The following is a 60,948-nucleotide window of genomic DNA, read 5'->3' as shown; positions in this document are numbered from 1 at the left end:
TGTCCAGAGCATGGAGGCGCTACCAGGAGACAGGCCAGTACATCAGGAGACGTGGAGGAGGCCGTAGGAGGGCAACAACCCAGCAGCAGGACTGCTACCTCCGCCTTTGTGCAAGGAGGAGCAGGAGGAGCACTGCCAGAGCCCTGCAAAATGACCTCCAGCAGGCCACAAATGTGCATGTGTCTGCTCAAACGGTCAGAAACAGACTCCACGAGGGTGGTATGAGGGCCCGACGTCCACAGGTGGGGGTTGTGCTTACAGCCCAACACCGTGCAGGACGTTTGGCATTTGCCAGAGAACACCAAGATTGGCAAATTCGCCACTGGCGCCCTGTGCTCTTCACAGATGAAAGCAGGTTCACACTGAGCACATGTGACAGATGTGACAGAGTCTGGAGACGCCGTGGAGAACGTTCTGCTGCCTGCAACATCCTCCAGCATGACCGGTTTGGCGGTGGGTCAGTCATGGTGTGGGGTGGCATTTCTTTGGGGGGCCGCACAGCCCTCCGTGTGCTCGCCAGAGGAAGCCTGACTGCCATTAGGTACCGAGATGAGATCCTCAGACCCCTTGTGAGACCATATGCTGGTGCGGTTGGCCCTGGATTCCTCCTAATGCAAGACAATGCTAGACCTCATGTGGCTGGAGTGTGTCAGCAGTTCCTGCAAGAGGAAGGCATTGATGCTATGGACTGGCACGCCCGTTCCCCAGACCTGAATCCAATTGAGCACATCATGTCTCGCTCCATCCCCCAATGCCACGTTGCACCACCGACTGTCCAGGAGTTGGCGGATGCTTTAGTCCAGGTCTGGGAGGAGATCCCTCAGGAGACCATCCACCACCTCATCAGGAGCATGCCCAGGCATTGTAGGGAGGTCATACAGGCACGTGGAGGCCACACACACTACTGAGCCTCATTTGGACTTGTTTTAAGGACATTACATCAAAGTTGGATCAGCCTGTAGTGTGGTTTTCCACTTTAATTATGAGTGTGACTCCAAATCCAGACCTCCATGGGTTGATAAATTTGATTTCCATTGATAATTTTTGTGTGATTTTGTTGTCAGCACATTCAACTATGTAAAGAAAAAATTATTTAATAAGAATATTTAATTCATTCAGATCTAAGATGTGTTATTTTAGTGTTCCCTTTATTTTGTTGAGCAGTGTATATTTTTTTATCTTCACATTTATATTTTCCAATGGGGCTATACATTTGGGTGAGGTTTTTTCTTCTCGCCAGAGTAGCCTCGTTTCACTGCCCATAATAAAATGAAACCATCTCGTGTTCAGCGAAATAACAACACAATGTCAAATACAGGTAGCCTAGTCAAATAATTAACATCCAATCACGTTAACCATTAATCTCTCGCAGGAATTCCACTAACGGTCTGGTCCGTATGTAGCCAAACTCATGTTGGTATCTGTACAGATGGCGCAAAAGCCATGACAGGGAGACATAGTGGAGTGGGCTTTCACTCAAGAGTATCCTGTCTTGGCAAATCGAGCTGTTCATTTAAGACTCTGATGCCCTTTCAACCACATACCTATGTGAGAGTGGATTCTCGGCCCTCACTAGCATGAAAACTAAATAAAGGCACAGACTGTGTGTGGAAAAGGATTTAAGACGGAGACTCTCTCCAATACAAACCAACATTGCAGAGTTGTGGTTTTATATGCAAGATGGTTAAATGAAGAGCAAAATGATTGATTATTATTATAACACTCATTCTTATGTTTAATAAATGTATTGTATAGTGTGTGTGTGGCAGGCTTACAATGATGGCAAAACACCACATTTGAGAGTGAGCTGACCCCGGTGCTAGAGGGGGTACGCAGCTGGAGGTTGAATGTTTGAAGGGGTACGGGACTATAAAACGTTTGGGAACCACTGATCTACTTGAATGCAGCAGCCACTTCATTAAGCCCTTAGATGCGGTTCACCATATTGCACTTTATTTTATCTCGGGACAGGTTTTCCACTCATCACTGCTTGCTCTATCAGAATGTAGGATGGCCCTCTTAGACCTGACATAGGTCAAAACACTGCATTTTATTAATTTATAAAGCCCTTTTGCAAAAACTTTACTTATACCCATAGAAGTACGATTTATCATACCCAATAACAGGGATGGCTAACTCTGGAAATTCCGTCTTTTACTGTTACAGGCTTAGGATAAACAGCTTTAAGTTTCTTTGCACTCCATGTATGGAAGATGTATCTTCAGAGTTCCCTACAAATGGATGCATTGGTGCCTTTTCGGGCAGTTCAGAGTGTTGATTGAGGGCCTCTGTTGAGGAATGTGATTGTGTTTTATTTTATGTTTCTGTACGGTCTTTATATTTTCATTTTCTGTGTGTAATTTGTTGTTTAATGGTAAGATACAGGGCTCCCTTGCAAAAGAGACTTGTCTCAATGGGACCTTGAAAATAAAGGTTAAATAAATAAATAAATAAACATGAGCACACAAAAGGACAAAAGGTGAGTGATGATCCCCTACTTGGGACAGCAGACTATTTTTGTTCATGTAAAACATGATCATATATGAAACAGACCTGTTCTTGTGTTGTGTGCCAAATAGACCCTATACTGAAACACATACTAACATTGGGTCAGTAAATATGCAAAGGGTAAAATGTTCCACTGTCTCATTTGTTAATCATTGACCCATACAGACCAATGTTAACAGTGCTATTACTTTGTATGACACTATAGTGGTAGGCTTGATTATCGATGAGACGACCTACAGGGAGAAGGTGAGGGCCCTCGGAGTGTGGTGTCAGGAAAATAACCTCACAATCAATGTCAACAAAACAAAGTAGATGATCGTGGACTTCAGGAAACAGCAGAGAGACCACCCCCCTAGCCACATTGGCGGGACAGTAGTGGAGAAGGTGGAAAGTTAAGTTCCTCGGTGTACACATCACGGACAAACTGAAATGGTCCACCCACATAGACAGCGTGGTGAAGAAGGCACAACAGCGCCTCTTCAACCTCAGGAGGCTGAAGGAATTTAGCTTGTCACCGAAAACACTCAGTTTGTGAGTTACAGATGCACAATCGAGAGCATCCTGTCGGACTGTATCACCGCCTGGTATGGCAACTGCTCCGCCCACAACCGTAAGGCTCTCCAGAGGGTAGTGAGGTCTGCACAACGCATCACCGGGGGCAAGCTACCTGCCCTCCAGGACACCTACACCATCCGATGTCACAGGAAGGCCAAAAAGATCATCAAGGACAACAACCACCCGAGCCACTACCTGTTCACCCCGCTATCATCCAGAAGGCGAGGTCAGTACAGGTATCTCAATGCCATCAGACTGTTAAACAGCCATCACTAACATTGAGTGGCTGCTGCCAACATACTGACTCAAATCTCTAGCCACTTTAATAATAAAAAAATTGATGTAATAAATGTATCACTGGTCAGTTAAACAATGGCACTTAATGTTACATACCCTAATGTTTACATACCCTACATTACTCATCTCATATGTATATACTGTACTCTATACCATCTACTGCATCTTGCCTATGCCGTGCTGCCATCGCTCATCCATATATTTATATGTACATATTCTTATTAATTCCTTTACACTTGTGTGTATAAGGTATTTGTTGTGAAATTGTTAGATTACATGTTAGATATTACTGCATGGTCAGAACTAGAAGCACAAGCATTTGGCTACACTCACATTAACATCTGCTAACCATGTGTGTGACAAATAACATTGGATTTGATGTATTACTTTGTATGATTAAACAGAGGCCTTAGTCAAAATATATATGGAAATCAAGTAGAATGTATTTCCATCTCATAGGAGACAGTATAGAGTAGACATGAATTATATAATGTTATTTCAAGGAATGTTCCACTACCAAAAAATAAAAACAACTTTTTAAAGGGCTAAATCCGGTTTGCAGAAGAGCCGCATTATGGCATGATTGAAATTTAAAGGTAATTTCCGATTGAGAAGACAAAATGCAGCGTTTTACTGTGAGTCTCCGCGAACATTGGAACTATCACGTTCTGACCTTTGTTTTGTCTTTATTTAGTATGGTCAGGGCGTGAGTTGGGGTGGGCAGTCTGTGTTTGTTTTTCTATGTTTGGTTTCTGTTTCTGCCTAGTATGGTTCTTCATCAGAGGCAGGTGTCGTTAGTTGTCTCTGATTGAGAATCATACTTAGGTAGCCTGGGTTTCACTGCTGGTTTGTGGGTGTTTGTTGCCACACGGTACTGTTTCGGTTTTTGTAGATTTCACGTTATCGTTTGAGTGTTCATTTGTCTTTATTAAAAACATTATGGACACTTACCACGCTGCATCTTGGTCCGATACTTACTCTTAAGACGAAGAGGAGATCTGCCGTTACAGGGACATTGCCTTTAAATTTAAATCGCTCTATAGTATGGATCTTCTGCAGTATGGGTTTAATCTTAACCTACTACAATAACCTAACCATAACATGGTGAGAACTAAAGCTAAATATGCCACGAAGCATGTACAGAAGTTCAGAGACACCTGGAAATCTCTATTTGCAGAAGATTAAGATAAGCATCAGCTGTTTTCTTCCTTTACTCATCTTTCATAGACCTGTTTTACGGCGCAAGGGAGGAAGCCACTCGATAAAACAATAACTTTCGAAAAACATATGTTGCAATGGTCTGTCTGAGTAAATGTTTCATTCTGTGGCCGTCCTCTTCCCCCTAGGAGTCTGCCGCCTACACTCATCCTGAACATGCTGTGGCTGGCTGTGTATATATATATATATCTGTCTGATCTCTGCTACCATCTAGTGTCTCCACTGTATCTCAACACCAATGAATAAGGAAAACAATCACTGGTTCCTTGTTCTAGTCCCTAACACCTTGGTGTTTTCAGATCTCTAGGAACTGGATAGATATGAGTTCCATTAAGTCCATTACCAATCACCATATTGCTTACACTTATCCATTCTCTTCAGATCTGAAAGTGGTGTCCTGGGAGAAGAGGCTAATATGGGCTTGGGGTCATTTTCAGACTGGACAAGGCAATGTCACATTGTGAAGGTTACAAGGACACCTACAGTATGTTGTGTATGGGCCCTGTGTGACTGGGTCTTATGGATTTCAGGCCTTACTCCAATGAGTGCTGGATGCTAGCGAATGGAGTGTAGGGTTTCTGCTTGTCTATTGTTGCCAGTGTAAGCTGATCTGTTACCTGCTCCCTCAATACAGGAATGCGAGCCTGGTTCGCCTGTGTGTGTTATCGTGTGCATGTTTGCGTGCACGTGTGTTTGATTGTGTACGTGGTAGGGCAGAGAGCCCATCCCATCGGCCCAATAGATGAGGATAATAAGCTCTCTCTACCCCTGAGAACCCCACTGTTCTCTGTGGCCTCTTTAATATGTAACACACTCCATTGACAGGCCTATGAGTGTGAGTTCAGAGGGACGGGCAGCCTGAAATATTAAACGGCCTGAGGAGCCGCTGCAGGCTCAATTTGTTTGCTCATCATTAGAGCAGCTTCTGTGGAAGCGTAGAGCTGAACAACAGGGGAGATAAAGGGAAGAAGACCTACCCTCCAGGGGATTGTACTAGAGACAACAGGAACTAGGCTATGTAATAAGCTCATCACTCTATCTGACCCTATACTGTAGTGTCGATTTAGTTTGTCAGTAAAGGAGTACAACACTGGACTGGTCCTGGGACGGAGGTTGCTTTGAAAACAGAAGTCATGGCAGGTCTCCAGGGAACTACCAAGGACCTTTAGGAGGTTTGGAGGACAAACCAGAAGGTACGCCATGTTTTATGTTTGTTTTTTTCACTTCTGTTAGGCAATGTTTTAATGAAGGACAGTCAACAGGTACTAACGAACAGATGTTCTCATACCTCTCCTCAGGGACCCCAGACGTTTCACAACTTTGTTGTAGCCCAGAACTAATTCACCTGATTCACCTTGTCAAGAGCTTGATGATTAGTTCACAATTTGAATCAGGTTTGGTAGCTGTGGAATTGTTCAAATACATTTAACAGCAAGGTTTGAGAACCCACGGTATAGAAGATCAGACTGACATTCGGTTTTAGTCATTTAGCAGACACTCTTATCCAGTAAATAGATATTAGTCTCTGCTTACAATCAACCTGTTGTCTTATACCATCACACAACTGACTGACAGAGAATGCTGTAACAAGTCCACAGCTGACTGACCGGACAGAGAATGCTGTAACAAGTCCACAGCTGACTGACCGGACAGAGAATGCTGTAACAAGTCCACAGCTGACTGACCGGACAGAGAATGCTGTAACAAGTCCACAGCTGACATCAAGCATGGGTCTCAATCCTTTTTCTTGAGTCTAAATTCCTTATTAATTCCATTCCTCTAGTTTCCTCACCATTTGTATTAATCAACTGTTCGTTTTCTCCAATAAATTGGTTTCAGGTGTGTTTGATTATTTGAACTATTAAGCATTGGGCTGCAATGTATTACACATGACAGGTGCTATAAATATTTTATCAGTTGTAGTCGTAATGTCACATGGTCACCAGCAATATGCGCCATTCATAATCTAGTTTCCTGTACAGGATGGAGGAGGAAGCACCAGTACCTGATGCCCAAGACTTTCATGCCCCAGAAGCCCCCGCAGAGGCCCCTGACTTAGAGGCCCCAGAAGATCCCCCTGTAGAGAGTGGTGTGTCGGCCGGAGGAGTTCCACCATCCAGAGACAGCCGTAAACTGGACTGTATCATCTGCTTCTGTGCCTTCAACCTGGCTGAGAGGCTGCCACGCAAGCTCTACTGCGGCCACACCTTCTGCCAGGCCTGCCTGAGACGCCTTGACACCATCCTCAATGAGCAGGTGGGTCTGACTGTCATGACAGCAGTCCTACAGAGGCAGTATCTCTGGTCAATTAGGGACTATAAAAAGTAAAAGATATTTGGACCACTTTCAGAATAGCTCAAACAGACTGGGCCTTGTCAAGCTATAGCTAGCTCACGTGTTCCTTTGATTTAGTGAAAGTGATTTGATAAAGGGGAGAACTGATTTGTTAGGATTGGCCAATATGCATAATCTTAAATTAACCTGACCAATCCTAAAGAGCAACAGATTCCTTTCCGGACACTTTTCGAAGAGGAATGCTGTATTGAGAGCTCATTATTAGCTTCAGCAGTCATAACTATTAGTCTACCTAAATATCTATAATTGATTGACAAACCAACGTGTCCCAAACAACCTTGCTCCCTCTCCTACTCCCCAGCAGATGTGGATCCCCTGTCCACAATGCCGGCAGAACACTCCGCTACCTCGCGGGGGAGCTACAGCCCTGGACCTGGACCTAGCAGCCTTCCTGGGGGTCAAGGCTGACTTGGACAGCCAGAAGTCCAGCCCCCAGCAGGGAGGAAAAGAACTAGGCAACCAGCTGGAGCTAAAGCCCTCCTTTGGGAAGCAGCCCATCATAGAGCAGCCTCAGGCCACCTGGAACCATGGAGGACTGGCTGAGCCTCGCTTCCACAGGAGCCCTTGCTGCAGGCGCTTCTTCTGCTGCTGGTGGTGCTGCTAGGATGCCCAGTCATGTATGAATGACAAGAGTTTTTAAAGCATCTGGGCAGCAGTTTTCCCATTAGTGCCAGCTGTAATTGATTATAGGAATGCCTGGGCTTCCAAGGCTAAAACAATGGAAAATATAGGTTATAACTAGGGCCTGACTGCGTGATCTGACCAAAGAAAAATGTACTACTGAAAAAAAAAAAACACTACTGGGGAGAACAGTGTTCACGAGACTGACAAAGTTGTGTGGGGGACAACATTTTTTCCCCACATCGTGGGAGAAAGAACGTTTCAGCACTCAAAATGGGACGCTGGATAAAGACCTCAATGACCTCACCTACAACCGAAAGACTCCTCTACTGCCTCCTTTCAACTATGCAGTTGGACATATAGGCTATTGGTACCTTGATTGTTGAAAGTCCATTATTTTATACACACTTCGTTGAGTTATAGTATAATTTATCTAGCCGCTCTAGAATCTCCCATTAGTGTTTAATTGGGTTGAGATCTGGTGACTGATAGTCATCAAACCATTCAGTGACCACTCGTGCCCTGTGGATGGGGCATTGTCATCCTATAGTAAGCCATGGTAGCTCAAATATATGCCTGTCCAGCATTTTTATGCATGACCCTTAATTAATTTACAAACCACACCTGTGTGGAAGCACCAGCCTTCAATATACTTCGTATCCCTCATTTACGTGTTTCCATTATTTTGTATGTAACCATTTTGTCATGTGCAAGTGTAAAAGAATGGAAGAAGAAAATATGGAGTTATCGTTTTTATTAAAAACTAGACAAAAGGATCGACTTCTGACACCAACTGACTCATGTTTACAAATCACCTAAAACATATTATTTAACAAATTATCTGGGAGAAAGGACAGCTTCAAAGTTGTAGACATCAAGAGACTAACGTTGTTGTTCAATAATAATTTAACCATCTACTAAATGTAAATCAGACAAGTGTACAATTCAGAATATTTAGGATGTTCAAAGACTTATCCGTCAATTGTGAAAATGCTAATATTTTATGATCTTCTATTTGTATGGGATGACAGTTCGGTATTACCATAGAAAAAGAAGGTACCATAGAATGCCATTCTCTTTCTATGGGTGATACTCCCTCCCCTGCTCACTCTGACATCCAGAGTTTGAAGGTGCGGTCGTAGGAGCAGGTGGCATGTCCACGCCCATCACCTTGCCCTCGTGGCCCGCCCTGATGGGTCCACACCTTGGCTGTGTTGTCACAGGCCCCGGTCAGGAGGAAGTGACCGTCATTGGCTAAGAGAGGAAGAGGGAAAAATTGCAACCAGTTATAACAGTACATAACTTGCTGCTAAACCTTTTCCGTGTGACTTTTGAAAATAATTTTGAGATATTAGTTGGCATGAATATTGTGCAAAGGGTTACCTGTATGCCATTATAGGGTCAATCAAGTATTTTCAGTTCATATGCTGGATCAATTTAAATTAAGTTAAAGGGATACCTCGGGATTTTGGCAACCAGGCCCTTTATCTACTTCCCCAGAGACCGATGAACTCATGGATACCATTTTTATGTCTCTGTCCAGTATGGAGGAGGATAGAGGTAGTTTCATGAGCCAATGCTAACTAGCATTAGCGCAATGACTGGAAGTTTCCGGGAATCTCCTAGCATGGACAAAGAAAATTGTATCCACGAGTTAATCGACTCTGGGGAAGTAGATAAAGGGCCTAATTGCCAAAATCCCAAAGTATCCATTTAATGTGAAATGAATAAGTGAAGTAGGTAGTCTCTGGGATCTGGAAAAACTCAAGTTGGAATTTGATAGAGGACACTAGGCTCTGATGGGAGGGGATGGTGTAGATGCACTTCCTGGGACGCAGGTCCCACACCTTAAAGGTGTTATATTTCACCTTTACTTAAGCAGGTAGGCTAGTTGAGAACAAGTTCTCATATTCAACTGCGACCTGGCCAAGATAAAGCAAAGCAACACAAACAGAGTTACACATGGAATAAACAAAACATGCAGTCAATAACACAATAGGGAAAGAAAGTATATATACAGTGTGTGCAAATGAGGTAAGATAAGAGAGGTAAGGCAATAAATAGGCCATAGTAGCAAAATAATTACAATTTAGCAATTAAACACTGGAGTGATAGATATGCAGAAGCTGAACGTGCAAATAGAGATACTGGGGTGCAAAGGAGCAAAGAAATTACACAAAAACAAATACAAATAAATAACCGTTTGGGGATGAAGGAGTTGGATGGGCTATTTACAGGTGCAGTGATCTGTGCGCTGCTCTGACAACTGGTGCTTAAAGTTAGTGAGGGAGATACGAGTCTCCAGCTTCAGTGATTTTTGCAATTTGTTCCAGTCATTGGCAGCAGAGAACTGGAAGGAAAGGTAGCCAAAGTAGGAATTGGCTTTGGGGGTGACCAGTGAAATATACCTGCTGGAGCACGTGCTACGGGTGGGTGCGGCTATGGTGACCAGTGAGCTGAGATAAGGCGGGGCTTTACCTAGCAAAGACTTATAGATGACCTGGAGCCAGTGAATTTGGCAACGAATATGAAGCGAGGGCCAGCCAACGAGAGCATACAGGTCGCAGTGGTGGGTAGTATATGGGGCTTTGGTGACAAAACGGATGGCACTGTGATAGCAAATTGGATGCAGTCTGAGTACAGCGTTGGAGGCTATTTTGTAAATTACATCGTCAAAGTCAAAAATCGGTAGGATAGTCAGTTTTACGAGGGTAAGTTTGGCAGCATGACTGAAGGATGCGTTGTTGCGAAATAGGATTCCATTCTAGATATAATTTTGGATTGGAGATGCTTAATGAGAGTCTGGAAGGAACGTTTAGTCTAACCAGACACCTAGGTATTTGTAAATCTCCACATACTCTAAGTCAGAACCGTCCAGAGCAGTGATGCTGGACGGGCGGGCCGGAAGCGATCGGTTGAAGAGCATGCATTCAGCTTTATTTGCATTTAAGGGCAGTTGGCGGCCACAGAAGGAGAGTTGTAATGCATTGAAGCTCGTCTGGAGGTTAGTTAACACAGTGTCCAAAGAAGGGCCAGAAGTATACAGTTATCCCCATTTCTTGTTGCTGCGTGGTAGCTAAACAGGGGAGAATAGTTTCAATGCTGGACCTACAAACACACACTCTAAGGCTTATCATCATCAATATGTAGGGCCAGGAGTTTTTCCACCAGGGCCGTAGTTATAAACTCAGCAAAAAAAGAAACATTCCTTTTTCAGGAACCTGTTTTTCAAAGATAATTCATGAAAATCCAAATAACTCCACAGATCTTCATTGCAAAGACACAGTTATAAGGTCACAGTTATGAAAACGTACGACACTAAAGAGGCCTTTCTAGTGACTCAGAAAAACACCAAAAGAAAGATGCCCAGGGTCCCTGCTCACATGCATGAACGTGCCTTAGGCATGCGGATTGCAGATGTGGCCAGGGCAATAAATTGCAATGTCCGTACTGTGAAACACCTAAGACAGCGAGACAGGACGGACAGCTGATCGCCCTCGCAGTGGCAGACAATGTGTAACACCTGCACAGGATCGGTACATCCAAACATCACCCCTGCAGGACAGGTACAGGATGGCAACAACAACTGCCTGAGTTACACCAGGAACGCACAATCCCTCCATCAATGCTCAGACTGTCCGCAATAGGCTGAGAGAGGCTGGATTGAGGGCTTGTAGGCCTGTTGTAAGGCAGGCCCTCACCAGACATCACCGGCAACAACATCGCCTATGGGCACAAACCCACCGTCGCTGGACCAGACAGGACTGGCAAAAAGTGCTCTTCACTGACGAGTCGCGGTTTTGTCTCACCAGGGGTGATGGTCGGATTTGCATTTATCGTTAAAGGAATGAGTGTTACACCGAGGCCTGTACTCTGGAGCGGGATCGATTTGGAGGTGGAGGGTCCGTCATGGTCTGGGGCGTTGTGTCAGAGCATCATCAGACTGAGCTTGTTGTCACTGCAGGCAATCTCAACGCTGTGCGTTACAGGTAAGACATCCTCCTCCCTCATGTGGTACGCTTCCTGCAGGCTCATCCTGACATGACCCTCCAGCATGACAATGCCACCAGCCATACTGCTCGTGCTGTGCTTGATTTCCTGCAAGACAGGAATGTCAGTGAAGAGCCCGGATCTCAATCCCATTGAGCACGTCTGGGACCTGTTGGATCGGAGGGTGAGGGCTAGGGCCATTCCCCCCAGAAATGTCCGGGAACTTGCAGGTGCCTTGGTGGAAGAGTGGGGTAACATCTCACAGCAAGAACTGGCAAATCTGGTGCAGTCCATGAGGAGGAGACGCACTGCAGTACTTAATGCAGTTGGTGGCCACACCAGATACTGACTGATACTTTGGATTTTGACCCCCCTTTGTTCAGGGACACTTTATTCAATTTCTGTTAGTCACATGTCTGTGGAACTTGTTCAGTTTGTCTCAGTTGTTGAATCTTATGTTCATACAAATATTTACACATGTTAAGTTTGCTGAAAATAAACAGTTGAGAGTGAGAGGATGTTTCCTTTTTTCCCCAGTTTAGATCACACAGTCAGGATTATCTGGCCCTATCCATCAGATATCATTAACACAGAATCTAACCATGTAATTTACCTGTTGGGAGAGAAGTCGATGCTGTAAATCTCTGCGATGGCCCTCCAGGAACATCACACAGCACCCGGTTCGAAGGTCCCAAATAGGCCCAAATGAATCCAGACCCGAGAGAGATTAATATTGAGGCAAACTAGGATTTCGAGGCAAACTAGGATTCAACTAACAGTCCTGTAGATGAGGGGTGAATAGTGATCTGTAATTCCTTCTACTATAAATCAATGTGCTGACTGTCTTGACTGGTGCAAGTCACTTTCCAACAATAGCGTAGATCTGTACAAAAACACATCAGCTTGTGTGTCACATGGAGCCAGTTGTTGCATCTGCCTTAATTTAATTGAGGTTATAACAATCACATAACAAGCTGCTAAACCTTCTCAGTCCTCCAAATTGCTCAGGCAGTAGATTTGAGTTGATTATATGTATGAGATCACTGTGCACTGAGAGAGTTGGGAAGTGTGTGTAAGACAGCATGTTATTAAGAGGGGACTTGAAGGGAATATCCCTGTATGATTCAAATCCAGCAAGCCACCGAGAGGCTATTTGTTCTGCCAAGCCTCTAATTGAGATAACTGGGTGGACATCTACTGGCCTTCATTGGACATCTACTGGCCTTCATTGGACAGATTATTGAATCACAGAATAAGACCATTGATTTACTATAGCCCCCATTCCCTTCTATAGGCCAAATCTAGATATGCTCTGTGACCTGACAGCTCTCCAATTACAGGGTTGATAAAAGCCTTCTCTAATGTTTTTGTTTTGGAGAGGACACTGAGATCCCAGTTATCTGAAGGTTTGTTGTAGAAATAATGGATGGGATAATACTCTACAAAAGTGACCAGCCATTCACTTGATTCGCTGGCAACATATATTGCAACAGAATGTGCAGAGACAAGCAAAAGACAACACAAAAAGGTATGTTTTTTACTGACAATTGACAGACTTTCATAGTGTATCCAGTGAGATCTTACCCAGTGCCTACCAGAGTCGTCCGGGTGGAAGTGCAGGTCGTGGACTCCTTTACTGTGTCCCTCCTGGTGCAGGATCTCCTCCTGGGCCTCCAGGAGTGTGAGTGAGTGAGTGAGTGAGAGAATGGGTGAGAGAGTGAAAGAGTAAGGATTAAGCCCCACTTCAGAATCAGTTAGAATGACAAGTCTGACGAGAGTAACATCTATCTATGGCTAAAGTTGAGACATTTGGTGCAAGTGATCATGTTTTGTTTTTATTGTATTACCTGGATCAGACATTCTGAAAATGATAGAACAAATTAAAGAATGTTTACAAATAAATTCACCCACCAGGTGGTGCCCAGGAAGCATCCACAGGGGTGCCAGGCTACTCGCGCTACCCTCAGGAGTGGCCCTCGATGTCAGCGACAGGCTCCTCACTACAGAGAGAGAGAGAGAGAGAGAGAGAGAGGGGTTACCATGGTTACAACACAACATGCCTTTAAATCGCCACCATTCATTTCACCAGCTTAGTTAGCTACTGTTTATGATAACTGCGAACATTTAGAAAAAAAACAGACACTGCTTTTAACCCCTCTCCTCCTGAATCATATTTGATCAAACTTTAGGTAGTTTCCCTCATTTGACAGACAGAGAAAGACACAGTACATATCAACCAGAGCAGACCTGTACAGACTCCAGAGTTTGACGGTGCCATTGGCAGCACATAGTCAGAGTGGCCTGAGGATGGAAAGAGATGGGCCCCCACGTAGGTGTTGTGGCCCGAGGATGGAAACAGATGGCCCCCACGTAGGTGTTGTGGCCCGAGGATGGAAACAGATGGCCCCCACGTAGGTGTTGTGGCCGGAGGATGGAAACAGATGGCCCCCACGTAGGTGTTGTGGCCTGAGGATGGAAACAGATGGGCCCCCACGTCGGTGTTGTGGCCTGAGGATGGAAACAGATGGCCCCCACGTAGGTGTTGTGGCCTGAGGATGGAAACAGATGGCCCCCACGTAGGTGTTGTGGCCTGAGGATGGAAACAGATGGCCCCCACGTAGGTGTTGTGGCCTGAGGATGGAAATAGATGGCCCCCACGTAGGTGTTGTGGCCTGAGGATGGAAACAGATGGCCCCCACGTAGGTGTTGTGGCCTGAGGATGGAAACAGATGGCCCCCACGTAGGTGTTGTGGCCTGAGGATGGAAACAGATGGCCCCCAAGTAGGTGTTCTGGCCCGAGGACAGGAAAAGAGAATAACTATTATCAAATGATTGACTTTTTTATCATTCAGGATAGGGCTGGACGATATGGCCAAAATAGCATATCACTGCATAAAAATAAAAAAGGACAGTATGACGGTATTTTATGTTTTTGAATAATGAATGTTCAACATTTTCTTCATGAGTAGTGTGTGACCCTACGGTGGCAACACAAATAAATTTATTTAAAATTCTACAATGTGATTTTCTGGAATTGTTTTTCTAATTTTGTCTGTCATAGATGAAGTGTACCTGTGATGAAAATTACAGGCCCCTCATCTTTTTAAGTGGGAGAACTTGCACAATTGGTGGATGACTAAATACTTTTTTGCCCCACTGTACATTCTAAGTGATTTCAATTGGTCTTTCTCCATTTTGATTATTTAAATACTGTTCAATTCAAAGAAATCTGCATTTTCATAAATTTCTGCATTTGTTACACTTATTTGAGATCACTTCCACACTGCCATGTAGGGCTGCACAATATGGGCAAACAACCTAGGCCTTATTTCTAGCCAAACGTTGCGATTGAGATTTTACTAGCGATTTAGAGCAAAACACATGGGTGAACGGTTGGAATCATGGAAATAGAATGATTATTCTAATTCTATAGTTAGAATATAATAGTGGGCACTTTAAATACAGGGTTGTTTGTCGTGACAAAAAATGAAAATGCCAGGGAGGAGTTAAAGACAGTGTAAGGACAATGAACTAAAGTGTTGATAAGTGTTTCTTAGGGGATAATCTTAGTGGTTAGAGCATTGGACTAGTAACCGAAAGGTTGCAAGATTGAATCCCTGAGCTGACAAGGTAAAAAAAATATATATATATGTCCTTCTGCCTCTGAACAAGGCAGTTAGTCCACTGTTCCTAGGCTGTCATTGAAAATAAGAATTTGTTCTTAACTGACTTGCCTAGTTAAATAAAGGTTCAAAACAAAATAACTGAATGTTCTCTTAGCTACTTCATGTAGCTAACATTTTCTTGCTTTGCATATGCCTCTGATTTAAAGACACTGTTGCACAAACATGCTGATTTCAGTCTACACCATCACTGGTATCACAAACACCCAAGTCACGGCCTGTTCACCACGCTATCATCCAGAAGGCGAGGTCAGTACAGGTGCATCAAAGCTGGGGCAGAGAGACTGAAAAACAGCTTCTATCTCAAGGCCATCAGACTGTTAAATAGCCATCACTAGGTTACTCAACCCTGCACTTTAGAGGCTGCTGCCCTATATACTGTACATGGAATCACTGGTCACTTTAATGTTTACACACTGCTTTAAAGCTCCAAATTCACCACTTTACTGACAACGTTTCGATCTGAAATGGATCTTCATCAGGTCTGTTCTTTATTAGCCCAGCACCTATGTTAAGGATGTGCGTATGACCAAACTTTACATACTGCTTTACTCATTTAATATGTATATACTGTATTCTAGTCTACTGTAAAGTAAAAACGCAAACCGGTCCATATATCGTAAAATACAGTATACCGCCCAGCCCTAATTTAGGACAACAGAAGTCAAGGAAAATAGTCAATTGCAATGCAATTTCTCAAATGATTGAGAAAAATAAGATATTCTTCTAACCCCGAAGAGTACAGATAAAGGTACAGTCAAACATTCCAGTTTACACAGGCCACTCCTAGAGAGAACAAAAAACAAGTCAGGACGACAAGGACAATTCTTCTAACAAATGCTTATTTGATGGCTAAATGGATATAAAACACCATCAAGACCATTCCTGTCTGTGCAGTGCAATGAGAGGAGACTGAGGGACTCACCAAGCGGCAGTCACAAACATTTTGGAGTTCGGGCTAAATTGGCAGAAGGATTTAGGCCTGTCGTCACCGATTTGACTGCAGTAGTTATTCAGGTTCTGAGTAGGCAGAGAAAATGTTGATATTCTACAACAGTTTTTCACGAACAAGACACATCCTTAAATTATTTTGGAGACTTTGATGGAGGACATACGCTGAGGGTCTTGTGAAGTTCTTGTACTTTGTATTTTGATTGGTTTAACACTTTTTGGTTGCAACTTGATTCCATGTGTGTTATTTCATACTTTTGATATCTTCACTATTATTCTACAATGTAGAAAGGAGTAAAAATAAAGAACACTGGAATGAGTAGGTGTCCAAACGTTTGACTGGTGCTGTAAATGAATCTCCATATTGAATGAATGGAGTGAAAACATTGTAGTGAGATAAATACATTGGAGAGTCAAACCACATATACCTCCTCCTGGGAACGTTTGGATTTCTCAAATCAAAGTTCATTTGTCATGTGCGCCGAATACAACAGGTGTATTCAGGAGGAGGTATGATATGTGGCTTGACTCTCCAATATATTTCTCTCACTACTACAACATTTTCACTCTATTCATTCAATATGGAGATACATTTACAGACCAGCACTTCATGGCTACGGATGTGAGTGCTATGGGTCTGTAGTCATTTAGGCAGGTTGCCTTGTGTTCTTGGGCACAGGGACTATGGTGGTCCGCTTGAAACATGTTGGTATTACAGACTCAATCAGGGACATGTTGAAAATGTCAGTGAAGACACCCGTCAGTTGGTCAGCACATGCCCGGAGCACACGTCCTGGTAATCCGTCTGGCCCCACAGCCTTGTGTATGTTGACCTGTTTAAAGGTCTTACTCGCGTCGGCTACGGAGAGCGTGATCACACAGTTGCCCGGAACAGCTGATGCTCTCATGCATGCCTCAGAGGTGGATATAATGCATGCAAAATATAACTTTCGATGTGGTGTTTTCAAACAGAAAGACAATAACTCAAAACTGCTATTTTAATTGGTAAGTTGACAGGAGTGACATGTTGTAAAAGCATCAGAGGATCTTCAGATGGTCTTTAATTTTTAATCCACACATTAAAATATTAGAAGGGGAGGACAGAACCATGCTTGTGACTCACCTCTCTCCTCTCTCAGCAGGCCCCTCACCAAACAGTGCGATTGGCTCCCCAAGGGCCGTAAGCAAGCTTTAACCTCTATATCGTCAATGGATACTGTGACTGAGTGCAGAAAGCGAGCGAGAAAAAGTCAGCCAATACCTCAGACTGAAGCTCACTCACGTGTTCCTCAAGCTCAAGGGACCTGAGGGAAGAGAGAGAGAAAGTAAGTTGAGTTAAGAGACACACATACGACTCCAACAGCAAACAGTTGATGTGGACAGCCTCAATGCCTGCTTTGCGGAGCTTCATCCTCGTCAGACATCGCTGGTCCCACTGTTCACCACAATGAATGATACTGTCCTGGAGTAAACAATAGCCACACAGAGATATGAATGAATGGAATGAGTGTGTAGTTTACTAACTATCAATTTGCTGACCAAAAATGGACAACTCCCTAATCAGTAAATAAAATGGCTAGGACACATTGACATAATCATAGGGGCTTGTAAAGTAGTCTTTACACAAGAACACGTTGACTAACTAGCTTACGTCAGATAAACTAGTTAGCGAACGACACTCAGCAGTTTGCCAAAAGCATCACCAAATAGACAAAATGCTCAACATTTAAGGTGATTAATGTACCTATATTTTAGTATTGGGTTTGAAATAACGCAATTACACAGGAACCGCAACCAGCTAGCAAAATCAAAACACAAGTGGTTGCCTGTTCACATTTCACAGCGACATCTAGCGGAAAGGTCAAACATACCCACACATGCACTGCTGAAAACTACGTTACCCAGAAGCCCTTCGTCAATTTATACCGGATTCTACAGGGATAGGCCGTCTAGCTACTGCTGTCAAAATAAACAACATTAACAAAATGTAAGCAAATATGAAATATTAGCCTGTTTCTTTGTGAGTACCACTGGATCCGAGACAAATTGACGTATGGAGCGCTCAATTTTGCCCTCTTTAGCCGTGCTTGGTCTGTCACTAGTCTTTTATGTAGTTAGCTTGACAGCTTGCTAGTAAAGTTAGCAAGTTGTTGCAAAGAGATTTTAGTGTGATTGATTTGTTTGGTAGCCTTAACATGAACTATTGTTTAGTAATTGTATATAGCTAGCTAAGTGGTTTAGCAAATGCAAGCCATATTATTACACTCGATAATTGATCTGTCACCTTTCTGTCTTTAGCCATCTAGTAGAAGTTAGTATTTACAGCCTTGGGCACATCTGCTTCACAGCCAACATTGGTGGATATAATATGCTGCGCAGAAAGCCCACCCGTCTGGAATTGAAGTTGGATGACACTGAGGAGTTTGAGTGTGTCAAGAAACAGCTTGAGGTGAGTAGCCACAGCATCATGGATACATTTATTATATGCAGGTATAAAAGGCATAATAAAGAGGCTTTGCGTTGTTGATGGATTGCCTGCAACCAGTTTCTTAAATTCCTCATTAACTTTAAGAAACGCTTGATTGGCATAAAATCCGTGCCTTGGGTGTGAGAAAAGCACTTTATTTTTTTACATGAATTATACATACCAGAACTTCTGTCTAACAATTTACGCCCCCCCCCCCCTCTCAGATTCGGAAAAAACAGAGCGATGAAATGGATGTTGTTGGTGTGGCTATGTTTAGTAATATGGTGGGGGCCAGCGGTGGAACAGGGGATGGGAAGACACGGGAACAGATGATCAACGAGAGAAGAAGCTACAAGCCCCATCCTAAACCAAACACCTTGCCCTCACTCTTTGGAAACCTGCAGTTTTAGGTTCCTAATAGGCACATTAACAAGACTGCTCAAACCAGTGTTGGTGTGTAGATGGCACAGTAACAATGCTATTGACATGGTCAGGGATACTTGTGTGCTTGCCTGAGGTCAGAATTCTCTTCACAAAGAAATGTGTAGTTTGAGGATCATGTTTTGCTTATAACACACATCTTCTAAAGTAATGTTGTTGCATTTACCTGAAATGTTATGACTTGCGATGCAAAGCGTGTGGCCTTTCGTACAATATGTTTCATGGGAGCTGTTGTAGTGGTTTCCCTCCATTACAAAAATCCAGACTTGGTAGTCCCAGGAAGGTGAAGGTAGCATCTTTGGGGCAAAATGGAATGGACTTGATAACTAATCAGTTATTACTTAGAATGGTATGATTGTAGTTTTATTGGCCTTCAAGGCTGCATTATGAGAATGCAACAGAATCAAACATACAGTTCTTGAATGATACCATTTATTACTTGTTTTCTCTAGATGATTACAGCACTGTAAATACGTCATACTATACAGACATGTCTGTGGACTTAACAGTCCAGGTAATGTTCACACTGTTGCTGCGCTGGAGTGGCAGTCAGACTCCCACTGCTGTTTTGGCCCATTAACTTCAACGCTCGAGTTGTATAGTAGACTATAATAATAAATCTTGATACATGATCCCATGTGGTAAAGCAGAAACAGTTATAATATGTTCAAGTATACACCAACTATTAATGTCCCTGGCTTGATTGTAATGTAATGAGAATGTGCGGCAGTTAAATCCAGTTATAGCAACTAGGAATTTGACCCTCAAACCAGGCACAGCACATCACTAAGGCTGTGTTTAGACAAGCAGCTCAATTCTGATATTTTTTCCACTAATTGGTCTTTTGACCAATCACATCAGATCTTTCTACAACCGATATTTTTCCAGATCTGATTGGTCAAAAGACCAATTAACTGAGTGCAACAACAAAAATCTGAATTGGGCTGCCGGTCTACAGAGACAGACAATTCTGACATTTCCGCTAATTGGTCCTTTAACCAATCAAATCAGCTCTATTGCCAAATCATTAAAAGATCAGAGTCAGACTGCCTGTGTAAAACACAGCTTTAGGCAACTGATAAACATTTACTAGTCATTTCTCAGAGATGAAAAAAATTATAATCAAGAAACTAAAAATACAACTTTCTCTTTAGGTTCTACTTCATAGATATCCCCTCCTGTCAAAGTGTGAACTGTGAGGCGTAAGCACCGATAAGTCACAAGAGGTGCAGTAATCATGTGTTACTAGGCCAGTCTGAGAAAGCACTAGATCCATCCTCGTACTTTCCCATAGTTCCCTGCTTGTCCTTGGGATCTGAGCACTTGCTCCAATAAGGACACTAGTGTCCATGTTGTGTTGACATGTGAACTAATTTAAGCCTATTGAATGAATGCACCAAAAGTTACTCCCAAGTTATATTATGAACATTTTATATTGGCTTCTTGATGTACAAGAGTCAATTTACATTTGTGTGTCAGATCAAACCTTCGAGTGCCAAGTGTCATTGGTAAATAATGAGGCTGTCATTCATAAACTACCAAAATTGAACACTGCATAGCAGTGTGTCTCATGAAGAGGGTCTCAAAGGTTGTCGCGCTCTGCTGCATTACACTAATGTATATAATCACACAACATTTAAAGTGTACTGTACTTGACTGCTTGTCCACTGGACAAACTTCTTTAAAATAGCACTGGCACTTGTCAGTAGACTACAGTTGGCCTAGGCTGTCATGTTTCCCTCCTTTAAGGCAAAGGGTTTAGTAAGGCTTAGTCATACAGCCAGCGCTGCCCCACCATCTCCACACAATCCCAAGTATGACCTTTGACTCCTGTAGTTGAGAGACCCTGATTATGTTAGACCCCCCCCGCCAGATTGTCAGATGGAATGCAGATATGACAAGGCTTCAGAAGAACACATTGGCTTTAACTTGGGCCCAGGTGGGGTCAGGAAAAACTCTGGGCCCTATTCACAATGATCTTCAATGAGAGAGGTTGTAAGGGTCGTAAATAGCCCTCTGAGCAGAAGAGCCTAGAGCCCCAGTGCTACAAGGATGAACCTGCACTGGTTGTTGCGCAATAACAAAAATAGAATGGAAGAATGGCACGACTGGGGGAAGTGGATGTTTGGCCCTTGACAGAGCTGTGGAGCCAGACAGGAGTGGTGTTGGTATAACAGAAGCCAGCATTTGGAATACCAACATCATGCTAGTTGTCGAGGGTAGTCTTCTGGACCTACTAAAAGGACAGACTTGAATGTCACAAATGTAAAAGCTCAGTCGTAATTCACATTTTCCATCAAGCAACTTTTGTGTGACAACGTGAACCATTTAAATAAGATAAACGTATATAAAACTGGATGCATGATGACGATTAAATGGAGAATACCTGTGTGTGAATGTATGTGTGTGTGTGGGTGGAGGATGAAGAGACCAGGGGGGGGCTATTAGTGACAGTGTTCGGTGATATCAACAACCACAGCCTTTTTCCAGCTGAATAAGAAGTATCCGACGCCTGCCCCGGCTGCAACGGCGATACACAGATAAGCATTGTAGGTCATGAAGACCAACATGAGGAAATAGCTGACCACCACCTGGATGATGTGTAACACCGTCTGCAGCAAGTGTGCCATACTCAGCATCCGCTGGCTGCAGGGGAGAGGGGGAAACAGGATGGTTAAAAAAAAGTTCTTTTCAAATAAACTAATTGACAGCACTCTGCAAGTCAGGTGTTAGTGGCAAACTAAGCCATTTAAAAACTCCTGTTATATCTACAACATTCCCCACATGCAGTAGGAAAATGTGAAGCCTCACTGTAAGTTGATATGGAGCGCGTAGCCCTTTTGAACTACAATGTCTAGAATTCTCATTATTGGGGTGTAAAATGGACCACTTCACTGCAGTACTACTATGTGTCCGGTTAGTAAGGAGTCCTCTTGCTTGGTTGTCTAACTTACCCTACAGTCTTGTGGGTCTCCATGACCATGGTGCCGTCTGCCCCCGGGACAGGCATGGAGTTGTAACGCACGTTGACCTGGTTCCTCCTCAGCAGGAACTCCCTGCCAATCTTCAGCCCCTCGTAGAGCACAGCCAGCAGGAAACAACCAAAGCAGGCCGCCACCATCTCTGAAAGAGGAGACATGTTAAATAATTGACTGACTATCTAACCAATATTATTTTTAGTTTTATGAATAATCAATGGCCATGGTCAATACATAAAATACTTTTTGCATTACATTTCAAGTCTGAAAATACATTCTGGGAACACACACCAACTTACCTCCAGGTGTGTTGATGACAAGGCTGGCAAACAGCAGCTCCACGTTTGTGTAGCCAAAGTAGAAGGTCATTTTCTGGAGAAGAGGGACAGAAAACAATTTTTAAAAATTGTATCACACCTATAGAGCCAAGGGGTTTACAGACAAACACGGACTACAAACGGAAAATCAGCCACGTCGCAGACACCGACGTCTTGCTGCTAGACAAGCTAAACATGTTCTTTGCCCGCTTTGAGGATAACAGAGTGCCACTGACGCAGCCAGCTACCAAGGACTGTGGGCTCTCCTCTGTGGCCGATGTGAGTAAGACATTTAAATGTGTTAACCCTCGCAAGGCTGCTGGCCCAGACGGCATCCATAGCCGCGTCGTCAGAGCATGCACAGATGTGCAGGTGTGTTTACAGACATATTCAATCCCTTCCTATCCCAGTCTGCTGTTCCCACATGCTTCAAGAGGGCCACCATTGTTCCTGTACCAAAGAATGCAAAGGTATCTAAACTAAATGACTATTGCCTCGTAGCACTCACTACGGTCACCATGAAGTGAGAGACTAGTCAAGGATCATATCACCGGTCACCCTACACCTCCTTCAATTTGCTTACTGCCCCAATAGATCCACAGACGATGCAATTGCCATCACACTGCCCTATCCCATCTGGACAAGAGGAATACCTATGTAAGAATGTTGTTCATTGACTACAGCTCAGCATTCAACACCATAGTATCCTCCAAGCTCATCATTAAGCTTGAGGACCTGGGTCTGAACCCCACCCTGTGCAACTGGGTCCTAGACTTCCTGACGGGCCGATCCCAGGTGGTGAATGTGGGAAACATCTCCACTTCACTGATCCTCAACACTGGGGCCCCACAAGGGTGAGTGTTTAGCCCCCTCCTGTACTCCCTGTTCACCATGACCGTGTGGCCATGCACGCCTTCAACTCAATCATCAGGTTTGCAGACGACAACAGTAGCAGGCTTGATTACCAACAACGACGAGACAGCCTACAGGGAGGGATGGGCACTCAAGTGTGGTGTCAGGAAAATAACATCACAACGTCAACAAAACAGAGATGATCGTGGAAACAGCAAGGGACAGCAGTAGGGACGATAGAATGTTAAGTTCCTCGGCGTACACATCAAGGACAAACAGAAATGGTCCTCCCACACAGACGGTGTGAAGGCGCAACAGCGCCTCTTCAACCTCAGGAGGCTGAAGAAATTTGGCTTGTCACCTAAAACTTGCATGATTGTGAGCATCCTGTCGGACTGTATCACTGTATGGTACAGCAACTGCACCGCCCACAACCTCAGGGCTCGCCAGAGGAAACTACCTGCCCTCCAGGACACCTACAACACCCGATGTCACAGGAAGGCCAAAAAGATCATCAAGGACAACATCCACCTGAGCAGCTGCATCAAAGCAGAGAGACTGAAAAATAGCTTCTATCTCAAGGCCATCAGACTGTTAAACAGCAATCACTAGCTGAGAGGCTGCTGCCTATATACAGACTTGAACCCATATGCCTTGAAATACATCCAGAGGTACACCTCCAATTCACTCAAATTACATCAATTAGCCTATCAGAAGCTTCTAAAGCCTTGACATAAATTCCATAAAATGATCCAAGTTGTTTAAAAGCACAGTCAACTTAGTGTATGTAAACTCCTGACCCACTGGAATTGTGATACAGTGAATAAGTTAAAAAATCTGTCTGTAAACAATTGTTGGAAAAATTACTTGGGTCATGCACAAAGTAGATGTCCTAACCAACTTGCCAAAACTATAGTTTGTTAACAAGAAGTTTGTGGAGTGGTTGAAAAACAAGTTAATGACTCCAACCTAAGTTTATGTAAACTTCCGACTTCAACTGTATATCTTGCATTAATCATCTCATATGTATTCTATACTATCTATTGCATCTTAGCCTATGCCGCTCTGACATTGCTTATCCTTATATTTATACATTATTCCATTCCTTTACTTAGACGTGTGTATTAGGTTTTGCGGTGGCATTGTTAGATATTACTAGTTAGATATTGCTGGACTGTAGGAACTAGAAGCAAAGTATTTTCGCTACACTTGCAATAACATCTGCTAACCATGTGTATGTGACCAATAACATCTGCTAACCATGTGTATGTGACCAATAACATCTGCTAACCATGTGTATGTGACCAATAACATTTCATTTGATTCAGCTCACACAGCAGAGAGAAATGTCAAGCAGGCCGTTTGAACTAGAGTTGAATTAAAACCATTCATCTGAATCAGATTTACAACTTTGTGAGGAGGTCGTAGGAAGTGCAGAGATGGGGTGATAAGCCTGAAAGCCCATTTATGGTCATTACAGTGTCTGCATTGAACATATAGCATTAACTGCGATACGGCCTCTTCAAAAGTCAGGGCATTCGTAATTCTTGCATTTCGTGGAGCAGAGCTGTTGTGGAGGAAGTTGTTAAGGGAGTGAGTTTGTGTTTATGCAGGATGTACCGCCCCCACATACCGTCAACCAATCATATCAATGAGGAGCTATACGGAGCCCTCAGAATTATTAACATTTTTTGGGAGGAGCACGGCGATGCAGTACAGAGCTTGAATTGGCCCCCGCAATTGCGTCACCGCCTCCGGACCGCATTGCTGGATCAAGCATAAGTACATCCCACATCGTAACAGAGAGAAATTAGTGTGTGACTGATTTCTTTTTCAGAGTGCCAAGCTCACTCACCATCATATGGCCCCCTCCACCTCCCCCTAGATGATCCTCGTGGGAGCCTGTGACCATGGGAGGAGCCATGCTGCCAGCCATTTTGCTGTGGTCATGGTCATGGTTCGTGTGGTCCATGTTCGTCTCGAATGTAGTACTGCAAGAACCAGGAAATACAGACAAAAATAATACGTCACGCATACTTCTCACCTTTACACACATGTTGTAGGTAGGCGATTCCAGCAGTATGAACATTACATTTGCACACAAAATCACATCTTAATGTTTCAAAGAATGGACAAAGCAAATATAAATGAAACGTTTGATGTGTGCGTCTATAGTACACCTTGGGGGGGTGTATACTCAAGAAAGCAGACTTCTAAATATTGGCATGTTGTAAAAACACAAATATGAAGCGTTATTGGTGTTACATGTAGGCCAAGCTTTTTCTGAACATATTAGCAAAAGTCGGAGTTTGTACGACATAGGCCAAAACATGGATATTCATTAAGGAGGAAAGGCATGTCTGAACACAAACTATAATTTATCATTTGTAATTTTCGTTAGTACTTTAGAGAGGAAAAACAACCGTTATGGATGTTAGACTCTACATTTTAAAGATTATCATCAATTTATGATAACAGTTTTTGGTAATTTGGAACGTTAAAAGGTCCTGGTACTTCAGGATTTAAAAATTACATGTAGCTTTAATAGCAGTCATCACACCCAAACATAAAAATATAGCCTTCATTTCTCAGAGCAAGAATAGACTGACGAGTTTCAGAAGAAAGGTCTTTGTTTCTAGCCATTTTGAGCCTGCAATCGAGCCCACAAATGCTGATGCTCAACTAGTCTAAAGACACCCAGTTTTATTGCTTCTTTAAATCAGAACAGTTTTCAGCTGTGTTAACATAATTGCAAAAGGGTTTTCTAATGATCAATTAGCCTTTTAAAATGATACACTTGGATTAGCTAACACAACATGCCATTGGAACACAGGAGTGATGGTTGCTGATAATGGGCCTATGTAAGCATATGCATTATATTCCATAAATAAAATCTGCCGTTTCCAGCAACAATAGTAATTTACAACATTAACAATGTTTAAACTAATTCTGATCAATTTAAGTGATTTAAAAATTTAAAAAATTAAAACAAAAAACACGCTTTGCTTTCAAAAACAAGGACATTTCTAAGTGACTCCAAACTTTTGAATGGTAGATGTGTGTGTAATATATATATATATATATATATATATATATATATAATTACACACACACACACACACACAGGTTTTTCAACCACTCCACACATTTATTAAAAAACTATAGTTTTGGCAAGTCGGTTAAGGACATCTACTTTGTGCATTTCCAACAATTGTTCAGACAGATTTCACTGTATCACAATTCCAGTGGGTCAGAAGTTTACATACACTAAGTTGACTGTGCAACTTTAACTTCTTGGTGACAGGGGGGCAGTATTGAATAGCTTGGATGAATAAGGTGCCCAGAGTAAAATGCCTGCTACTCTGTCCCAGGTGCTAATATATGCATATCATTAGTAGTATTGGATAGAAAACACTGAAGTTTCTAAAACTGTTTGAATGATGTCTGTGTATAACAGAACTCATATGTACAAACAATAGTACGCAGGCAAAAACCTGAGAAAAATTGTATATACAGTGGGATATTGGTTGTTGCACTTCCTAAGGCTTCCACTAGATGTCAACAGTATTTAAAACTTTGTTTGAGGAGTCTACTGTGAAGTGGGACCGAATGAGAGAGGAATGAGCCAGGTGTCTGGCAGATTGCCACAGCCGTGGTCACGAGAGAGTTAGCTCTCGTTTCATTGCTTTTCGACAGACATAGGAATTCTCAGGTTGGAACATTATTGAAGATTTATGATAAAAATATCCTAATGATTGACAAGTTTCTACGGGCTGTAACGGAACTTTTTGAACTTTTCGTCCGACGTTCGGCTGGACCTGAACGCGCTTTTGGATTGGTTTAACAAAAGAAGCTATTTGGACATGAATGATGGACATTATCGAACAAAACAAACATTTGTGGAACTGCGATTCCTGGGAGTGCATTCTGATGAAGATCAAAGGTAAGTGAATATTTATAATGCTATTTCTGACAAATGTCGACCACCCAATATGGCGGATATCTTTTTGGCTGCTTTGTTGTCTGAACGCTGTACTCAGATTATTGCATGGTTTGCTTTTTCATTAAAGTTTTTTTGAAATATGACACAGCGGTTGCATTAAGGAGAAGTTTGTATAATAGTCGTATCTTTTTCAATGTTTATTTCTGTAAATTGACGTGGGTCTCTGCAATATCACTGCATGTTTTAGAACTACTGAACGTAACGCGCCAATGTAAACTCAGATTTGTTGATATAAATATAAACTTTAACAAAACATACATGTATTGTGTAACATGAAGTCCTATGAGTGTCATCTGATGAAGATCAAAGGTTAGTGATTCATTCTCTATTTCTGCTTTTTGTGACTCCTCTTTGTCTGGAAAAAAATGGCTGTGTTTTTCTGTGGCTTGGTGGTGACCTAACAATCGTTTGTGGTGCTTTCGCTGTAAATCCTTTTTGAAATCAGCCACTGTGGCTGGATTAACGAGAATTTTATCTTTAAAATGGTGTAAAATACTTGTATGCTTGAGGAATATTAATTATGAGATTTTTGTTGTTTTAATTTGGCGCCCTGCACTTTCACTGGCTGTTGCCAGGGTGGTTCCGCTAGTCCTAGACAGATTAATGTGCCTGGATGTTAATTATTTGACATTCTGTTATTTCGCTGAACACTAGATGGTTTAATTTTATTATTGCCAGTGAAACGATGCTACTCAGACGAGAGAAAGAAACATCACCCAAATGTATAGCCCTGTTGGAAAATCTAAATGAACCATTTGAAAATATGAATCACATTTTTATTTGGCGTACCCCCGACGGCATTGCGCGTACCCCAATTTGAGAATAGCCGGTGTAGACAAAGCAGAGCTCTCCAGTAGGTGTACCAAAATAGTCACAGGCCATTTTCTCAAAAGTGGTGTTACAAGTTCATCAACTTTCAAAGCAGCATTACTTTCCCCATTCTAGTTCGGAGTCTCTACTTTTATCCAATGTAAGAAACACCATTTCAAAATGTTTCTACATAGGACCGAAACAGGGTGGTTGGTCACATGATTGGCTGAAAAGCCTTTGAGTCTTGCCCTCCTACTCTGAATTGGCCAAAATTCATACACTTTCCTACTTTTCAAATAAAGCCAGAACTCTAACATATAGACCTCATTTGGAAATTCTTAACTTTATTTGGGCATGCTCAGGTTAACCTTCCCACGGAATCGCCCAAATTGGCCTAGGTATTCAGCTGTGCCAAAAATGTTGCAAAAAAATCATGTTTGAAGCTTGTTTGAAGCCGAGACAGAAATCAGCCCAAAAACAAACGCCCCCCCCCCCCCCCCCTCAAACTCTAAGGCCTAAGCAGCACTTTGTGACTTCTACTTATTCTCCTCCTGCGCAAAACATTCAGTGTCTCTCCTGCTTGATGAGGAAAGCAACCACCATTACATTTTCCAGGTGTATACGACAAATTTAAGTGAGGTCCAGGTCTGTGTTTGACTCTGTGAGCTTGAAGAGGGATGAAGGGGTAACCACTCAGACTTGGAGTAGCCTGGTCCTGGGCTTGGCGCCGTGCCACCAGCACCAGCTTGAGGACAAGCCCCAGATCCTCTCTAATGCTCCTGGGTTAGCACTGATTAAAAAGTTAACACCATAATTAATCAAGTCAGTCAAATTTTCCAAAGTGCCTAGTGTTATTACTTTGGAGAGATGGTGATTGTGAGAGGTGTTGTAACCATGAACCCCTCAACGTACTGTACTGAACCCACTGGTGTAGAACGCTGACTGGGGTGTATTGTAAATGCTGGTTGAAACCATTTCCTTGGACATCAAGGACGTGCAAAAAGAAGCACAGTATTCGGACTATGAACATTTGTAGGCCAAGATAACGATTGCAGCTTTGCCAGTTTGTAATCTAGGTATTGATAATGCAATTCCTGGTAGTTAGGCTAATTATAGTTATGTTTGGATGTTAAAAGTACCTAAATTGAGGAAAGCACATTTTAGGCTACAAACAGAACCACATGGTCCCAAGAACTGTGAAGCCAGTTTGGACCACTGTGTGCCAAGGCTATTTCATACACAGTTCGAGTCATCTATGTCTACTAGCCATGGCACCTTGAAAGCACCTTCACTCCCTACATGAGAGTGTGCAATCAATCAAGGTGGAAAAATTTGCTATTTGACTCAAGAGCTCTACCAGGACCATTACTAATTTAATGGCCAAACAACCAGAGGCCACATCCGTAGAAAACTGCCTTTATAACCCAATAAATGCCCACTTAATGGACATTAATGTTATTCAATTAGAGAAAAACATGTTACACCAAATGTCTGGGACACCCTGAGGCAGAAACCAATGACATCAGGGGACAAGGAAAACAGACATCGAGAATCAAAATGAAAAGACCCAAAATCACATCAATTAAGCTGCCAGTCAAGACATCTGCCATCTCATATTTTTCTACTCAGCTCTGCTAGACTCAGTTGTTGCCACAGTGAGAAGTTGGCCCATATGTTCAAAGGGCTTAATCCTCACCAAAAGAAACAGTCAAGACGCAGGTAGACATTATGACCAAGTACAACGAAATTGACCTTACTACTCAAAAACAGTGTTATGAAGACAGGCTATTCATAATGGGTGGTGTCCCTCTTAGCGTTAAGTCCAGCACGTAAGTCTTCTTAGATTTAGAAATAAACATTCCATCAAAGTCAACCTTAAATTCTTATCAGTTGCTGAAAAGTCCAAAGCGAAGACCATTGTGCCCTTTAAAGCAAGACAAGAACAGTCTAAAGTCGTGTTACACAGCACTTTGTCTCCCAGAGTTCAAAGAACTGTGAATATAATCACACTCCACATGAGGTTATAAAAGCCATTGTGAAATGTTCCTGCAAGTCCTTGGAATCATAAACGTAAGAACTCTGATCTTTAACCAAAGTAAATCCTCAGTAAACTGTTTTGTACCCGAGTGGAAACTATAGTAGGCTACACAATGCTTGAAGACAGTTACAACAAAGAATGATTTTCAACATTCATGTAGATATGACTCAAATGACAAAAGACTGCTCTCAGTCGGTCAAAGTACAGTGGGTAATAGTTAATTAGCCTAATCCCTTCATATTAGCCCACTCAGCTGGGCTATACATAAAGCAGGAAAATAAGTCCATGCTTTTTTCCAGAACAACCAAAAAGATGCATTGGCGCATGCAAAGAAGTAAAAACAGCGGAAGTACATTTCATACAACAAGGAAATGTACATTATTAAAATGGTAGCATAAACATTCTTGATTCGATAATTGATATGAAATATTGTTATTCCAGTTATTATTTTTTTTTAACTTACCCAAATGTCTCACCACATGCAGAACCTCTGTTACAGCCAAATCAATGACAAGATACTTGTCAATGTGTGCGAGTGTTCATGCAACCCATCAATGTGTACAGGTGTGTAGTCTGATCCTGAGTGTGCTCGCCTGCTCGAGAGAGTGGGAGTGAATGAGTCATGCCGAAGTGCACTAATCTGCATTCTCATGACTGTCCGCCTCATGTGACCATTCTGCCTCTCATTTCCTTTGATCCAGCCAATAGCATGGTGCCCCCCAAAAATGAATGTAGCAACTGCGGATTGCCCCTTTAAAACACATCCAAAAACATACGTGCTGGACAAAACAGCCAACTGAAGAAATAATGGGATGTCCAGTCACTGTTTGCTGCGCCAACAATCTTATCTTTTCTAAAACCGAAACGGCTGTTTACGCTATGCTATCCCTAATGCAGTGAAAAGAAATGAAGCTAGCTTTATGGGACATCTTTGAGGGCAGAACCATTACACCTTTGTTTGTGTAAAACCGTCCTTTAACCAGACAAACAGTCAGTGGTCAATCCACATCACTTAGACTGTTAAAAAAATAAAATAAAAAATTGATCATAAACTGAATGCTGATGCATAGAACACAACTAATACGCATGTTTAGCAGATGTTATTGCGGGTGTAGCGAAATGCCCATTTCTCTAGCTCCAACAGTACAATACTATCTAACAAGTAATGTAGAACAATTTCACAACATGTACCTAATACATAAATCTAGGTAAAGGAATCAAATTAAAGAATATATAAATATATGGACGAGCAGTGTCAGAGCAGCAAAGACTAAAATACAGTATAAAAGTATATACATATGAGACGAATAATGCAAGATATGTAAACATTATTAAAGTGACTAGAAGGGATGTACGATATAAAAATAAATCGGTGAACATATCAGAATCGGACGATATTAGCTAAAAATCCCAACATCGGTATTGGCCCGATGTCTAGTTTAATGCTGATGTTAAAAACTGCTGTCAAAAGGTACTGTGCATACCTATAGAACGTAGGTACATGACGTAATGACTCCACGTAAAATGTTACGCAACATGTGCAACACAGCATTCCTAACCTTGCCGATAATGTCAGCTGTGTGGATCAAGCAGTCAACAAGTCGGTCATTTGAAAGAGTAAGAACTTTTCAGCAAGACAACTCAAAGGCGAAATCCATTAACACCAAGATAATGGAATTCATTGCCCTTGACAATCAACCGTTCTCTGTCATGCGTGATTTTGGCTTTTCGCTTACTGGTTGAGCACCGGTACACACTACCAAGTGTGCTATTTTTCAGATGTTGCCCTACCGGACGGAGTTAGACAGTACTAGCTTCAAAAATCACTGAAGTTGAAGACTTACATCTCCCTCACTAACTTCAAGCATCAGCTGTCAGAGCAGCTTATCGATCGCTACAGCTGTACACAGCCCATCTGTAAATGGCCCATCCGACCAACTACCTACCTCATTCCCATATTTGTTTTTTTCTGCTCTTTTGCACACCAGGATTTCTACTTGCACATTATCACTCCAGTGTTAATTGCGAACTTGTAATTACTTCGCCACTATGGCCTATTGACTGCCTTACTTCATACGCACACACTGTATACAGATTTGTTTATCCAATGTTCTGATTATATTTTACTGGCAATGGGGACATATGTAAATGCCAACAAAATCATTTTTTGGTCAGTGTGGTGTGTGTGTGTGTGTGTGTATCCTTTATTTAACTAGGCAATAGAGGTCGGCTGATTAATCGGAATGGCCGATTAATTAGGGCCGATTTCAAGTTATCATAACAATCGGAAATTGGTATTTTTTGGCGCCGATTTTTTTAGATCTTTTTTTTTATACCTTTTTAACCAGGCAAGTCAGTTAAGAACACATTCTTATTTTCAATGACGGCCTAGGAACAGTGGGTTAACTGCCTTGTTCAGGGGCAGAACCAAAGATTTTCACCTTGTCAGCTTGGGGGATCCAATCTTGCGACCTTACAGTTAACTAGTCCAACGCTATAACCACCTGCCTCTCGTTGCACTCCACAAGGAGACTGCTTGTTACGCGAATGCAGTAGAAGCCAAGGTAAGTTGCTCGCTAGCATTAAACTTATCTTAAAAACAATCACAATAATTAGTTATAACTACACATGGTTGATGATATTACTAGTTTATCTAGCATGTCCTGCCTGGCATATAATCGATGCAATGCTGGGGGATGATTTAACAAAAGCGCATTTGCGAAAAAAGCACAATCGTTGGACTGTACCTAACCACAAACACCAATGTCTTTCTTAAAATCAATACACAGAAGTATATATTTTTAAACCTGCATATTTAGCTAAAAGAAATCCAGGTTAGCAGGCAATTTTAACCAGGTGAAATTGTGTCACTTCTCTTGCGTTCATTGCACGCAGAGTCAATGTATATGCAACAGTTTGGGCCGCCTGGCTCATTGCGAAATAATTTGCCAGAATTGTATGCAATTATGACATAACATTGAAGGTTGTGCAATGTAACAATAATATTTAGACTTAAGGATGCCATACATTAGATAAAATACAGAACGGGGAATACCACCCGTAAGATAAAATAAGGAAAATGATCTCGCCATCACGGTTGACAACTCCATTGTGTCCTCGTCCCAGAGCGCTAAGAACCTTGGCGTGATCCTGGACAACACCCTGTCGTTCTCAAATAACATCAAGGCGGTGGCCCGTTCCTGTAGGTTCATGCTCTACAACATCCGCAGAGTACGACCCTGCCTCACACAGGAAGCGGCGCAGGTCCTAATCCAGGCACTTGTCATCTCCCGTCTGGATTACTGCAACTCGCTGTTGGCTGGGCTCCCTGCCTGTGCCATTAAACCCCTACAACTCATCCAGAACGCCGCAGCCCGTCTGGTGTTCAACCTTCCCAAGTTCTCTCACGTCACCCCGCTCCTCCGCTCTCTCCACTGGCTTCCAGTTGAAGCTCGCATCCGCTACAAGACCATGGTGCTTGCCTACGGAGCTGTGAGGGGAACGGCACCTCAGTACCTCCAGGCTCTGATCAGGCCCTACACCCAAACAAGGGCACTGCGTTCATCCACCTCTGGCCTGCTCGCCTCCCTACCACTGAGGAAGTACAGTTCCTGCTCAGCCCAGTCAAAACTGTTCGCTGCTCTGGCCCCCCAATGGTGGAACAAACTCCCTCACGACGCCAGGACAGCGGAGTCAATCACCACCTTCCGGAGACACCTGAAACCCCACCTCTTTAAGGAATACCTAGGATAGGATAAAGTAATCCTTCTCACCCCCCTTAAAATACCAAGATGCACTATTGTAAAGTGGCTGTTCCACTGGATGTCATAAGGTGAAAGCACCAATTTGTAAGTCGCTCTGGATAAGAGCGTCTGCTAAATGACTTAAATGTAAATGTAAATGAAAAGGTCCGTATTTCACTGAAAGAATAAACATTTTGTTTTCCAAATTAGTTTCCGGATTGGACCATATTAATGACCTAAGGCTCGTATTTCTGTGTGTTATTATGTTATAACTAAGTCTGATTTCATAGAGCAGTCTGACTGAGCAGCAGCAGGTCCGTAATCATTCATTCAAACAGCACTTCTGTGCGTTTTGCCAGCAGCTCTTCGCAAAAACAGCGCCGTTTATGACTTCAAGCCTATCAGCCTAATGTCTGGTGTAACCGATGTGAAATGGCTAGCTGGTTAGCGGGGTGCGCGCTAACAGCGTTTCTAATGTCACTCGCTCTGAGACTTGGAGTAGTTACTCCCCTTGCTCTGCAAGGGTTGTGGCTTTTGTGGAGTGATGGGTAACGCTGCTTCGAGTGTGGCTGTTGTCGATGTGTTCCTGGTTCGAGCCCAGGTAGGGGGGGGGGGAAGAGGGACAGAAGCTATACTGTTACACTGGCAATACTAAAGTGCCTATAAGAACATCCAATAGTCAAAGGTATATGAAATACAAATGGTATAGAGAGAAATAGTCCTATAAATACTATATTAACTACAACCTAAAACCTCTTACCTTGGAATATTGAAGACTCATGTTAAAAAGGAACCACCAGCTTTCATATGTTCTCATGTTCTGAGCAAGGAACTCATACGTTAGCTTTTTTACATGGCACATATTGCACTTTTACTTTCTCAACACTGTTTTTGCATTATTTAAACAAAATTGAACATGTTTCATTATTTATTTGAGGCTAATTGATTTTATGGATATATTATATTAAGTTAAAAGTGTTAACTCAGTATTGTTGTAATTGTCATTATTAGAAATTTAATTTAAAAAAAACAAATAAAAAAAGTCAGATTAATCGGTATTGAAAAATCATAATCGGTCGACCTCTAGTTCCTAGGCCATCATTGAAAATAAGAATGTGTTCTTAACTGACTTGCCTAGTTAAATAAAGATTAAATAAACGGTGTACTTAAAAAATATATATATTTTTTAAATCGTCCAAATCGGTGTCCAAAAACACTGATTTCCGATTGTTATGAAATCTTGAAAATCGGCCCTAATTAATCGTCCATTCCGATTAATCGGTCGACCTCTAGTCTGAAACTGCAACTTAAAGCGGGTACAACTTCAGGGTTCACAGTAAACGTGAGCTGGAAGTTGCACAGCATCCCATAACATTTTAACATGTTATATCATTCAGCCTACACTATCAGCCAATGTGGGGTGTTCAATGTGGGCCTACATTCCATGAGACTTTTGGGGGGGAAAAAAACACAAAAAACATGCAGTGCTTGACAATTACCTGATTATCTACTTCTCTTTCAGACAAGGAGGTGACTGAAAATTGTTTGATGCAAGAAACCACTTTACAAAATAAATTGCATTATTATTCCCATACATTATTACAGAGAACAGACAAATGATGCTACCCTCTGCCTATTTGTATATGTGTGTGGAGGCATGTGTTGCTTCACAGTCCCCGCTGTTCCATAAGGTTCTGAACCAATTGCAATTTTCCTACGTCCTTTTTTGTGGCACCTGACCACACGAGATGTAGTTGAGGTTTAGGGTTTAGTGAATGATTTGTCCCAAATACAATGCTTTGAGTAATATAAATATTTAGGGACTAACTTATTCCTTGCCACCCACTGAAACTAACTGCAACTCTTTGTTAAGTGTTAAAAGCCACACTTAAGTCTAACAAAACAGCCCCCCCCCCTTCTCTCAGCCAATGAGTCATTTGTGTAAGTGCTGTGCTTGATGAATGTCCTTTTCTATAAGCATGCTGGAAGTTTGTCGTCAATAGGTTTACTTTGAAATAGCATTGTATCTGGTCAAACACTTTTTTCCAAAAGGTTACTACGGGTAGGTAACAGGCTGATTGGTCAGCCATTGGAGCCTGTAAAGGGGGCTTTACCATTCTTATGTAGAGGAATTACTTTTGCTTCCCTCCAGGCCAGGGGGCACACACATGCTAGTAGGCTTAAAGTGAAAATAGGGCAAATAGGAGTGGCAATATCGTCCACTATTATCCTCAGTAATTTTCCATACAAGTTGTCAGACCCCGGTGGCTTGTCATTGTTGATAGAGAACAATCAATTCTTCACCTCTTCGACACTAACTTCACAGAATTTAAAATTACAATGCTTGAATTTCATAATTTGGTCAGATATACTTGGATGTGTAGTGTCTGCATTTGTTGCTGGCATGTCATGCCTAAATTTGCTAATCTTAACAATTTTAAAAAATCATGAAAGTAATTGGCAATATCAGTTGGTTTTGTTACAAAGGAGCCATCTGATTCAATGAATGATGGGGATGAATGTGCCTTTTTTCCAAGAATTTCATTTAAGGTGATCCAAAGCTTCTTTTTTTTATACCATCATTCATCTTTGTTTCATAGTGTAGTTTCTTCTTTTTATCAATTTAGTCAAATGATCTCAATTTGCAATAAGTTTGCCAATCAGTTGTGCAGCCAGACTTATTTTCAATTCCTTCTGCATCATCCCTCTCAACCATACAATTTTTTAAATTCAATCAATCAACTGGGATTTAACAGTTTTTACAGTCATTTTCTTAAAAGCTCTTAGGGCTAGGGGGCAGTGTTAGGAAGTTAAGATGAATGACTTGCCCAAAGTAAACTGCCTGTTACTCAGGCCCAGAAGGATACGCATATAATTGGTAGCATTGGATGGGGGGGGGGGGGGGGGGGGGTCACAGGCCATTTCAATGCTAGTCTATGGGAGATACAAATAAATGTTTTTCCCAAGGTGTCTAATTAGAAAAGTAGTCTTGTTGCGCACATGAATGAGGTGCGCGCTCTTCGTTATTCATCTTCCCTATTGAACATACTATTCTCAGTCTTTAATATCTAAATAAACAATCAAATTTGAGTACCTGAGGATTAATTAGAAACATCGTTTGACTAGTTTGGACGAACTTAAACTTTTTGGATTTGTTTGTATGCATGTTGAACGAGTGGATTACTGAATCAAGCGCACCAACTATTGGGATATAAAGAAGGACTTTATCAACACAAACAACCATTCATTGTGTAGCTGGGACCCTTGGGATTGCAAACAGAGGACGATCTTCAAAGGTAAGTGCTTTAGTTTCAAGTTTTTTGGATTTTGTGACGCCTGTGCTGGTTTGAAAAAGTATTTTGATGTGGGGCACTGTCCTCAGATAAGCACATGGTGTGCTTTTTATTTTTTTAAATTTTTATTTCACCTATTTAACCAGGTAAGCAAGTTGAGAACAAGTTCTCATTTACAATTGCGACCTGGCCAAGATAAAGCAAAGCAGTTCGACACATACAACGACACAGAGTTACACATGGAGTAAAACAAACATACAGTCAATAATACAGTAAAAAAAAAAAAACAAGTCTATATACAATGTGAGCAAATTAGGTGAGAAGGGAGGTAAAGGCAAAAAAGGCCATGGTGGCAAAGTAAATACAATATAGCAAGTAAAACACTGGAATGGTAGTTGAAAGCCTTTTTGAAATCTGACAACGCGGTTGGATTAACAACCAGTTAAGCTTTTAAATTATGTAAGACACTTGTATGTTCATTAATGTTTAATATTACAATTTTGTAATTTGGCGCACTCCAGATTCACCGGATGTTGTCGATTTTGATCCCGATAACGGGATCCGTGTGCTAAGAGGTTAATGGGTACATGCTTATTAGTAACTGGAATAAGCAATTTCATAAATGTGTCGAGTGTAGTGCCTATTGGCTACGTAGCTTATTGAAGTTTGCTCAGTGACAAAACATTGAGGGAATATTGCATGTACAGTGCATTCGGAAAGTATTCAGATAACAAAATATGGAAAAATTCATGCTACATTACTTATTCTAAAATGGATTCAAAAGAATAAAACTCAATCTACACACAATACCCCATAAACGACAAAGACTAATTTCTGCAAATGTATTAAATAGAAAAAACAGAAATATCACATTTACATAAGTATTCAGACCCTTTACTCAGTACTTTGTTGAAGCACCTTTGGCAGCGATTACAGCCTCAAGTCTTATTGGGTATGAAGCTACAAGCTTGGCACACCTGTATTTGGAGAGTTTCTTCCGTTCTTCTCTGCTGATTGTCTCAAGCGCTGTCAGGTTGGATGGGGAGGGTCACTGCACAGCTATTGTCAGGTCTCTCCAGAGGATGTTCGATCGGGTTCAAGTCCGGGCTCTGGCTGGGTCATTCAAGGACATTCAGAGACTTGTCTCGAAACCACTCCAGCATTATCTTCACTGTGTGCTTAGGGTCGTTGTCCTGTTGGAAGGTGACCCTTTGCCCCAGTCTGAGGTCCTGAGCAGGTTTTCATCAAGGATCGCTCTGTACTTTGCTCCGTTAATCTTTCCCTTGATCCGGACTAATCTTTCAGTCCCTACCGCTGAAAAACCCCGCCACAGCATGATGCTACCACCACACTTCACTGTAGGGATGGAGCCAGGTTTCCTCTAGATGCGACACTTGGCATTCAGGCAAAAGAGTTCAGTCTTGGTTTCATCAGACCAGAGAATCTGGTTTCTCATGGTCTGAGAGCCAGATGCCTTTTGGCAATCCAAGCGGGCTGTCATTTGCCTTTTACTGAAGAGTGGCTTCCGTCGGGGTGCCCTACCATAAAGGCCTGATTGGTGGAGTGCTGCAAAGATGGTTGTCCTCCTGGAAGGTTCTCCCATCTCCACAGAGGAAATCTGTAGCTCTGTTAGAGTGACCCTCGGGATCTTGGTCACCTCCCTGACCAAAGGCTCAGTTTGGCCAGGCAGCCTGCTCTATGAAGAGTCTTGGTGGTTCCAAACTTCTTCCAGTTAAGAATGATGGGAGGCCACTGTGTTCTTAGGGACCTTCAATGCTGCACACATTTTTTGGTACTCTTCCCCAGATCTGTGCCTCAACACAATCTGGTCTCGGAGCTCTACGGACAATTCCTTCGACCTCATGGCCTGGTTTTTGCTCTGACATGCACTGTCAACTGTGGGACCTTATATAGACAGGTGCGCGCCTTTCCAAATCATCTCCAATCAATTGAATTTACCACAGGTGGACTCTAAATCAAGTTGTTGAAACTGCTCAATGATGATCAATGGAAACAGGATGCACCTGAGCTCAATTGAGTCTCATAGCAAAGGGTCTGAATAAATCAAACCAAAGTTTATTTGTCACATGCGCCGAATACAACAGCTGTACACCTTACAGTGAAATGCTTACTTACAGGCTCTAACCAAGTGCAAAAAAATGTATTAGGTGAACAATAGGTAGGTAAAGAAATAAAACAACAGTAAAAAGACAGGCTATTTACAGTAGTGAGGCTACATACAGACACCGGTCAGTCAGGTTGATTTGAGGTAGTATTTACCTGTAGATATGGTTAAAGTGACTATGCATATATGATGAACAGAGAGTAGCAGTAGCGTAAAAGAGGGGTTGGCGGGTGGGACACAATAGCCCGGTTAGCCAATGTGCGGGAGCACTGACTGGTCGGCCCAATTGAGGTAGTATGTACATGAATGTATAGTTAAAGTGACTATGCATATACGATAAACAGAGTAGCAGCAGCGTAAAAAGAGGGGTTGGGGGGGGGGAGTTTATGTAAATAAGGCACTTCAGTCTTTTATTTTTAATATATATGCAAACATGTCTAAAAATCTATTTTTGCTTTGTCATTATGGGGTACTCTGTGTAGATTGCTGAGGATGATTTTTTATTATTCTCACCTCCAGCTTTTAAAAACATGAATTAAAAGTAGGTCAAAGGTGTCAAGGCCGACGTACAGCTTTTATGAAAGGTCAGCTTATAAAACTGGCTCATAACAATCCCAACCAAAGGTGACAGTGACTGAATCAATTATGAAATGTGCAGTAAATAGCACAGAGTACAAATGTAAGGAACCAAAATGAGCATTGAGACAATTACAAATAAAACATTCTATGATTGCACAAACTGAAACATTGTCGTTAGACATGATAATTCAATTATTTAGTGAAGACTACAATTTACTCAAGTGTGTGTACTATGGCTGGGAAATGCCAGGGAGCTCACGATACATGTTGTGAATCTCACAATTTTATATGTATTGCGATTCGATGTTCCAACACCATATGTTTGCTGCAGAGGGACAAGAGAGCCATGTTTTGATCAGTCACTGAAATTAAAGTGCTGCTAACAAATGGGCTACCTATTTAAAAAGATGGTAACAAACTAGTTTTGGTGCAGGTACAGCAAACTAATGCAAAAATAACATTGCGATATTATCAAAACGATAGTCAAAAATACTGCACTGTACGATATCACAATCAATGACCCCACATAGTCAAGTAGACCTAAGCCTAATCCTTTCATGGTTAACAGTACACCACTTACCACATTTTGCCCAACATGCTGCATAATAACTTCAAACACATTCCTAATGAATGCACAAGAGCCACTACTTGAGGCAAATACAGTACTGAAAGGGTAGCTAGCTAGTTGCTTCACAGGCTAGCTAAAATAATAAATTGGCAATGTAGGCCTACATTCCACCTTTTAAAGCCTGATAGTGTGGAACAATACAGGTTGAGGTACAATAACCAAAAGGTTGCCAATTCAAACGTGATTTTCTCCATTACATTCTGATCACACTCTCATCATTCCATCTTTGATTTACAAGTGTTTAAGCCTTATTTAACTGTACCTGTCATTTGTGTTATCATTCCACTGCTTTGTGTATTATAAGTAGCAGGAATCTCATATAGGACCATTCATGGAATAGAATAGTTGTGTGTGTGACCCAAATGGTTTCAGGAAATCTGCAAAGGAGTTCCAGAAACAGATCAATGGCTTTTTTTGTTTGCAGGACATAAAACGTTCTCATTCTGAACAACGGGTTTACTTTACAGACCGACTTATACTTAGGTTAGTTAATAAATGCAGTAGGGGACAACTATATTTGACTATGACTTAAATTCCCTCCGCCAGGCTTAACTGACCCGCTTAGAATTTGAAGTGGATTCTTAGTGATCGTTTGGATCTTGATTATTGATTGAAATAATCAAGATCAAAACAATCCACTTCAAATTCTAAGGGGGTCAGTTAAGCCTGGCGGAGGGAATTTAAGTCATAGTCAAATATAGTTGTCCCCTACTGCCTTTATTAACTAGCCTAAGTATAAGTCTGTCCGTAAAGTAAACCCGTTGTTGAGAATGAGAAGCCTTGCCAGGCAAACAAGTTTCAGTCACATCGGAGTGATGCCAATGAGAAAGAGGGCCAACTACAACAGAGCTAGAGGACAGCCTGGCCCATTGGATACTGTCACCCTGTCCTCCTAATACACAGAGACAATAGGGCACTGTTTCCCTCAGACCCACTCAAACATTCCTGCAATCCACATATCTGAGAGTAAATGAAAATATGACAAAGCCAGTTATGAGTTACTCTGTTATTCCAGAGCAATCTAATAGAAAGTTTATTTTATTTATTTATTTTATTTCACCTTTATTTAACCAGGTAGGCAAGTTGAGAACAAGTTCTCATTTACAATTGCGACCTGGCCAAGATAAAGCAAGTTTAATCAAAAAGATGGAAGGACAGATCTTGATGAACAGCCTCTTAATCTCTGAAGACCATAGATGTGTGCATTGGGGCAGTTTGCCGTGGCTGTCAAGTGCAATTTAAAAGCAGACTTACCACAATAAAATCAGTGAGTACAGACTATGAGAGATAAAATAGATGACATACATTTATTCTGGTTGTCGGGTCTTGACCTTTTCTACTGTACTTTTGGTCTGCCATAAATAATTACCAATAGGTCATGGCACCTTTGGTCTGTAGGCACATTAAAATGTCCACTTTTATGTTACAGAGAGGGGATAAGTAATGGGTCGTGTTCCGAGATGGAATAGGTCTTGAAAAGCAACGAAAGAGGAATCCTACCGTAGTGCACTGAGCCTATAGGGGCCACAGTTGGTTACATGTTTCATCATCGCTCTGAAAAGGCTGCAATTGAATTAGCCTAAAACATTTAAGTAAGTAGAACGTACTGTTGCATATTTGTAGCCTTAAGTTCCAGTTGTGGAATAGGGAATACACATTGAAATATTGAGTATATTTTAAGTTTGTAGTTGTGCTGAAGATGTCAATTTAACAAGCATGACAATTTGATCTAACGGTCTTGATAGCCTAGCTACTTGTTTCAGAATAGGTAGAGCATAATGGAAAAGGGCCACGTGAAACCTAGAAGTGGAGAGATCAATGAGTCGTTGGCAACAAAGTATTGTAGCGTTTTGTGTACTGTAACTAGCGAATAAAAAATCCAAGTGTTTCTCAACCACAGCTGACTTCATGAAAATCATACATTCGATAAAAATGGGATGTCAATCGCCAGGATAGATATTTAGAACATTTTGCTTAAATTGTGAGATGGTTGAAGTTGCACGATACCTCAAAAAATATTTTGCTAGCTATCAAGTTAACTCCAGTACTTGCTAGACTACTAGCTTTGCCTCGTAGCTAGCTTCATACAGAGGTCAAACACAAGCGAGAGAGGATAGTCTGGGCATGCACGCGCTTACCTCACAACATATAGTGAACTCGGTTCCAGCGGGATTTTCTTTGGTCTCAATAACGCACAACCGAATGATTAACTATGAGCTTTCAAATGAACGTCCAGATTCCCGTTTACTCTACTGGCAAAACGCCGAGAGCACACGTCACATTTAAGTATAACAACCACAGCAAGATGACTTTTGACAAAGCAGGAAAATGTAGACGTAGCACGCATGTTTTCGTATGGTAGCCAATCAGACGACCGTTCAGGGCAAGCGTTTCCGCCGTCACTAGTTACCACAGCCACAAAGTCATAAACCCCGCCCATTTCTACAATTTATCTTCTTACAATATGATTTAAACCTAACCTTTAAATTAAGACCAAAAAGTAATATTTTGTTTTCACGATATTGTGGCTATGGTAACTAGTAGAAACCCCCGCCACATGGCAGCCCGAACGATGACGCGATGTCGTATGATGTCGACATGTTATAAACCTACATAACATCGTATAACATCTGTGAATTTCATGTTACCATCAAAAAACAAACATGTGTACGTTTTCATTTACAGATATCCTCAGTGTGTGTATTTTCTGGGTGAACTCTTACCTGTAGCCACATTACATGTTAATGATCAAAAGCATACTGTAAATTAAAAATCAGTGTTGGGGCTCCCAGTCTAAGGCACTGCGTCTCAGTACTAGAGGCGTCACTACAGACTTTGGTTCGATTCCCGCCTGTATCACTGAGAATAATTTGATGTACTAAAGCTATTGTTTGAGGAAACTGAGCATTCTTTACCTAAATCAGTTCTGAGATTACATGTATATACTGGGATGTTGTAGTGTCCTCTGGAGGATAAAAGTGGTACTTCATGAAGTACTTTGAGCATAAAAGGCATGTAAACTCAGCAGGGGCAGCTATATCAAGATTGTCAATGTATGATGTCTTATCCAGAAGTCACAGACCTGGCTGCAGTTGTTCTGCTTTCTTTGGTCTGTTCCAGTATTCCTGTATTGGGCTGCTGGACACGTCTGGTCTGGTGGAACCAGCCTTATTGCTGCATTCACCATTCTATTTCAGTGAACAGAGCAATCAGGCTGGTTCTAATAGTCTAGCTAAACAACATACCACAGGGCACTTGGGGTGAGAAATCTCACAACCTCTAGCAAATTCTACATTAGCTGTAGAATTTAGGAGATAAATTAGGAAAACAGGATATGGTCACTTCAGTCACTCAAGAATAAACCACAAGAACACTATTAGATTGCTGTGAACAGAGGAACATCCACTATACAGGATAATATATTCATAGAGATTAAAAATCAAAATGGGACAGCAGGGAAACATTCAAACAAAACAGCAATCTTTTTTTCCAGGCCTAACAGTCCATTAAGTGAAATAAGCACTGTATATTGGTCTCCACAAATAAAACGACGAACAATATGTCCATATTAATAAACATTGCATAGCAAGACACACACACACACACACACACACACTAACCTTTACATAAAAACCTTGATACTACAAGCGATGAAGATGGGGAAACAGAGACACTGCACAAGACCAAAAGAACCTCAGCCTGCTTTGACTAACCAACAGAGTGAATATGCTTTATATTTTACTGGACAAATGTATACCTATTTGAATCATATACACATATGTTGATTATATTTATAGAGAAAATAAACTTGTGGGTATAGCATTAAAGTTATGAGCAGGCAGGCCAAGAGGTTTGCACCATGCATGGGTGTAGTAGATGTGTCAATGAAGCATGTGTCAACTGATGGCAGTGCAATGAGAGTGTCTCAGTGTTTCCTTAGTTTAATAAGGGGTTGTGATGAGGGGGTTTAACCAGCAAAACGGTAATTGACATGGATCTCTGGCTTGATGTCACACACCATCTTAAGCAGGTTGCCCAGCACCCCTTCCCGGTTCTGCTGGTAGCTGGTCTGGATGCTACCCATCTTGCCCACAGTCTCTTTGTCCACCTCTACAGCAGAGTTACCATGGGATCCAAGAGCCTAATGGAAAAATGGAAGACCGATTTAGGCCACCTTACAAGACAAACCACTTCAAACATACAGTAAGTATTAAATAAGTTATTATATGGCCAGTGTTAAGGTCTTATCAATTTAGCTACCAACTACAGTGCCTTATGATTAGGAAAATATGACTCATGTTTCCCATTTGCAAATTAAAACGGTCCCCCCAGTGTCTCACCGCAGCCTCCTTGGTCTTAAAATCCTTCTCCCTCTGCATACGGTACTGCTCAATCTCAGCCTGGGCTTCCTCCTTGGCCTGCTTCAGCCGACGGTTCTTACCTGATCAAACAGAAGAAAACAAATCTGCACTTAGGCCTAGTAAGTGAAATAAACATTGATTAAATTCCCCATTCAATCAATTTTTCCCAACTACGCAGTTTGTTGTGTGGTTCCTGACAAAATAGGAAGTGAAATCCTATTGTTTCATAGGGAAATGAGACTTAGTGAAAGAATTGTGAGGAAAGAAGCAAGTAGCCTACTGTCAAGACAGATTTTAAGTCTAGGCCGAGTCTGGGGCTAAAAATCATTTTCAGTGGAGAATATCCATTTAAGTGTTTAGTCCAGAGGTAGGCTAATCGGGGTCTGGGAAACAAACCGTTGGGAGTTAGACTGAAGGGTAAAGGATACATTTAGACCATTTTGAATGGTCACCCAACTCGGAATTCCAAGTAAGGAACTGGGGCCTCTTTCTAAAGCTCCGACTTTCCGACCTGAAGATTACTGACGAGTTCACGGTTGTCTTAAACGCCATTAAATCTATACAGGAAGTTTGTCCGAAACGAATAGTGCAGCGGGTCGGATCTGCTGGCTAGGTAGCTAGTCATCTTGGATTGAAGGCCTTGCCATCTTCACACTTTGCAGTTAGGAATAAATATATATATTGGCTGTCAAATCTGGGGTTTATTACAGTAGCTGTTATAGTTAACTAGTTTTAATGGCATACGTAACATTTTATCTTCCAGAAACAATGTTAGCCAATCAAGCTAACGTTAGCTAGCTTAGTTTATCTACGCCGCTGAATGACAGCAGATTTTAACTTACGTTTGCGGGCTTCTGCTACTTTTTCTGCAGCTCGTTTTTCAGCTTGCAAAAGCTGCTGGATACCCTGGGACTGGCTTGCCATTGTTTAGTTCGGAGAGAGATAGACGGACAAGAATATGTGGTTCCTCCAGCTGCTGGTCTGTGTTTGCAGCGAAGGTTGGTGAATTTACTGCAGTCAGCTGACAGCGCGTCACAAATAGAAGGGATAACCCTGACACGTCCAGTCGCGTGGAGGGTGAAACTGGGCGGACATTCTGCACAGTTTCTCATCGATGAAACAACTGATCTCAATTCATTTTTATTTCCTCAAAACTAGATTGTCACGAACAGCGCAATAAGTTTTATAGACTTGACGCTTTGCCAAAGTTCCCCAAAAAATTGCGATGTTAAGACGGCGTGGAGGTTGAATTGAGTTTGTGCACAACACACACTTCAGAGGAAGCGTCCCCTAACGGAAATATACTATTTAAAAAACAAAACATGTATTTTATTTTATTAACAACAAACCAATACATAAAGCACATGAGGGAACACAAGCATACATAGATTACAAACAATGGACAATCGAGCTAGGGGGTACAATATCACATTACAATTACACAAGGACCTTAAGGGACATACATACACTTACAATTCTAACAGCTTTTTTGTTAGTAGAGCATTTAACCGTCTTAAAATACAGTTCATTTTCTTTTTGTAGGGTCTGAAAATGTGGTTTTCTGTTTGTAAATTTACATTTGTGTATATGAAATTTGGCCAAAAGAATAATGACATTAATTACATAAAAATGCTTCAGCTTATTTCTATTGTATGTAAAGAATTCAAACAGTACATCTCTCCACAATAGTGTAAAATCTTCATAAATGTGTTCAATTATAAACCTACTGATGTCTTGCCACAGTTATCTTACGATGCCAAAAAAGATGCAACACTGTTTCTGGGTGGTCATTACAAAAGGAGCAATTTGAGTTGATGTTTTCCTTAAACCTCTTCCTATAGTGGTTTGCAGGATAATATTTATGAATAATTTTAAAGGAAACTTCCTTAATTTTGTTAACAAGTAGGTATGTGTGTGGCAACATCCAAACTTTTTTCCAACAGATATTATCAATAAATCCATTACAATAAGGCATGACATACAACATCCTACTGAAACAAGGTTGGTATCGCTCTGTTGTTGAATGGACCAAAAGAGAAACAAATCTTTCCTACTGATGAGTCAACAGGGTCAATAGAAGGTAGGCTCTGAGGGTCAGGTCTTGACATGTTCCTGAATAACATAGCAACACCTGATGGAATGGCATCTAAAACAATTGCAAAATCTTTAGGTGTTACAGGGACCTTGTAAAGTGATAAGAATTCTTTATAACTGAGTAAAAGACCCTCTGCATTTACCAGTTGGTTGACCAATAGGATATTATTTCGGAACTAATAATCTAAAAACAAATTAGTATTTTTATACAATATATCCCGATTATTCCATATATAATATCTGTATGGAGAAAAATTGTGTTTATTAATTAAGGACCATGACAAGAAAACCTGCTGATGAAAAGCAGAAAGTTTCACGGGAACTTTCTCAATATTATAATTGCAAAACAACATGAAGTTAAGGCCACCAAAAGTAGAGAAGACATGATGAGGAATAAAATTCCAGATAGAAGTGGGTCTTCTTAGGAATTGTTTTATCCAATTGATCTTAAAAGTATTATTTAAAGTAGAAAAGTCCAAAAAATTCAGTCCACCATTCTCATAAGTGTTCATTACAACAGTTTTCCTAATGTAATGGGTACAGTTTCTCCAAAGAAAGTTGAAAAGCATCTGGTCTATCTCTTTGCTTATTTTACTGTCAAGATATAAAGATAGAGCACCATATGTTAGTCTAGAGATACCTTCGGCCTTGGTTATTAGGACTCTACCTTTTAAAGATAAGTCCCTCTGTTGCCATTGATTTAGCTTCTTCTGAGTTTTTTTTAATAAGAGGGTTAAAATTTAGTAAGCCTCTAGACTTCTGATCCTTTGTAATGGTTATGCCTAAATATATAAGTTCTTCTTTTACTGGAATACCATAATATGAAGGTGTTACACAATCTTTGACAGCTATGAGGTCACATTTATTCATGCCAGACGCTTTGGAAAAGGATTGTATCACATTGATCGATATGGGAATTTGGTTAGCGTCTTTCAGAAAAAGTGTAGTATCATCAGCCAGCTGGCTTCTAATAATTTCTTTACCAGCTATGGAAATACCTTGTACAGGACTATTATTTAAAGAATTGGCAAGAAGTTGGGTGATTAATAAAAACAGGTACGGAGAGATAGGACAACCTTGCCTAATTCCTCTCTTTAACTCAAATCTAGGTGAGGTGCCATATTTAATTTTGATAGAGCTGTTACCATTTGCATAGAGAGTCTTAATAGCCTTACAGAAAAAATCCCCAAAGCCAAGTCTCTCAAGGGAGTGGAAGAGAAACTGATGCTCTACTGTGTCAAATGCTTTATAAAAACCTACAAATAATATGAAACTATCCTCAGTTATTAGGTCTGAGTAGTCAAGTATGTCTAATACTAGTCTGACATTGTTAGAAATATGTCTGTTCCTCATGAAGCCAGACTGTGTTTCATCAATGATTGCATCCAAGACTTCTTTAATTATTTTTGCAAGTAGTAAGGCTAATATAATGTCATTATTAAGAAGACAAATTGGACGGCAGTTATCGATGAGCAGCACTTCTTTTTAGGCTTAGGTATCAGTGTTATTAACCCCTGACTCATTGTAGGAGGGAGAACATTGTTTTTAATACTCTCTAAAAAGACTTCAAATAGGAAGGGAGCTACTTGTTCAGAAAATAATTTGTAAAATTCTGATGTAATTCCATCAACACCTGGGGATTTATTGTTCTTTAGATGTTTGATATACTCTATAATCTCTTCAACTTTGATGGGTTCATCACACTGTTTAGATTCTATATCACTGATAGAGTGAACATTATTCAGTGAGTTAAAAAACATATCTGTGGATTCCTGACTGTACGTAGAGCTATAACATTTTCTGTAAAAATTGCTACAGTATTTAGCGATTAATTTTTGGTCATCTGTAATAACACCATCAATGTTTAACTTATGGATAGTGTTATTTTTAGAGTGAAATTTCTCAAGTCTAAAGAAATAGGATGAATTCTGTTCTCCCTTCTCAATCCATTTTTTCCTAGATCTAATAAAGGCTCCTTCTGCTTTTAATTTATATATATTATCCAGTTTATTTTGTAACTCGATTAGTTACATCTTCTCCTACCCGAGAGGTCGGCTGGGGACCTCTGAGAAAGGGAAGTTATCTTAATGATCACCTTTTCCTCCTCAGCTCTTCTGGTTTTAGCAAGATTACCACCATATTTTCTAAGGTATTTGGACACTTCAAATTTAAAGAGCTCCCAGATCTTGCAATAGGATTTTTCTTCACAAGCCCTTTCCCAAAAGTGTGAGAGCAGATCTTTAACCTCAAATTTAACTATATCATTATTTAATAATGAGCTATTTAGCTTCCAGTAGGATGCCCTACCAAAGTTAGTATCAGGGGTAAATATTTTGATATCAATGTAAATAGCCCTATGGTCTGTGAGGGGAGTAGTACAAATATTTGTAGTAACACACTCACTATCAATACATTTGAATATAAGCCAAAAATCTATTCTGGATTGTCTGGAACCTGTTTTGTTACTCCAAGTGAATGATCTGTCGGCCGGAAACCTCTCTCTCCATAAGATCAAACTTTTCCATTAAAAGTATTAAACCCAAATTCTGATTGGTTGGCCTACCTGGGGGCCATCTATCAGTTGAATTATCTATAGTAATGTTAGAGTCCCCTCCTATCAATAATAACGAATTGGGAAATTTAGATAACCAATGAAGTATATTTTTCTCTATAGATTCAAGCAGCTCATCATTCTCATGTTTGGTGTTGTACCTGTAGAAGTTTACAGTAATGAGCGTAATGTCATTGTAACTGATCACAAAACAAATAAAGTGACCAAAGGGGTCACATTCCGAGTGTAGAATATTAGCGCCAAAGGTATTTTTCATTTTAGTGACACCAGCGTTGCGTTCAGATCCAAGGGAAACCCAAATATCGTTGCCCCACTGTGACCTCCAGAAGTCATCGAAATTGAGTGAGACTCTTGAAAAAAGCAAAAATCTGTTCGAAATTGTTTAGAAAATAAAAATAAGGCCTTGCGCTTCACATTGTTTCGTAACCCCCTAGGATTAAGAGAAACTATAGACAAAGACAAAACAACAAAGATTATATAAAAGTATAAACTGTAGTAGGATGAGGAGCAGTGAACGTAAACGATAAGGAACCGAGATCTGCACCATTTAAGTCAATTTAAAGTGAAAATAGCTTATTCCATAACCTTTGAGCTAGATGTTATCTGGCTTTGAAATTCAACTCAACTGAAAATTATGTTCAAGACCAAACCAAGGGTTCTTGTAGTAAGAGAGACTAAAAACTCTCTTTAGTGTAATCAGGAACTATTCTGAGAAATAAAATAACAAATGTTTTATTATTTTTACCTTTATTTTACTAGGCAAGTCAGTTAAAGAACAAATTCTTATTTTCAATGACGGCCTAGGAATAGTGGGTTAACTGCCTGTTCAGGGGCAGAACGACAGATTTGTACCTTGTCAGCTCAGGGATTCGAACTTGCAACCTTTGGGTTACTAGTCCAACGCTCTAACCACTAGGCTACCCTGCCTAGGGGTACCTACTATTTTAAGCGCATATGAAAACTGATCATAAAATAATTGAATAAAAAATGTTTTACATATAAACGTTCCTAAGAACTTTTTTGGAAATAAGTATTAATAACTAAATAGAGCAATAACCGTGTAAAGTCAGAGCAGACCTGTATGCCCTTTAAAACAGTATCTTAGTTACTGTATACATTTAAAAAAAATACAGCTTTCAATCTTCTTCGTAAGTTTGTAAACAAAATAGGTCTTCTGGTCATACAAGAACAAACTAATAAATTGAAATACCTGAGTATTCCTGAAAAATAGTCACCTGATGTTTGTTAGGTAAACAACATAAGGAAAATGAGAATATCATGGCTGAAACAATCAACCTGTTCCTACTAGTGAGATTTTAGGGAGGAATATGGATTTCTAAACCTTTGATGAAGCCTCGTCCTCCGACGAAGTAACCAGCCTTTCCCTCATTTCGTGCTATCTTGATCATTGGCCACAACTTGTTCCTTCTTTCTATGTCCTCCGGGCTGAGATGCTCGGCGAAACGCATACCATGGCTCTGAAGGAATGCGTTCTTCCTAGCAGCTTTCCAGTGTCATGACGTTGGCCTGGGGGGTAGGTTTATGACAGTCATAAATACCTCTTCCCCCCTTTTTCCTCTCTCTACCCTACTGAGGTTACATTTGCAAAACCCTTGGTTAACATAGAGATTCTGGGAACATCAGAAGGTGGGGGGAAATTAACTATATTCTGGCAATCCGAACAATTGAACATATGCGGTGGTACTTAATGAATATGATGTCAGTTCGGTTGTCATCTGAGACATTCTCATCAATGATAAGATGACTTAAAAACTCTACAGTGGAAAGTCTACACATCAGAGTTATCGGATTCACATGGAATTGTTGTTCAATCTAAATGTTTGAATATGAAATTATTCGTGATTTTAGCTTCTAAAATGTGAGATTTGGGTTTTCATAAGATAGGGCTGCTCAATCAGTGGCCCACCCCTGTGAAGGGACATGGGCTATAAAACTTTTCAAACATGCCCTCCTCTCCCTTCCTATATAAGCCCTTGACGACAATATAACTTCCTGTTCCGAGGACTTGAGGATGACGGTCCTATGTCAGAATGGTTCAGATAATAACTACAGAACGAAGCCAACATCAGCGTGAGCTTTGGTTGCGAATGGTATGAACTTTGAACTCTTATTCACTACAGAAGTGATACCTCCTAGCAGTTGAGTTAGCAACAGCAGATGCAAATGAGGGTTAGGAAGGAACAGACAGAGTATCCCGTCTATCACCCAACGACGTTACTACAACGTATCCAATTGACAACCAGATACATTCTTCAAAGGACTCGGTTGGGTAACACGGCCTTCCATTCTACCACCAACCTACCGAAGCGCAGCTCAGAGTAAATATTTATTCCATTTTCCTTTTCCAAATGGGCGGTAATTTAGAATGCACAAGATACTGTATTTACGATAGCACAGCTTCTTCCCTTTGTTCCTCAGTCTTCCCGCTCTTTCACTCAAACCCAGCCCCTTTTCTTTTGTGTAACCAGCTGTCATATCTGTTCCGCCCGCTAGGGACGTTTTCCTTTATGACGTAATTTTTAATCAAGTTATGATTTAATTATGTGTATGTGTAATTATGTGTGATTAGTTAGGTATTTAGTAAATACATGATTAAACCCAATTTTGTATTGCTGATTCAAATTGTTAGCCAGGGTTCGTGCAGAAAACCAAGAATTTACAACTTTCAGATGAGACTGAATTAAGATGGCGATTAATATTGACTGCTATCGATGTAAAATATTACTAGATCTTTAAGAGTTTATTCGGAAGATAACAGCTCTATAAATATTATTTCGTGGTGCCCGACTCTTTAGTTAATTACATTTACATGATTAGCTCAATCAGGTAATATTAATTACAGAGAAATAATTTTATAGAATAGCATGTCATATCACTTAATCTGGCATAGCCAAAGACACGACACCAGACAGCATCCCTGTAGAATCTGGCAGTGAAGAGGATGATGATACCCCTAGGTCTTGAATCGTTTTGCTGTTGCTTCTTGCCGAGGCGATGCACAACGTCGATGGTATCACCAACTTTGTTCTTCTCTGCAGGCAAAACTTCTTGGCAGATACGGATAGCCTCTCCTCAAACATCTTCATTCTCCAACTCTGGCAAGCCGTAGTCTCAGGTTCCATTTTCTTGTGTATTGTTCCAGATCAGTGAGACGTCTATGGTAGACATTGTTATTCTTTCCCACCCTTTTTTCAACTTTTGCCACTCTCGTTTTCACATCCTTGATTTCACCACATGCAAACGTCTTTTTCAAGCCTTCGATAACCATGGTGTTCGCGCCTACCATTTTCTCAATGGCGTCACACCTGGAGTTGATGAGTAAGGAGAGGGTAGCCACGATGTCAGAGTTCATGTTGGTTTTTTTGTAGGGTGGAGGTTTGCACGGAGTAACCGGTAAAGAGGGGAAATTGTCATCTTCAACAGCATTCGAAAGCATGATATTATCCATAGACCAAGCGTAGTTATGGCAGTTGTCTATAAGCACGTTTCTCTCTTGTTGATTAGCAATAGAACTTCTTCCTTTCTTTTTTTGTCACGACTTTGCATGGACATGCCAAAATAAATTATCCAATTATTATTTCCAGTCACAGGAAAGGTCTTATATCTTGAACAAATAAAAATAGTAATGACTGTAAACTAGTTTTTTTCCCACAATCTTTCTGAAGTTTGGTACGGAGCTCGGTAAAAAAGTGTCTGTTCAAGACGCCATCTTGGCACCTCCTGGAAATATACTATTTTAGGTTAGAAATATCTTTGATGTCGTTGTCAGGCTCAAACCACGTGATTGGGTAATTATTGGGGTGCAGCCGGTTTGCGTCAGTGCCGTGTTACAGCAGTTTGGGGCAAAAAAGTCTAAACTGAGTAGGAGTAGTAGCCTCCCACACTCATAACACACAACATTGTTCAATGTTTCACTTAACTTGCTTTAGCATAATATTTTTAACAAGAATTTAAGCTTTCTGCCAATATCAGATATGTCTTTGTCCTGGGAAATGTTCTTGTTACTTACAACCTCATGCTAATCGCATTAACCTATGTTAGCTCAGCCGTCCCGTGGACGGGACACCGATCCTGAATTCTTATTTACAATGACACCTACCCCGGCCAAACCCTAACGATGCTGTGCCAATTGTGTGCCGCCCTATGGGACTCCCAATCAGGCCGGTTGCAGAGTTGGAAAAAGTACTCAATTGTTATACTTGAGTAAAAGTAAAGATACCTTAATATAAAATGACTTGAGTGAAAATAACCCAGTACAATACTACTTGAGTAAAAGTCTAACAGTATCATATTTTAAATGTACTTAAGTACAGTGGCGAACAAAGTACTAAATTGTCATACTTGAGTAAAATCAAAATCAAATTCCTTATAGGCAATTTCCTTTTTTTGACAGCTAGGGGCAACTACAACACTCAGACATAATTCACAAAGGAAGCATTTATGTTGAATGAGTCCACCAGATCAGTAGCAGTAGGGATGACAAGAGACATTCTCTTGATAAGTGTGTGAATTGGACCTTTTTCCTGTACTGCTAAACATTCAAATTGTAACTAGTACTTTTGGGTGTCAGGGAAAATGTATGGAGTAAAAAGTACATTATTTTCTTTGGGAATATAGTGAAGTAAAAATAGTAAAAATATGAATTGTAAAGTACAGATACACCAAAAAACTACTCAAGTAGTACTTTAAAGTATTTTTACTTAAGTACGTTACACCACTGGCCGGTTGTGATACAGCCTGGAATTTAACCGGGGTCTGTAGTGACGCCTCCAGCACTGAGATGCAGTTCCTTAGACCGCTGCGCCACTCTGGAGTCCAACATGGCTAGGACCAGTGCCAGTGGTGCTCAAGCCAGGAAACAAAGGGATCCATTCCCATTACAAGAGACGAACATAACTTCATGATGGACATAACTTCAATTTCTTTGACTAATAACAATAATTTGAGCTGTATAATGGAAACAATGGTCCCAAAACTGCTAATTTCAATTTAAATCAAGCACACCTAAAAATATTTTCAGGTGACCTATATCTGATAATAAGAGCAAATAGAGCTCCAACAGGGATCAAGTGGTGTAACATTAAGACAGACTGGAGAAATGTTTGCAAAACTTCTCACTTTTGTCTGTGCCACAGGCTTTGACAATCAGCTTGCCAGAAAACATGCAAATGATCAATACCACACAATGATATGAGGTTGTAAAACATTAGGTGGATGCTCTGCTCAACATGAGACATTTTGATTCAAAGGTACAAAACAGTTAATATTTACGTTGTATTCGGAAAGTATTAACCTTCCCTTTTCCACATTTTGTTACGTTACAGCTTTATTGTAGAATGTATTAAATACATTTTCCCTCATCGATCTACACACAATACCCCATAATGACAAACCGAAAACAGGTTTATAAAACTTTTTAAATAAAAAACGTAAAGACCTTATTTACATAAATCTTCAGACCTATGCTGCGTTCATGTGCTAGTTGGAACTTTCCGACTTGCTAACAGTTTGTGGTTATATACGTGCCGCGTTCATGGATTCAGCAAGTCGGACATTTCCTTGTTCCGACAACATGTGAAGGCGGCACTACTCTGAGCTAAGGCCCCACGTTTTAACCACGCCCACCATTTGACGCAGTAACCAGACGATTTCCTCTTTCGCCATTTTTTGTGAGCGGATTACATCAGACCACTAGCCGTGTGCCTGTGGATCAATTGGACATACACGACTCTTAAATGAAGGTACTTTTTTTGTTGTTGCTCTTACTTGTAAGCGATTAAGTTCAAGTTACTTTTATGTTGTGAGTGGTTGATCTTATAATAGCGTGGCATAAAATGACCTTGATCTCGAGTGATTCGAGACATTCGCAGTCACACTGGACTTGGGCTGGAAGTGACAGCTAGTAAATTAGCAAGCTAACGATGCTGCTGCTAACTACTAGTAGTTAACTTTCCATACTGTCAGATACGCAAGTTAATGAACGATGTAGTGAGATATGTCAGCTACAGCTGACAGCTACGTAATGGTGGTCACAGCTAGTTAGCTAGAGTTTGCTATTTGTATTGTTTACTAGTTACTGTAGCTAACGTTATCTTCTTTGCTAGCTAGCTATGTTATTAGTCTTGCCTAGTCATAACTCATAAAGCTAAGGTTAGCCAAGCGGTGGGTGTGTTCTTTCTGCCAGTCTTGTTTTGAAACATGTTAATACACAGGGTTAGGGGGTTCGTTTTTTAAAAATGTAAGTCACTCAGTGTGTGTGTGTGAGAGTGAGTGACCATGTTACTTTTTCGCCGTGCTTCCCCAGTGACCCCAGCCAGGTGTTAACCCGGTGTGTATCCACCATGTTGAATGGGGTGTTCAGGCTGCATGGCCTGATGGTGGCGTCTCACCCCTGGGAGGTGATTGTGGGCACCATTGCCCTGACTGTCTGTCTCATGCCCATGAACAACCTGGCCACTAGCGACCAGATCTGCAGCTGGAGTAATGGCTGTCCCAAACTACAGGAGGTGAGCTGGCCTGGCACACAATAGAAAGTGGACCCTCTAGAACAGTTATTACATTTTATTCTATTCTACCAAGATTAGTGTTGCATCTTAAAGCTGATGTGACACCACCACAGCAAAGACATCAGTCATGTTTGGAAAGAATATTAAATAGAATGCTTTCTCCTTCTACAGAGAATCCTAAACAGTGATGTAATCATTTTAACGGTGACACGCTGCATGGCCATCGTGTACATCTACTTTCAGTTCCAGTACCTTCGCCAGCTGGGCTCCAAGTACATCCTTGGTAAGTCTCATTTCACAAAAACTGTAACAATATAAACATCTATTGTCTTGTGTACATTCACATGTAACTAACACCCACCTGATGATGGATGTTATGATTGTTAATATGTAATGGTCTGTTCTGTGTTGCCTCTAGGTATAGCGGGTCTCTTCACAGTATTCTCCAGCTTTGTCTTCAGCACCGTGGTCATTCACTTCCTGGGGAAAGAGTTGACAGGCCTAAAGTAAGCATCCTCTTACTTGACTCGCCTAACCGTGAGAATAACTTTTCCAGATTTGAGATGCGCAACACTTCACAATATTCTGGTCTATTTTATTTAGTTATATTACATAATGTTTTTTACTATAAAATAGTGATGCACCAATATGATATATTTTTGGCCGATATCTGATATTTTCCTCTGCAAAAGAAGCATTCCAGTACAGTTAAATAGTTAACCCACACGGACTCAGTGGTCTACGGCACGGTATCTCAGTGCAAGAGGCGTCACTACAGTCCTTGGTTCGAATCAAGGCTGTATCACATCTGGCCGTGATTGGGAGTCCCATAGGGCGGTGCACAATTGACCCAGCGTTGTCCGGGTTTGGCCAGGGTAGGCCATCATTATAAATAACATTTTTTTTCTTAACTGACTTGCCTAGTTAAATAAAGGTTACACACACACACACCACACTGACCAAAACATGATTTTGTTTGCATTTACGTATGTTCCCATTACTAGTAAAATATAATCAAAACCTATTTCTTTCACTTACTTGCTGTGCTGTTTTGTTGTTCAGTCGTTTCATTCTCAACCTGGATTTCTATTGAATGCCGTTTGGGTCTTTGCGTGTCAAAAAAGAAAACAATGACCAGTAGAAAACGTTATTTGTTATTTTTGTAAAAAATTAGCTTGTTGACCAATCAGGACCTAAATATGACTGCACGTTTCATAATAATTTAACGAGTTAATAAATTTTTTAGATATTGATTACACATTGATTACACTATCACTTGTACGTTATGTCACAACGATTAATCGATACGTATGCTATGATGCTGGTAAAGTTGTTTCGCGCACCTGCCGTGCTCAAAAAAATAAAGGGAACACTAAAATAACACATCCTAGATCTGAATGAATGAAATATTCTTATTAAATACTTTTTTCTTTACATAGTTGAATGTGCTGACAACAAAATCACACAAATTATCAATGGAAGTCAAATTTATAAACCCATGGAGTTCTGGATTTGGAGTCACACTCAAAATTAAAGTGGAAAACCACACTACAGGCTGTGCCAATCTTGGTGGTCTCTGGCAAATGACAAACGTCCTGCATGGTGTTGGGCTGTAAGCACAACCCCCACCTGTGGACGTTGGGCCCTAATACCACCCTCATGGAGTCTGTTTCTGATCCAACTTTGATGTAATGTCCTTAAAACAAGTCAAAATGAGGCTCAGTAGTGTGTGTGGCTTCCACGTGCCTGTATGACCTCCCTACAATGCCTGGGCATGCTCCTGATGAGGTGGTGGATGGTCTCCTGAGGGATCTCCTCACAGACCTGGACTAAAGCATCCGCCAACTCCTGGACAGTCTGTGATGCAACGTGGCGTTGGTAGATTGAGCGAGACATGATGTGCTCAATTGGATTCAGGTCTGGGGAACGGGTGGGCCAGTCTATAGCATCAATGCCTTCCTCTTGCAGGAACTGCTGACACACTCCAGCCACATGAGGTCTAGCATTGTCTTGCATTAGGAGGAATCCAGGGCCAACCGCACCAGCATATGGTCTCACAAGGGGTCTGAGGATCTCATCTCGGTACCTAATGGCAGTCAGGCTACTTCTGGCGAGCACATGGAGCGCTGTGCGGCCCCCCAAGGAAATGCCACCCCACACCATGACTGACCCACCGCCAAACCGGTCATGCTGGAGGATGTTGCAGGCAGCAGAACGTTGTCCACGGCGTCCACGGCGTCTCCAGACTGTCACGTCTGTTACGTGCTCAGTGTGAACCTGCTTTCATCTGTGAAGAGCACAGGGCGCCAGTGGCGAATTTGCCAATCTTGGTGTTCTCTGGCAAATGCCAAACGTCCTGCACGGTGTTGGGCTGTAAGCACAACCCCCACCTGTGGACGTCGGGCCCTAATACCACCCTCGTGGAGTCCGTTTCTGACCGTTTGAGCAGACACATGCACATTTGTGGCCTGCTGGAGGTCATTTTGCAGGGCTCTGGCAGTGCTCCTCCTTCTCCTTGCACAAAGGCGGAGGTAGCGGTCCTGCTACTGGGTTGTTGCCCTCCTACGGCCTCCTCCACGTCTCCTGATGTACTGGCCCGTCTCCTGGTAGCGCCTCCATGCTCTGGACACTATGCTGACAGACACAGCAAACCTTGCCACAGCTCGCATTGATGTACCATCCTGGATGAGCTGCACTACCTGAGCCACTTGTGTGGGTTGTAGACTCCGTCTCATGCTACCACTAGAGTGAAAGCACCGCCAGCATTCAAAAGTGACCAAAACATCAGCCAGGAAGCATAGGAACTGAGAAGTGGTCTGTGGTCACCACCTGCAGAACCACTCCTTTATTGGGGGTGTCTTGCTAATTGCCTATAATTTACACCTGTTGTCTATTCCATTTGCACAACAGCATGTGAAATTTATTGTCAATCAGTGTTGTTTCCTAAGTGGACAGTTTGATTTCACAGAAGTGTGATTGACTTGGAGTTACATTGTGTTGTTTAAGTGTTCCCTTTATTTTTTTGAGCAGTGTATATATAAGCTAGCTTGCTATCTCATGGATGCAAAACATCTGTTTCAGTAGCTGTAGTTAGCTAGCTAACATCATTTAAAATAACTCTAATTTATAAGACAGTTTTTATTTGATTAATTGTGGTCGGACCCATCTATGTGAAGCTAGCCACAATAAGGATTAGCCACAATAGTGGACTTTGCGGTTAGCCTTCATAATAAATGTATTGCATAATTCTGCTATTTGTATTCATTTGCATTACTGTCAATTACACTTTTATTTTGAAGGCAAACCGCAAATTCCTCTATTGTGCCTCATCCTTATTGTGGCAAGCTTCACAACACAACCAATTCCGGTCGAGCCTCACTAGCCAGATGAAGTTACCTGGATGCTTATAACATTAGCTTTGGGCAACAGGATTAATTAGCTGGCTAGCCATTTATTTTCATGAACTGAAGTGGCAACCTAGCTAATACTTACACGGATTCCTAAATCATTGCTAAGAATAATGAAAATTGGTGCAGTTTCTACTGGTCATTGTTTTCAGGCTGGTTGTATTGGTGTTAGCTAGGTACCAAGCTAAAGCTAGCTTCCCCAGAAGTTGTGTTCGAACACATTATAACAAATCTTTTTTGACATGTAAAGTCCCAAACGGCGTTCCATAGTATGTATGTCTTGAAGCTAATAGCAGCGACGCTATTACTGTGTAACTCCCGTAGGGCAACAATTGAAAAATAGCTCACATGGTAGTGTGTACTGGTGCTCGACCAGTTGACGAAAGCCAACATCACGGGCAATTAATTTCATTATATTGGCTTTAATGGATTTCGCCTTTTGAGTTATCGCGCTGAAAATGTCCTACTCTTTCAAATGACTGCTTGATCCACACAGCAGACTTTGTGGGCTAGCTTATGAATGCTGTGTTGCACGTGTAGCGCAATACTTTACGTGGCGTCATTACGGCATGTACCTACGTTATACAGGTTTTCACGTCAGCTTTGACATCGGTTTTGCACATCGGCGTTAAACTAAACATGGGCCGATACCGATGTTTGCATTTTTAGCAAATATCGTCTGATTCCGATATGTTCACCGATTATTAAAAAAAATGTTTTATTTATTATTGTTTTTTAATCGTGCATCCCTACTATCAAATTGGTGTGTCATGGCTGGTAAGTGCTCAGGAAATGAGCGTGTCTTGTCTGCTAAATTAACAAAACAAGGCTATTCCAAAGGCTTCTATAAGAAAGCTCCACTGCTGAGGTTACTACCTTTTTGGAGATTGTTTTACAATATATAATAAAACCAGTTGATTTTAAGGTTTCAGTAAATTGATCTTAAATGGCACTTGTTTTTATTGATATTGTTGGGCAATTAGGATTTATTTGTAATGGTTATTATAAATGAGCCATTATTGCGCACTGTTGGCATATACACTAAACAAAAATATAAATGCAACATGTAAAGTGCTGGCTCCATGATTCATGAGCTGAAATAAAAGATTCCAGGAAGGTGTATTTCTCTCAAATGTTGTTCACAAATTTGTTTACATCCCTGTTGGTGAGCATTTCTCCTTTGCCAAGATAATCCATCCACCTGACAGGTGTGGCATATCAAGAAGCTGATTAAATGGCATGATCATTACACGGGTGCACCTTGTGCTGGGGACAATAACCAGGCCACTCTAAAATGTGCAGTTTTGTGACACAAAACATAATGCCACAGATGTCTCAAGGTTTGATTGAGCATGCAATTGACATGTTGACTGCAGGAATGTCCAGCAGAGCTGTTGCCAGAGAATTTAATATTAATGTCTCTACCATAAACTGCCTCCAACATAATTTTAGCAAATTTGGTGGTGATAGGGTTATGGTATGGGCAGGCATAAGCTACAGATAACGAACACAATTGCATTTTATCGATCTCAGTT

At 41.3% G+C, this 60,948-nt stretch overlaps 6 protein-coding genes across 10 annotated transcripts in view; 3 read left to right on the top strand and 3 right to left on the bottom strand.

The window, feature by feature from the left end:
• The first annotated feature begins 2,660 nt into the window (after positions 1 to 2,660).
• LOC115121158 (RING finger protein 224-like) lies at positions 2,661 to 8,343 on the top strand. 2 transcript variants are annotated; one of them, XM_029650191.2, is made up of 3 exons: positions 2,661 to 5,771; positions 6,561 to 6,834; positions 7,235 to 8,343. In XM_029650191.2, the coding sequence occupies exons 2-3, from the start codon at positions 6,562 to 6,564 to the stop codon at positions 7,535 to 7,537; spliced, it is 576 nt and encodes a 191-aa protein (XP_029506051.1). In that variant the 5' UTR covers positions 2,661 to 5,771; position 6,561; the 3' UTR covers positions 7,538 to 8,343. The 2 variants fall into 2 exon arrangements, with proteins under 2 accessions (XP_029506051.1, XP_029506059.1); XM_029650199.2 differs by having other exon boundaries at positions 2,665 to 5,771; positions 7,238 to 8,343.
• Positions 8,294 to 17,589, bottom strand: LOC115117348 (U4/U6 small nuclear ribonucleoprotein Prp4-like). Its single transcript, XM_065018095.1, has 7 exons — positions 17,531 to 17,589; positions 17,302 to 17,429; positions 13,792 to 14,334; positions 13,456 to 13,544; positions 13,129 to 13,215; positions 12,158 to 12,188; positions 8,294 to 8,808 (listed from the first exon to the last, which is right to left on the bottom strand). The coding sequence occupies exons 1-7, from the start codon at positions 17,587 to 17,589 to the stop codon at positions 8,660 to 8,662; spliced, it is 1,086 nt and encodes a 361-aa protein (XP_064874167.1). The 3' UTR covers positions 8,294 to 8,659.
• Positions 17,590 to 18,069: 480 nt separating this feature from the next.
• Positions 18,070 to 21,027, top strand: LOC115121194 (anaphase-promoting complex subunit CDC26-like). 3 transcript variants are annotated; one of them, XM_029650238.2, is made up of 3 exons: positions 18,070 to 18,165; positions 18,527 to 18,627; positions 18,870 to 21,027. In XM_029650238.2, exons 2-3 carry the CDS (start codon positions 18,547 to 18,549, stop codon positions 19,053 to 19,055), a joined length of 267 nt encoding a protein of 88 aa, XP_029506098.1. In that variant the 5' UTR covers positions 18,070 to 18,165; positions 18,527 to 18,546; the 3' UTR covers positions 19,056 to 21,027. The 3 variants fall into 3 exon arrangements, with proteins under 3 accessions (XP_029506098.1, XP_029506107.1, XP_029506115.1); XM_029650247.2 differs by having other exon boundaries at positions 18,074 to 18,165; positions 18,477 to 18,627; XM_029650255.2 differs by lacking the exon at positions 18,070 to 18,165 and adding an exon at positions 18,167 to 18,229.
• On the bottom strand, positions 19,502 to 42,905 carry LOC115121172 (high affinity copper uptake protein 1-like). Of its 2 annotated transcripts, none has more exons than XM_029650210.2 (5): positions 42,591 to 42,905; positions 25,089 to 25,224; positions 22,364 to 22,436; positions 22,041 to 22,209; positions 19,502 to 21,732 (listed from the first exon to the last, which is right to left on the bottom strand). In XM_029650210.2, the coding sequence occupies exons 2-5, from the start codon at positions 25,203 to 25,205 to the stop codon at positions 21,531 to 21,533; spliced, it is 561 nt and encodes a 186-aa protein (XP_029506070.1). In that variant the 5' UTR covers positions 25,206 to 25,224; positions 42,591 to 42,905; the 3' UTR covers positions 19,502 to 21,530. The 2 variants fall into 2 exon arrangements, with proteins under 2 accessions (XP_029506070.1, XP_029506077.1); XM_029650217.2 differs by lacking the exon at positions 42,591 to 42,905 and adding an exon at positions 30,548 to 30,701.
• Positions 42,906 to 43,833: 928 nt separating this feature from the next.
• Positions 43,834 to 45,841, bottom strand: LOC115121186 (V-type proton ATPase subunit G 1-like). The gene is made up of 3 exons (XM_029650229.2): positions 45,656 to 45,841; positions 44,793 to 44,893; positions 43,834 to 44,593 (listed from the first exon to the last, which is right to left on the bottom strand). The coding sequence occupies exons 1-3, from the start codon at positions 45,735 to 45,737 to the stop codon at positions 44,420 to 44,422; spliced, it is 357 nt and encodes a 118-aa protein (XP_029506089.1). The 5' UTR covers positions 45,738 to 45,841; the 3' UTR covers positions 43,834 to 44,419.
• A 9,292-nt stretch (positions 45,842 to 55,133) lies between these two features.
• LOC115121148 (3-hydroxy-3-methylglutaryl-coenzyme A reductase-like) overlaps positions 55,134 to 60,948 on the top strand; it is a 20,010-nt gene continuing 14,195 nt past the window's right edge. The window contains exons 1-4 of the mRNA XM_029650180.2: positions 55,134 to 55,241; positions 55,805 to 56,006; positions 56,178 to 56,289; positions 56,425 to 56,512. Of these exons, the coding sequence (XP_029506040.2) occupies positions 55,842 to 56,006; positions 56,178 to 56,289; positions 56,425 to 56,512 (365 nt within the window). The 5' untranslated portion in view covers positions 55,134 to 55,241; positions 55,805 to 55,841. The remainder of the gene's footprint in view (positions 55,242 to 55,804; positions 56,007 to 56,177; positions 56,290 to 56,424; positions 56,513 to 60,948) is intronic.

The sequence above is a fragment of the Oncorhynchus nerka genome, linkage group LG4, assembly GCF_034236695.1.
Source record: "Oncorhynchus nerka isolate Pitt River linkage group LG4, Oner_Uvic_2.0, whole genome shotgun sequence".
Classification (NCBI taxonomy): Eukaryota; Metazoa; Chordata; class Actinopteri; order Salmoniformes; family Salmonidae; genus Oncorhynchus; species Oncorhynchus nerka.
The sequence above is the reverse complement of the archived record's forward strand: the minus strand, read 5'-3'. Positions and strand labels throughout refer to the sequence as shown.

What these genes read in the sequence shown, in the direction of transcription:
- LOC115121158 (XM_029650191.2), top strand. Translation starts at nt 6,562, where the DNA reads ATGGAGGAGGAAGCACCAGTACCTGATGCCCAAGACTTTCATGCCCCA. An exon ending in ACACCATCCTCAATGAGCAG is followed by an intron (nt 6,835 to 7,234) that starts GTGGGTCTGACT and finishes CCTACTCCCCAG; the next exon opens with CAGATGTGGATCCCCTGTCC.
- LOC115117348 (XM_065018095.1), bottom strand. Translation starts at nt 17,589, where the DNA reads ATGAAGCTCCGCAAAGCAGGCATTGAGGCTGTCCACATCAACTGTTTG. An exon ending in CCTGCTGAGAGAGGAGAGAG is followed by an intron (nt 14,335 to 17,301) that starts GTGAGTCACAAG and finishes TCCTCGGGCCAG; the next exon opens with AACACCTACTTGGGGGCCAT. An exon ending in AAACTCTGGAGTCTGTACAG is followed by an intron (nt 13,545 to 13,791) that starts GTCTGCTCTGGT and finishes CTCTCTCTGTAG; the next exon opens with TGAGGAGCCTGTCGCTGACA.
- LOC115121186 (XM_029650229.2), bottom strand. Translation starts at nt 45,737, where the DNA reads ATGGCAAGCCAGTCCCAGGGTATCCAGCAGCTTTTGCAAGCTGAAAAA. An exon ending in AGTAGCAGAAGCCCGCAAAC is followed by an intron (nt 44,894 to 45,655) that starts GTAAGTTAAAAT and finishes CTGTTTGATCAG; the next exon opens with GTAAGAACCGTCGGCTGAAG. An exon ending in TTAAGACCAAGGAGGCTGCG is followed by an intron (nt 44,594 to 44,792) that starts GTGAGACACTGG and finishes TTTTTCCATTAG; the next exon opens with GCTCTTGGATCCCATGGTAA.
- LOC115121172 (XM_029650210.2), bottom strand. Translation starts at nt 25,205, where the DNA reads ATGGACCACACGAACCATGACCATGACCACAGCAAAATGGCTGGCAGC. An exon ending in GTGGAGGGGGCCATATGATG is followed by an intron (nt 22,437 to 25,088) that starts GTGAGTGAGCTT and finishes CCTCTTCTCCAG; the next exon opens with AAAATGACCTTCTACTTTGG. An exon ending in TGTCATCAACACACCTGGAG is followed by an intron (nt 22,210 to 22,363) that starts GTAAGTTGGTGT and finishes CTCCTCTTTCAG; the next exon opens with AGATGGTGGCGGCCTGCTTT.
- LOC115121194 (XM_029650238.2), top strand. Translation starts at nt 18,547, where the DNA reads ATGCTGCGCAGAAAGCCCACCCGTCTGGAATTGAAGTTGGATGACACT. An exon ending in GTGTCAAGAAACAGCTTGAG is followed by an intron (nt 18,628 to 18,869) that starts GTGAGTAGCCAC and finishes CCCCCCTCTCAG; the next exon opens with ATTCGGAAAAAACAGAGCGA.